Source organism: Apteryx mantelli, chromosome 3 (assembly GCF_036417845.1).
Source record: "Apteryx mantelli isolate bAptMan1 chromosome 3, bAptMan1.hap1, whole genome shotgun sequence".
NCBI classification, from domain to species: Eukaryota; Metazoa; Chordata; class Aves; order Apterygiformes; family Apterygidae; genus Apteryx; species Apteryx mantelli.
In genome coordinates, this window is record NC_089980.1 from 13,630,651 (window position 1) to 13,701,466 (window position 70,816).

The 70,816-nt window shown below is 42.8% G+C and overlaps 3 protein-coding genes across 5 annotated transcripts; all 3 read left to right on the forward strand.

Moving 5' to 3' along the window:
- The first annotated feature begins 4,875 nt into the window (after positions 1–4,875).
- Positions 4,876–17,089, forward strand: LRRN4 (leucine rich repeat neuronal 4). Its single transcript, XM_013949936.2, has 5 exons — positions 4,876–4,948; positions 7,801–8,527; positions 10,358–10,562; positions 11,140–11,277; positions 12,467–17,089. Exons 2-5 carry the CDS (start codon positions 7,840–7,842, stop codon positions 13,824–13,826), a joined length of 2,391 nt encoding a protein of 796 aa, XP_013805390.2. The 5' UTR covers positions 4,876–4,948; positions 7,801–7,839; the 3' UTR covers positions 13,827–17,089.
- Positions 17,090–27,023: 9,934 nt separating this feature from the next.
- CCT4 (chaperonin containing TCP1 subunit 4) lies at positions 27,024–36,351 on the forward strand. Of its 2 annotated transcripts, XM_067292711.1 has the most exons (14): positions 27,026–27,346; positions 28,128–28,180; positions 28,475–28,564; positions 29,504–29,612; positions 31,376–31,518; positions 32,374–32,495; positions 32,584–32,716; positions 33,109–33,248; positions 33,543–33,639; positions 33,964–34,074; positions 34,324–34,454; positions 34,576–34,810; positions 35,731–35,844; positions 36,176–36,351. In XM_067292711.1, exons 1-14 carry the CDS (start codon positions 27,229–27,231, stop codon positions 36,188–36,190), a joined length of 1,611 nt encoding a protein of 536 aa, XP_067148812.1. In that variant the 5' UTR covers positions 27,026–27,228; the 3' UTR covers positions 36,191–36,351. The 2 variants fall into 2 exon arrangements, with proteins under 2 accessions (XP_067148813.1, XP_067148812.1); XM_067292712.1 differs by lacking the exon at positions 35,731–35,844 and having other exon boundaries at positions 27,024–27,346.
- Positions 36,352–38,348: 1,997 nt separating this feature from the next.
- On the forward strand, positions 38,349–50,545 carry FAM161A (FAM161 centrosomal protein A). Of its 2 annotated transcripts, XM_067292713.1 has the most exons (7): positions 38,349–38,362; positions 39,620–39,894; positions 40,372–41,556; positions 41,966–42,133; positions 45,652–45,751; positions 47,610–47,764; positions 48,386–50,545. In XM_067292713.1, the coding sequence occupies exons 2-7, from the start codon at positions 39,734–39,736 to the stop codon at positions 48,858–48,860; spliced, it is 2,244 nt and encodes a 747-aa protein (XP_067148814.1). In that variant the 5' UTR covers positions 38,349–38,362; positions 39,620–39,733; the 3' UTR covers positions 48,861–50,545. The 2 variants fall into 2 exon arrangements, with proteins under 2 accessions (XP_067148814.1, XP_013805436.1); XM_013949982.2 differs by lacking the exon at positions 38,349–38,362 and having other exon boundaries at positions 39,541–39,894.
- The last annotated feature ends 20,271 nt before the right edge of the window (positions 50,546–70,816 follow it).

A 70,816-nucleotide genomic window follows, 5' to 3' on the forward strand; every position in this document is an offset into this window, starting at 1 on the left:
CGCTCAATAATACTGTGCCTATGGAGCACGATCTGTGGCAGCCAGCTCTGTCTGCTGGAGGGAGCCACACACACCCACTGAGTTGAGCAGGCTTTGGTTCTGCCCAATAATGTGTAGGGATCAGGAAAGCACAGGAGGGAACTAAGCTGGGAGGATTCATTAAACCGATTCCGTATATCTAAGCAAATAAAAAGGGCAGGTGTTGACATGTTGCCAAGAGACGTTGTAGATATCACCGCATACTTCCTAGATGTCAGTTGGACTGGATAGGCCTGATCCTTCTGCCTTGTCCTCTGCTTTTACTCCAGTAGCCTGTCAGTAGACTGCAATGGAATTACTCCCAATTTGTGCCAGATTAAATAAACTGTAGCTTTGTCTTTTATAAATGAACTGCAAAAGGAAGAGCAGATATAACCTGCTTACCAGACCGCTATACTTCCCTCTCCTTGGCACTTTTTACACAGGAACTGAGGGAGCATCCAGTTTTCTGCAGTGAAGGACTTACCCTCTTTTCACTTGCTTGTTACAGGCCAAGGATTTTCCTCAGGGCGCGAGTACCACCTGTAACAAATAGTCCAAAGACACTTACAATGTTTAAAACCTGCCTGAGGATGTTGTGGGAGAGCTGAAGGCCCATCCTGGTGCCAGCTCTTCTTCCACAGACAGCTCCTCTTCCAGACTCAGCCTCCACTTCTGCTAATGAACTTCAGTCAGGATTGCAGCCATGCCTGTGTTAGAGCCCCTCATTTGGGAACTACAGGCTACCTTACATTGTTCACCTGGAAGCACAGTCTCCTGCTTGCTGCTTGCAGTGCAGGGCTGGTCACACAACCGTTGCATGGAAGAGCTGTAGTTGCCACTTGGTGTCCAAATGATCTGAATACATGAATGCAGAGATGTGGGAACTTTGAATGTATGTCTCGTTAGCACACTGTGCGGCTCATTTTACTGCTAAGCAAACACACCTACTGGCAGTCAAGGTTATCTGGGCTGGGATTTCAGAGAAACCACAAAAACATTCAGTCTTCTTTCCTGGCCCTCCCTCCATCTCATTCTAATGTGTCACTGCATTTCAAGTAAAGGTTTCCTGCTGCTATGGAAGGAGGAGCTCTGCCAACTCATCCAGAAACCTCTTGGAATGTAAGTGCCAACATTTGCCGTCTTATCTTTGATGGAATGACCCCTTGCCACTCTTCTTGGTGCACTGTCCTGTCTCCATGTTTCTTTAGATCATCAGCTATTTTCCTCCTTGTTCCACTCACCTTGCAAGGCTTTCAGGGAGAGGTAGGGAGTGCTTAGGAAGGGCATCTCTTTTTATCCACCCACCTTTGATGCTGCATGAGGTCACACTTTCATCAAAAGCAAAATGATTCAGCAGTAAAAGTAGCTGAGAGGTGTTACTTTCGAGACGTCAGACCTTCTGGGCTAGGGTTAGTGCAACGAAGGAGAAGTCATCCTGCACAGCCAGTCCCAGCAATTCAAGGGCACTGGGAGCATGCTGGTTTGTTTGATGTTTTCCACAGCTTTATCAGCCATGGGGGCAGTGACCTTAGCTCTGTTTCTTGTACAAGCAGTCCATGGAGAAGTTGGAGGGGGAAGGTGCAAGCCACGGTGCTGCTGCACCCCCACAATTCCAGGCTGCTACAGCAACTGCTGGATACAGTCGGCAGCTCCTGGGAGCAGGCCTGTCCTGACCTGCTGTGCCTGGCATCTGCACCTGGCCCAGCTCTAGCATCCAGTCATCTTTCATCCCACCCCACGCCACTGAGCATATCCTGGCCAGGCTCCAGTCCTTCCCCTTTACGTGCAGGGGATACCACACCCTCCTTTATTCCTGTAATAACCTGATTAAACTTGGCTTTTGCTTGTTCATACCACCTGATTTATGAATAAGGGTAAAGACTATAGGCTCAGTGGTCTTTAGTAACCGAGTTATTATTTGCACAGTGCCAGATGTGCGATAGACACTTTAAAGAGCGAGTGAAGGCAGGGCATCTGCCCTGAAATGAAACAGTGTCTTCTAGGGAAGAGAGGCATTTTTGAAATGCAGAGACAAAATCCTAGACAGGAATGCAGTTTAGATGAAAACAAAAATATTTAGGAAACTAATACCTTGGCACCCTATTTTGTATGTTGTGCTTAATTAAACCCAAAGCAGGTCAGGGTAAAATGTTTCGAGTGTCAGAGGGCTGCTGTCTGTTCCTACTCCCAACAAATTCCACGGGGGATTTCACTGCTCGTTCACAATGCGTTGCTACAGCAGACAACACACACACCCCCCATGGTCTTCTGAAACCTCAGGCTAAATAACCCTGCTCTTGCATTCTCTCCCCTTGCCTCCCTGTTTGCGGTAGGAAAATGTCTTGCTTGTGCTTGCTCTGTGGCTTGACCTGTAAATATTTTTTTCTTTCGTTTGCTTTAAAGCCATTCTCCAGATTTTTCAGGGTATTTTCTTTCTTAACCATCACTAGACATGGATCACAGCCAATGAGAAACATTCATCTTTTAAACTTTACAGCCTGGTACCATCCTCGCCTCCTGCTCTCCCCATGTTTCTGCTTATCTCGGTGTCTAGGAAGGAATGCAGGGCTCATCCCTAGCATTCCAGCTCCTGCAGTGAGAGGGGTTTTGTGCAGCGCTGAATCAGCCCCGGGAAGGGGGCGTCTGGTTTAGCTCTTTGTACTACACACATCACCCAGGCAGAAAAAGACTGACAAAAACACCTGCCTTTACTAAATCTTCCCGCAGGTTGCCACTGAAACCCTTAGAGAAGTAGAAAAAGGAGAGTAATAATCTGAACAAACACGGCAACACGAGAACAAGCCAGGCTGACAGGCAGAGGGGAACGTTCTGCCTGCTCCTACCGCATCCTTACGTGATTTCCAAAAAAAACGGTGGGAGGGAGCCGCTGCCTGCTCTGGGAAACCTTCACCAGTATCACGGTGAATCTGCTGTTGAAGAGGTACCACCATGGTAATATTTCACATGATTAGAGTTTGCAGCTAGGCAAAGAGCCACCCCACAGTCTAGGAAAATTCAATGCCTCAAAATGCAGAAGAAAAGTGGAAAATACATATAACAGAATCTCATTTCCCAGGAGCGCTCTACTTCTTGTAAGACGTTCTCTATTTCCTTGAGAATCAAGCCTCTCTGGGAAAAGACCCCATCTCACTTCCACCTTCCTTAAAACGAATGGGCCAAATGCTAACTGCCGGACTGTTTGCTACTACTAAGAGTAGCAAACATAACACGGGTACTTAATAGCCCAAGGCAAAGTGAGCCCACCTCCCTGAAAGGGATTTGCAGCTAAGAGGATTGCAAAGGCGAAGGGAAGGCAGGGTTTCCACCAGTGTGGCTTGGGCTAAACTTTCCTTCCATCCACGCTTGCAGCAAATTCTTCACAATTTTTTAACCTGCTCAGATTTGCCCAAGGAACTTAGCAGTCAGAGTGCAGTTCTCCAAAAGCTTCCTGTTAGGCAACGTGCGCCCAGGCGGCACGCTTCCCCAAGCACGGCCCCGTGAGCCCTTCCACCAGGGTTAATCCGTAGGATTAGGTCCTCGTTTAGGAAACTGTTTGTCTTGCCTGAGAACCATTCCGCAAGGGAACAACACGTACATCTCGGGCAACCTCGGAGGGAACCGCGATGGCTCCAGAGAGTCCTACTAAGAGACCGTATCTTGTTCTGGGGGTGTTCTGGTGTTTTTCAAGGCTCCTTCCCCACACAGATAATGAATGACACGGTCGATAGATAAGGTCAGTGTGCATGTAGTCTCAAGGTTTTGGGGAAAGCAAGACCTTTATCTGCACTTTATCACCACAGTATACAGGTCTGTTTTGCCTTCCTGTCACAGATCTGTTTTGTCCTCCTGACAAATAAAAAAAGCACTGACCCATGTTCTCCCCAGAAACTTTAAGAATTCATTGTCTTGGAGCAGTAATGGAACATCTGTGCTATTGTTTCTCCTTTGGAAGAGTCTCTGTCAATCCGTACCTTTCCACTTCTGGGCTTCACTCTCAGCTTTTGACCTGCCTAGTTATTACTCGAATTGCGGTAACGCCTGGAGACCCAGCTCCCAGCACGTCCCTTGGTGGGAGGTGTTTTACCTTGCCAGTCTTACTTAGCCGACAAAAGATGAGAGAAGGAGCGGGAAGGGAATTGTCCCAAGCCGCTCAGCAGGGCAGATGCAGAACCGAGAACAGATCCCCCACACAGGCGCTCCTGGGGGGAGCGGGAGAGGCCGCCGAAGCCCGTCAGACACACTGTGACGCACGCTCAGCCGAGGAAATTCCTCTCTGCAGGAGGGGCAGGTGAGAGCTTTGCTTTCGACATTTCCCAAGGGCCTCCTTGGAGGGACTGTTTGGCTAAAAGCCATTTGTCCTGGGTGAACATTTCCAGGACTTACTCCCAAGTGCAAGACTATTAGAGAGAAGCATAAACCCTTGAAGCCAACCTTTTATTGGCGTCTAGAGAGTTATCAAAGGCCATGTCAGCAGACAGAGCCTGAGCTCTGCATCCTTGTGACCTGCCAGAGAAGAAACACAGTAACTCCTCTCCCCTTCCTCCCCCCTCGTCGGTGGGAGACGTGAGAGTTGGGACGGGAGACACTGATCCTTCCCTTTACCTCCGCTCCTTAGATGAGGAGAGAAGGAGCAGCCATGCCTGGGGAGCAGGCGCTGGGAAGCAGGAGCCTCCCAGCCTCCCCCCACCAGGGCTGAGGGAAGCTGACGGGAGCCCCCCCCTCTGCAGGCAGGGGGAAGCTGCGGCGGGGGAGCAGGCCTGGAGCAAACCTCGCCTCCGCTTGTGGGCAGAGCCGGGAGCAGGGAAAGCTGGGAACAGAACAGAGACATTTCACGCTCCTCGGCTGAGTCACCGAAGCGTATAAAACCAAGGCCAGGCAATCGGAGGCGCGCAGAGGGGAGGCACGAGGCAGCAGGACTCCCGGACAGGTACGTGCAAGCGGATGCGGTTTAAAGCAAGGGATGAAGACTGAATCTAAGATCAGCTTCCAGCAGTCCCACTGCTCCCCTCCTCTCGCTGCCATGTGCGGTGGAGGGGGCCTCCAGCAGCTCTGCCAGCTGGGAGGCCCTGAGGCTGCTCAGCTCTTGCACGGCTCCATTCGATGAGAAGGACGCAGGTGACCAAAATATACTATGCTGCTGGTCCCTGCCTCAAACCTGGGATGGGAGCAGCAGGTGATAATCTAGGCGATACCTGGCGCCATTCAGGGAAAAACAAGTAGTTAGGAACAGCATGAACAGCTGAATAAGGTGAGGAACAAGCCTGAGACATTTTATGCAGCATGGAGCTTCAATTACCCCCCCACTCTGATATACATTTTTGGATGAGGAATGATCATTGTGATGCCTCGAGAGCAGGAAAGGTAGCTCAGGAAGGAAAGCACTAGTTTAGGGCTCAGGACACCTGTGATAATTCCTTCCTCTGACACAGATTATCTGCACAGCCTTGGACAAATCATTTTGTACCTTTTTTTTTTAATAGGTCTTCAGGCTCCTGCTGGGTTTTACAAAAATCCCAGAGGAATGCACATAGGTTTCTCTGGTGCTTAGGCGTCTCATGGATTTTTCAGAAATACTTATTTGTATCTTTAGTCACTCAAGTATTTTTAAAAGCCAGCTATATGTTTCTTCATGCTTTTTGAGCAATGTAATTTACATATAATATAATAATATAATATAAATATAATAATGTAATATAAAAGCTTTGTCTCTCGGGGTGTTTCAAGGACAGGTCTGTTAAAGATGGAGCCACTCCATCCGGTATGGAGCACGGGATCATACAGGTAACTGAATGTAGTGTGTAGATTGGTACAGTTCACGTCCCTTCTAAGAAGCAGAACGCAGGAAGGAGGCAGTGGACAGGGCCATGCTGTACACCTGAACTTCAGTCTGACAGCACAGCAGGAAAAGAGGCGCTCGTTCGACTTTGGAAGTGCTGTGGAAAGGAGCGGTTACAGCATAGCCCCCCAGAGAAGCCTGCCTGCGACTAGCCCTTGGAAGGAAAACATTACCACTCTTGTCTCTGTTCAGATCACTGGGGACACTAATTTAATTAAAGAGCCAGATCTTGCAAGGAGCTGAGCAACTCCTCCAGGGTGCAAAGGTCCTCCACTTCTCCTGACAGCTGTGAGAAAAGAACTGAGGGCACTCGCCACTATGTAGGGTCAGACCTCACATGCATAGATCAGAAGGGAAGAGACAGAGGAAAGCTGGGTAGATAAGGGAGGGCTGGAACTACCCTGGAAATCGCTTTAAGCAAAGAGGAGAAGGAGCTGTAGCAAAACATCCAGTTGCAGTATGTGCTCACCATGACCCCCTCCTACAGAGGGCACAAAATTCTCCAGGCCCTCGGCAAAGGAACTCTACCTTCTAGAAAAGGTAGGGGATAAATGTCCTCCTTGGTCTGCATGGGGAATGGCAAAGGCCAGCCCTAGGGGAAGTGGCACAGAGGGAAAATACCAACTAAGCCTCATTACCCATCTCACAGAGGATCCTGGACAAGCACTTTGGGGGCTACGATGGTTGCAAGGACAAAGCTGGGGTGGGAAGAGGAAGGAGCACAGAGGGATTTGTAACACTGAATAACCTACTTCTTGGTCCCAGGCCTTTGGCCCCGATCCAGGAGCACACTCTCAATTTCTGACCACTTTGACTGAAATGTGGTTCAGAAGTTGTATTTTAAATACCTTGGTTCCCCCTGGAATTTGAGTGCCTATCACATTTGGGGCACTCTCCTGCAGCAAGGTCCCAACCCTGCCACCACTTGGCAGACAGCTCCAGGGGCCCTGCAGTGAGTCAGGAGCAGAAGAGGAGGGGGAGCCTCAAGGGGCCTTAGGGGCTGAGAGATGCAGGGAGGTGACTTTGCCCGCGCATCCCGTACAGCTACTTGCCATCGTGGCTGTCTGTCAGAACTGGGCAGAGCCCAGACATGCCCCAGGCTCTTGTTGCACAGCTGACTTACTTACCCTGAGGGAAGGAAAGCCCTTCCTCATACAGGAAAAGCACTTTTACCTGCCTGCCCCATTGCAACTCAGCCAAATTTGGGCTCCTACATCCTTTCGTTTCATGTCTGACAATCTTCCCCTGCCTCTAAATCCATGTTTGCATTGTACAGACAGCCTCACGGAAAAAACTCCTTGCTCTGATCGCACCTGACCTTAGCCCTCTTGCCTGCCCCATTAGACAACTCATCTCACTGACATGGACAAACTGGATACTGTGCAGCAGAACAGCCTTGTACAGAGCAAAGACACAATCACGTATAAACATAAAATCCTATAATACTGCAGTGAGAGCAGTGGTTTCCAAATAATATTATCCCTCTTCTGCAGTTTGTCTGGTACCAGCTGGTAGCTGTGTCCTGGAGTGGCACTGATACTGCCCAACAGCCCTGTGCGGTGCAGAGGTGGCACGAGCAGCGAGACGAAGAGCCCACCTCCTGCGCTGCTGCTGTTCTTCGAGATACTGTTCGAGATGCCACGCTGGCACTGAGGGTACTGGGGTACACACCAGACATGCGACATAACTTGGTTGCTTTCTGCATCAAAACTCATACGTACACTTAAAATAAGATCAAATGATACTTCTGTCCCAAAGGGCTCATGTTTACTTAGGCTTAATTACAGAAGAGACATTAATTATCACTTCCACTGTCGGGATGCAACAGGAAAGCATTTATAAATGTTTTACTTTTAAATAGCTTGTAGCTGCCTGGAGGGATTTTAATTTAGCTCTTAATGCTGATGTTTTGTTTTCCCCTCCCTGAAACAAAAACCAAACAGATCTTGCAAGTTAACTGAGAGCCACTTAGCAGCAGCAGGATGTTTCTGCTCTTGCTCGTCCTCTCTCTGCTGGTGGGGAACACAGCGTCAGGCCCAGTGAGCAGAGCCGAGACTGCAGCATCCAGGGATGTCACCACCGTTTTCCAGCTGGCTCAGGAAGACTCTTGGGAGAATGTTAACCTCACCAGCATGTCCTGCGAGGATCGGAAGAACAGCACCTGGATCACCCTGCAGCTGACCAACAGCAGCCTGACAGCTTTCCCTGTCTGCCTACCGGAGGTCCTGGAGACCCTGGATCTCAGCAACAATCTCTTAGAAGAAGTGAACAGCACAGAGATAGCAAACCTCCCGCAGCTGCGCACCCTCTTGCTAAGGCAAAACTGTCTCCAAGCAGTTAGATGGGGATCTGAAGCCCTCAGCAGTCTCCAATACCTGGACTTAAGCTTTAATAAGCTGTCATCTGTGCCGTCATGCCACACCTCTTCCCTGCCTAACTTGAGATGGTTGTCCCTGGCTGGAAATCCACTGACTGAAATTCAGCCACTGGCTTTTTCCTGTTACCCTCGGCTACAGTTCCTGAACCTCTCTGCAACTCTTCTTGGGCAGGATGACAGCAAAGGAATTAGGGAGTCTGCCTTTGCCATCAGCACATCTCCCCATGAGGCCAGGAACAGGCCTGAAAACACCATCAACATGCTTGATCTGAGTGGGACCTTTCTTGAGAAAAGTAAGTCTCCAGATTTCCCACCATAAACACAGGCCCTGGTCAGGCTGGGGGCAGCAGAAGCTTTGCCGGGACGATGGCTCTCATCCTGGCTGAGCCCTGGGATGCCTGCTGCTGTCCCAGCTAGTGCCCCCTGCCCCCCCCATCCCAGGGGGGACATCTTGCACCGAAAGCTGCAAACAGACACTAGCTGGAATAGTGGCATCCTCTGCTGCTGCTGCTCAGGGAGTGCAACACGCTCCCCAGCAAGTCATGTAACCGCTGGGGAGAAACCCTCACACAAACCAGCCTCCACAAGGAAGGGCAGCGAGCCGGCAGCACCAACATTCGTCCCATCGTAGCCCCCCACCTCCATCCTCACCCCTCTGTCTGCTACTGATAGCCGTCCAGCTGTCAGCCTTGAGATTAGCTCTGGGAAACGCAGGAGGGAATTACCATCTCTGTTCAGAAACATTGCTGAAATCCGTCTTCGCCCATCCCCAGTTACGCTCTGCTTTATGCCCTTGTATTGAAGTAGTGCAGGGAGGTTTTTTTTCCTCAACCACAACAGGCCAAGTACTTCCATCCAGTGAGACAGTCCCTGCCCTGAGCAATTCACAGCACAAATCTTTCTTCCGTTTGTCCCTGCTGTCAGCCTCAGCTTGTAACTGAGGTGCTAAGGCGCAGAGATGCTAAAAGCCTTGCCCCGCTGCTCTCGGCCTTAGACAGAGCCAAGACTTGCTGCTCGTTCTCCTGCCTCCCGGACCACCGTCTCAGCCATGGGAAAACCCTTCCTGAACACCTTATCCGAAAAGCCACCTCATCTGTTTCTCTGTCACATTTCGTACCAGTTTGATTCATAAAAACAATTCTTGTCTCTGAAGGGTCCTATGAGGCTTCATTGATGGTTATTCCTTGGCACTGGCACAAGAACTGCCACATTGGGTCAGAGCAGAGATCCCCTTGGTGCAGTGTCCTTTTTGCAAGAGGACCTAACAGTGGCACTTCATGGAGAGGGTGCAAGAGAAATGAAGCACAGGTGGATTTTTCCTGTGTGTATGTTCCTTGATTCCAGTAACCAGCAGCTTAGAGACTTCCCAAGCTAGAGGTTTCACCTCAACCCACATTTAGCAGAGATACTGGTAATTTTCCCCCATGAATTTGTCTAAACCCTCTTGTGGCAGTGAGTTGCACAATTTAGTTACAGCATGAAAAGGCACTATTGTATAGGACCTGTTCCTTCAAGGTTTCATGCCCCTCACCCCTTTTTTCCTGTCTTAGGAGAAATAGGAAATTATCTGTCTTTCTCACACCATTCAGAACTTTGTAGACCTCTCTAATCTCTCCTCATCCATCTCTTCTCTGAGTGGAGAAATCCTCATTCGTTTAATCTCACGTTATAGGAAAACTGTTCCATATCTATGATTAGCTTTATTGACCTTCTCTTTATCTTTCCTTCTTTTCTTCTGCCTTCTCTAAGATGGCATGACCAGGCCTGCAGGTAATATTACAAGAATGGGATTGCACAGGTATTTATACTCTGGTGTATTGATATTGTGCATTTTGTTCTATCTCTTTATCACAGAGAATAGCTGCAGGAGACCACAGAGATATTTTACATCTCTACAAATTTAAAACTCTATCTGACAGTACCCTAGCCACAGTTCCCATTAAGTCACTAACAAATTCGGCATGCTTTGCAAGGAGAGGGCTCTATTTTTGTGTGTGCTACTTGGCAGTATCTCAGTAATATTTGTCAGTGGACAAATACAGTTCAGTCTCCTTATTTCTAGGCAGAAATCCACAGCAATGCTCTATTTATGGAACAGTTATTAACCCTTTTTTCTGCTTCAGTTCAACCAGAGTGGACCAGAGACTTGCTCAACCTCAGATCACTTCACCTGACAAAGATGTCACAATTAAGAAGCCTCGATACTGACTTTTTCAAGTCCATGCCTCACCTCAGAGAGCTGAACTGCCAAGACTCCCACTCGCTGGGTTTCGTGAGGACAGAGATGTTTGACAATGCTCCTCATCTGAGCCATCTCTCATTCCAGAAGTGAGTTGTTTTCTTTTTTTGCTCACCCCCATGGAAAGTTGTCATTGCCTCACAGCAAAATGCTGCCTGGGAGCAGGCAAGCAAGATCTTCCTATTTGAGTCATTTGACTTTAGTAGCTGATGAGAGAGGCAATTAACATAAAGAGAATGACTGGCATAGAGAAAGTCAAGCCATTAGAAGCAGGGTGAGAAAGAAGCTAGAGAAAAGTTGAAAAAGGACACTGTATGAAATAAAAGTGGGGCTGAATGCATGCTGGCCGAGAGGAGCCCATCTTTCACAGAACAACCTTGCCAAATGCTAGGTGCTTTCCCTTTCCAGCTGCCATCCCTAAAGGCGTTCTCCTCTTATGATGCCCTTGTTATGCTTTAGCATACAGCAACCACACTGTGCATATTAGAGAGATATGCAGGTATTAGCCTGGACTTTAAAGTGCAGCACAGTGGTGTTAGTAACCTGCTATTTCCAAGGGAACTGGGAAGATTGCATTGTGTCTTGCACACATGGGGATACTAAGCACACTCCAGCCTTTGGAAGTTAGCCCAGCACTGGCTAATTATTGTATTTGTCATCTTGTAGCTGTAACCTGAGTTCCTTTAGTCCTTGGAATATCAATTCATCCGACAGCATCATCATCGACTTGCATGGAAATCCCCTATCATGCGATTGTGGGCTCTCCTGGCTGCTCTCCAAGCCTGAGAAAGTTGTGCTGCAAAAGTAAGTGAGTTCAAGGAGATGTAAGTAATGCTCTTCAGCCACAACTTACTGCTGCAAGTTATCTGGGGACAAAACATTCACTGCTAGATTATTCAGATTCTTTATTTGGTCTTCGCTTCCACAAGAGGTAGAAATGCAAAATAAAGTCCCCTTTAGGGACAAAACATGGCTAAATTATACTTGAAATGGACAAATGTGATGGGGACATGTAGAACACTACAAAGTGTTATTAGCTGTGGATTCTACCTGAAGTGAGAATAGCTTATTTTCTCCCCCTTTCAGTTCATATTTCTCTATTAGGTGAAGATAAAACATCAGCTGGCTAGGTGGCCTTGGTGGCCAGCATGGGAGCAGGAACTGGAAGACTATGAGCACTTTAGCATTTCAAATTATTTCTTCCTTGCTCTCTCATTCCCAAAGCCTAGATCAGCACAGGCAGTCAACAAACTCCTTGCAAACAGTACCATTTCTCACCAGTTTTTTCTATGCTTTCCAATATTTCTGCAGACTAATTACAAGCATGTAGTTTAAAGAAATGCTTTGCTTGTATATGAGCTCTCCTCCTTTTGAAAGGCCACCAAGAAGATATGTCATATATAGTGGAAAGAGCAGGGAAGTAGATTGTTAAAATTAGATTGTCTCTCATTAGGGTGGGCTTAACATTTAAATTCTCTTGAAAACATGTAAAGCCTGAGTGAAAACATGTAAAGACTGAGTGAAGAACAAACTTGAGCTCAGTCATTTAAAAACATGCCCAGTGCCAGCACAGCTCCAGCTGTTGAAGCAGCAGGGCTTAAGGATCCGGGGGACCCTGTTACACTTCTCTCTATGCAGTCCCCTCCTAGTGTAGCATTAGAATCTGATCCTTTAAGACAAGTTGCCTTAATGCCCAGTACTCTTACTAAAGCTCACACTCCTTGTACCAAAGGATGCTTCCTCTCAGGCAAAAGATATTCCTGCACCTTACAAAAAACACAGAGCCAGTCAGCTATGATCACAGTGCTGTGGAAGGTCATCAGTCAAGCACAGGACTATCATCAATACTACCTAGCTTTGGTCCAGGTTTCATGTTTCCTTTAACGTAAAGGCTACTTTTGGACAGGAAGTTCCCAATGCCACTCCAAGCAGCCTTATAGGAGTCAGAAATGCTCCTGTAGGACTTGTCTGTTCTAACTTGTTCCCTCTACAGGGCATCGGACACCTTCTGCAACACATCCCAAGAAGACTGGGACAGACCTTCAGCATCTTTTTCATTGCTAGAGCTCTATGATAAATGCCAATCTGAAAGAAACATCACGCTGCCAGATTCAAACACACCCCCTCCTGAAGACGGTGCTTTCAGCGTTACCAGTTATGATGACACTACTGCAGCATCAACAACAGACTCTGCTCCCACTACTACAGCGGCATCAACAACAGACTCTGCTTCACTACCCGAAGACACTTTCAGCAGCTTCCTAATTCAGAGGAATATAACAGGCACAACTGCAGCAAACCCAACTGAGCAGATCCTCACAAAGGTCAACAGTTCCTCCCACGAGGAGGAGGCAGTTTCCGAATCCATGAGCAATCCCCCTTCCTTCACGTTGGTAACCACCTCCCCGGGTTTTCTCAAAGAGCTCTATAGTCAGTCCTCAGGTTATAGCTCCATGAGTGAAGGTGAAACAGATCAGGAGTTCACAACAACCAACACTGTGTTTCCCCAGGAAGGACTCTTCAACCAGCCTACTAGCGATTATTCTGCTACAGCAACAGTAAATCCAGACGCCACCAACCATTATATTCACTCCTTTGCTACTAACACTGGGGAAGGTACAGCACAGACAAACCTACCACAGCTGAACTCAACAAAGACCAACGCTCAGTTGGATCCTGCCTTCACCAGAGCATTGATACACTATGTAGATGATTATGACTACGATGATCAGACAACAGAAACCCCAGTGCAACCTGTGTACACCTCCTGTGACTACAATCCTTGCAGACACCTTCAGAAACCATGCAGTGAGCTTCAGAGTGCATCCCAGTGTTTATGTCCTGGCATTTCGAGAGAAGATGAGGTTCCAGATCCACCAAGACTCAGAGATGTGTCTGAAGTTACGGACAGCTCTGCACAGATACACTGGTGTGCCCCAAATTCAGTTGTTCATACCTACCAGCTGATGCTTCATGCCCAAGGCAATGAGGAGAGGCAGTTTGTCCTGGACAATATTTATTCCACAGCAAGGCAGTACACACTGTATAATCTATTACCATACACCACTTACCACATTTGCGTGACTGCTTTAAACAAAGCAGGATCAAGCCAGACGGCAAGTCAGGAAATTTCAGGTAATCCATGTACCAAATTTAAAACAAAGCCCAGCTACAAGTCTGTCTTTGCTGCTCTGACTGCAGCAAGTGGACTCTTTCTAATTTCCACTATTGTATTGTCTATATGTCTGTGTAAGGCATGCAAAAAGCCTCCTAGTGAGCAATATGGTACACACCTTGTCTCTTATAAGAACCCAGCATTTGATTATCCCTTAAAACTGCAAACAACTAATTAGCTCTAGGTGATTGCTCTATACTTCAAAGCTCACTGTCTTTACCACTTTGGTGTGTTTCCCTGAGACTCTCAGTGTTCTTCAGCAAAACTAGGAAACATCAGACTTTATAGCCCTCATGTTTCTAAGGGAAAGAAATACACAAAAAAGAAAAAAAATGAAGGTAGCTGAACAGAAAGAAGCCTTTGGGCTCTTGTTCATGGACTAAGCAGCAGCAAACCTGGACACTAACCTTGCAGAGTTATCTTTTATAATCATCTACAAATATACTACTGTACATTTCATACAGTGAGATGTTGTCTTGCCAGCTGTCTGCCTCCAGTACCTCTTATGGATACAGTTTGTGCATAACCATAATCCAGGGCTCATCTATCCAAGCAAGATAGACTCTGATTTTATTCACAAGAGTGAAGTTGCTGTTTGATTTCTTCTAACGTCTACATAAAGGTATCATCCAAAAAGACAGTATTACTAGAAGGAGCAAAAGAAAGATCTCCTTGGGCTCAGTTGCAAGGTGCTGTGCACACCTAACGGCAGTAAATAACACTGGTGATCACAACTGTTCAGCCCAACTTCAGATCAGGAAAAAGAAACATCAAAATTAAATGCAAAGAAGGAGAGCAGGACACTGCAGGATCCTTAAGGCAAGGATAATTGTTTTGTTGTGACTTCGTATGATGTCTTCCATAACCGAGGCTCCTAAGCGCTACTGCAATACCATTTACAGGCAGTGAGCAGGCAGTAAGGAGGTTGAAATACAGCAGTAACCCACAGAAGGGGGCAGTACATTACGATTTGCTTCACAATTGATTTTAAATGGAGATGACTCTCAATTCCATCTATAGATTTAGCAGGCTGATGATTTACCTCATGCAGAGGCAAAGACCAAAATAATGACACAGTTTAATGTGCATGTTGCTGTGGCTTGAAAAACTGAAATCCCATCCACTAGCAGCAGAGATTTTTATGCATTTATGCAGAGGTTTTTCAAACATACTTTTGGGTGCTAATTTCTGCAACAAAAATTATAATAGATGCTGAGAATCCAAGTTTTTCAGCAGCTTTGAGAGATCTTGCCGTTAAAGCTCAGAGAGCTGTTTTTGTAAGAGGAGGTGTTTGTCCCGATCAAATATTTCCCTTTAATTATCGCTGTTCAGAGTCCCATATGTTTATGTTCCAGTAACTGCATGTTTCTGCTGCTGTATAGATACAACATGTAAATTCCCCCCAGATCTCCGAGAATGAAGGGTGCTATACAGTGTAAAAGAGTTTCTGTTCTGTCAGTTATTTTTAATGTTCCCCCTATTAATGGAAATAAAAGTTAGAGTAAGATCTACAGACTGGTTCTTTATTAAAGATCTTGACCTTTGTGTTGACTTTACCATCTACAGTGTTTAACCAGAGAAACGAACTCAAACACTTTGTTGTTTTGGAGCCTTTAGGTATATAGTAAAGCATAATTTTTATTAACGGGAAATCTGTGTTATTTGATGTCATGACGGTTTTCATTTTCAGTGCGCCTGAAATGGGGTGTGCCATGCTCACGGCTAAGGGCTTGCAGCCCTTTCATGCAAGTCTGTCCTTTCCCCTGCACCAGTGCTGGCAATGACATCATCTTTAGACCGATGTTCAGGCAAATTCCTGTTGTGCCCATCCTGAGCTGCTGAGCTTGGCTGCACCCCAGGAATCAAACCTACAATAGAAGTGACTCGCAAATGGAGAAACCGGGATGGCGTCATCTTTCACTTTAAAAATCTCTTTTGTTTTCACTTGCTGGTAGTTTAGAACTTTTTTTGTTTGGACTTAATTTTTCATATTTATTTCAGGTCTGGTTTTTTCCTGCATTTTTCTGGAAGGTCTAAATAGGCGCAAGTGATATTTTAACTTTGTCTGCAGTGAGCAAGAACCTTCAGTCTTTGACTTGTATTATTCCAAACTGGGGCAGGGATCATATATTCCCCTGTGTTTGTTCAACATAGCTCCAAGAGACCTTGACTGGGGTCTCTGGTATTGCTGTAAACAGAAACAAAGTGGACCAAAATAAGAGATTTGTGAATAGCAACATGTGTATTCTTGAAGATTAACTCCAGAGATGATCCTGCAATTAGAAATAAAGAAGATTGTTCCAGTTTAACTATGAGTTAGTCCAAAGCAACAGGACATCATTTAAAATGAGATTTTGAGAGAATGTTTCTATCTACTCTTCACTAAACTGCAACTCATAATCACTGCAATGTTTACCTAGAAAGCCACAAAGCTCAGTGAAAGGAGGTCTTTGAGGAACAGGATTTGCCATCGCTGAGTATCAGTGACAAGAGGACACTAACTTGCCCAAGGCAACAGCCTTGGCAGTATGGGGGATACGGCAGAGGAAGCCGCCGAGCGGCACGATCACCTCAGAGGACTCCCAGGAGCACTGAAGAGTGGCTGCAGGCGAGCGGGCTGGCACAGACACCATCTCCATGCCCGGCAGACGCCTTGCACGAAGATGTGGGAGCACTTGCAAGCTGCTTCTCGTCGTAATTGAGCACAACAGTCATTTTGCGTCATAGCTTCTGCGTGGAGCTGCACAAACAGACCAAGCCGGAACTCAGTGGAAATGGCACATCCCTTTTCAAGCCCTTCAGAGAGCAAATCACATCCAGAGAGTTCAGCAAGCCCTATACACCGTCCTCCATCCAAGCATACCAGCAGTGTAAGCAGATCCTGTGGATCTCCCAGAAGGCTGATGACCTCTTGCAGCAGCCCAGGCATTTTGCAGGCTACTTTTCTTTTTCAGTTTCTCCCATTTGTGTTTTCATAGCCCTGGGATGGGAAGAGCCAGCCGGTGGTTCCCAGCGCACAGCCCTGGGGGGGAGACCTGCTGTGCCAGGAAGCCGGGGCTGCCCGCAGCTGCTCCCGAGCTGATCTGTGCACTCTTTGTTTCCCCCACCACCTCCAGTGGGGGATCGCAGCAGGTACACCCCCAGGGCCCTCGCCCCCACCCAAAGCGAGCGCCAAACAACCAGGCTGCTCCAGCCCCACATCCCTACCCCCAACAACTCTGACCTGGGGGCCTCCCAAGCCACACTTGCACACGGGCTGCCACGTAGCAAGACCTGCTCCGGAGCGTCCCCTAAAGTCACTGTTCAACAACCACCAACGAGCAAACAGAGATAAGCCACTTGTTGTGGCTTGTAACAGTCAGCGGTGAGTAAAAACGTGAATAAACTCCATTGTCTGTGTGTTCCAGACAGGGAATAAAGCGTGGGAAAGATGCCATATCATTTAGATTGTAAGTGTGTATATTCATTTTAACCCCACCTTGCATTAACCTTTTACTTACACCACTGGCAGCAATAGCTAACAGTCCCGTAACAGGGATGTAATCTTTGTGCACACCACCCTTTTCAGCGCTATGTTAGTGGAGCTTTCTCCCAGCTGCTGAGTAACACCCACTTTTCTCTGGACTGCTGCAGAGATGGTACCTAAAGCTTTGCACAAAGCTTTGCACATTTGGAAGGGCTCCAATAACAAACAAAACGCTTAAATAACTCCACCACCCCCCTTCCCAGGAAATACATTGCAAAGGACAAGACTGAGTTTACGGGAGCTGTTGCTGTAGAGGCAGCACACTCGACAGCAGCTCTTAAGTAGTCTGTCTATATAAAAAGGCACCAAGGTATTAGCTGAGCAACAGTGTAACCAGTAAGGGAAGAGGGAGAAAAGTGCTTGAGGCAGAGGCATCGCACACGTGCAAAACAAACTATTGTGCTTCCACTATTCCCTGGCAAGAGAAAAGACTGGAGGACCAAGTCCCGTTGTTACTGTCCAACTTCAGGAACTATATTGCTAAATATGCTTTGGAGGTATTACGTGGGTCACAGCCGAGATCAGACCCAAAAAGCAGCATCTGGCAGAGACAGGTAGAGCATACTCTGCCCTCAGCCAGAGAGGGAAGTCTGCATAGTCCTATCCCCCATAAATCCACAGCAGTCCCACACTGGTTGTGACTTCGTATGATGTCCCCGTATAAACAGCACCCTCTGTCAAGCCAGGTACTGGATACTACCTCCCAGACAATTTATTTCTCTCCCGCCTCAGTCTCTTGAACCTTTCCCCATCGTGAGATGCACATTTACCACAACCAATTCCCCAAGCCAATTCCCACTCCAGTCTCTCCTGCCTGTTCACAGGCCCTCGCTGCCTTCAAGCCAATGCACCATGTCAGAGCCTCACATTTTCTAAAACTGCCTGTCCTAGGAACCAAGCGGATATGTAAGTCCCACTCCCGTGTCCCCCACTTGCTCCATCTGAAAGTGACCTTCAGCAGCCCGGTTTCATCGGGGCTGACTAGCCCTCCCAAAGCACAGACCCCCAGGCAGGGTCAGTGCCCCTCTCTTGCCCCGTCACACTCCCCCCTTTTGCAGGGGGCATGGAAAAGACTTAGCAGCAGGACTCAAAGCAGAATGCTTATTTATCGACACCTATGGTAAGCACTCACCTGCTTCAGGCTGGGAACTTCTTTTTTTCATTAGCACTTTTCGTTATCACTGCTAACATAGACTCTAGTTCTGAGTCTATATTAGTAATGACCAACTTTCCTCTCTACTTCATTGTCTTTTTTCCTCTATAGGAATCAGTGCTTCTCTTATTTCTCTTTTTCCTCTTATTTTTGCTAAGCTACAACCACTCTTCTTTGGATTTACTGTATACATACCTAAATTCTTAAATAATTTTAAAGTTAAAAAAAGCTATTTTTTTTTCTGCTGTACTTCACAAATTTCGATTTGGATAAAAAAAGCTTCCCCTTGCATTCGCACCCTGAACTCATGTTTCTTTTAAATAACTGCTGCAGCCCAAGACTAGGTAGACTGATAAAAGCACAATTATCATTTGGCTAAATCACAATATTTACAAAGTAAGTATTCAGGTATAAAACATTTCTTTGAAAAGCACTGCTTATTGCTAGTGCTTAATGCTAATATTTACTTTTAGAAAAACTGAATCACCACATTATTCTCTCTACATTTTCTATTGTAGCTGAACCTAACAATTTAAAAAGTAAACACTAAAAAGCAAGCAATATTATAATCACCAGGGTAAAATTATCTTGAAGCGCATTTTCTAGTTTCTACATAATCCAGGTATAATTGCAGAAAAATAAATCCAAATTAGTCAGTGTCATTTCCCAACCCGAAAGACAGCGTTGTCTTTCCTGTTGCTTTATAAACACAACCAATAACCAGGTTGGAGGTTTCCTCCATTTTCATTACTATGGATCCATACAAGCACTTGGCCCTGCTCTCACAGGGCTGGTTGGGACAGGGGCAGCGAGGAGAGCACCTGGGGAGCAAATCGGAAACGTTTCCTGAAGTAAGTAAAGCCTTCTGAGAAAGTTCCCTCCCTCCCAGCTCTCCTCCACCTGCTTGTTCCTCCCCCTCTTCCTATTTACACCCAACGCCAAATCCATTCCTGTAGCTCCAATTGCAAGACATAAACCTGTGACAGGGTGACTGTGTTACATCTCTTAAATGCCTTTAAAATCTAACAAAAGCCGACCTATTACCAAAAAATGATAGCTAGTAATGCACCGACTGTTTAACAGTTCAACCTCTTGTCCTGTTTATCTCCATGACAGGACGATAACTTGGGAAAACTGCAGAGAACATTTAAACGTGCTTCCTGACAGCTTGTGTAAGCTTCTTCTGGCTTTTCTTCCTAAGGCCCCATTGCTATCCGCATTCCTAAGAACCTTCTCCATTCCCTTGTCAACTTTTTTATTCTTTCTGTAGTGACCAAGTTCAAGCAAAGGAGGACTGAGATAGCCAACAGTGCACATGGATGCATCCCCCGAATGCCATGGCAGAGAGGCATGCTGTTCCCTCTCCCAGCTCCACATTTCAAAATCAGTCATCGAGTCTCGTGGAGACTCCCAGGAAGCAGAAACACTCCAGACCTCTGGGATAAGAGGCTGATTGCTGAAAAGGCCTGACTGCTGAAAAAACGAGGTTCTCTAAGGGCCAGAAGGCATGCAGGCAAAGGCCTTGCTGGCTGCGGGGGGACAGAGAGGGACTTCCCTGTCTTCAGTGCCACAAGCACCATGTGGAAAAGCAGTCGCCCAGAGCCCCGGCCGGGGCGGCACAAGCAGGTGGGTGGGAGAGCCCAGCACAGCAGAGGAGCAGCACAAGGCACTTCACGCAACTCGCCCCTGCTACAGAAGGGACCCTGCTTTTGGGAGGCACCCCGGCTAGCCGGGCTGCGAAGGGCAAGAGGCATTTAATGGGCCTGCTGGGGGAGAGGCAGCCCGCATCATACCACAGACTTTATCAGCTTCTTCGTGGAAGGAAGCAAAATTAAACCACTGCACTCACTTGGCAAGCACCGCACTGGCATGGACCCGCAGCTCCGCAGTGATCTCCAGAAAAATGCATTCACCTGGTGTTAGACATGAGGATGCCTCTGAGGGTTCAAGCTCTTGCTTGTCAAGAAGCATCTGACTAGCACTTTACCTGTGAACTACTGAGGTATTTATCACAGGTGTGAACACGCTTGGTGTTTGCGGAAACAAATTTCATATGGTGCTTTTTCTTTTCATCAGCCAGCCAAAGTATGCAGAGATTGTTCTGAAGCAGGGCTGTATATTGCAAGAGTAATTCCAGCTTTTTTAAAAAGTAATCATCAAGTAGGACAACAAATAATAATATTACTTTGAAATATACTCAGGAAAAGATCCCTTACAGCAAGGCTGGTATTCTGCTGTCACCTAGAGGAAGAGGGTGGAATCATCCCTCCTAGGTACTACCGCATGTGGAAACACCTTATTCTTTCATCGAAGAACTTCAGCCTGCACCTTACAGACCAAGACTTACTAACTTACACTGCCCATGAGCCCCTGTGTGTGCATCTGTGTGTCCTTACCCATTAATATTGGAAAGTCAGCCAATTTCAACTAAATATGAAAGAGCGACACAAGTCTCAAAGAGATGCTCTGACACCTTTCATTGACAACAGTGGCAGGATACAGGAGAGCCCATCGCTGCTGTCACTGGACCCCTTAAAGAAACTGTGGAACTCTTCACAGCATTTGTAGCATTTATCCCAATGTTCCAGCAGGAATCAACCTCCAGAAATTGCATTTGGCCTGCTCAACCCTTTCTACACACAGACGAACCCTCTCCAGAGATGTTATGAATGTCCAACAAAGGGAAAAGCTTCAGTCAGAGCTGCAACTTCAGTCTTCAGATACACAGGAAAATAGACTTCCTTTGGGCCACTGTTCACCTAGTTACTGGCTTTGTCCTGAAGAGCCCATTTGTTTTTATTCAGAAAGCAGAAGTGCTGAGAATTAATAGTAGCAACAATCCATGTCCCATAGACTGTTCATTCAGCAGTTTCTGTCCGTGTCTCTTATTACACTTAGTTCTCATTGACTGACTGACCAGTTTTTGTTTTCTCAGACAGAAATACCTTCCTTGGTCTTAAGAAATAGACATTTCTTTCACATTTTCCTCTACCAGTGTCAGGTTGGCAGAGCACTTCATGGTTATAAGGCTACAAAAAAGCATTAAAGTGTAATACGATTTTTTAGATACTATATATTAGAATTCTGAGATTTTGGAAACAGACATTATTTTTATAGACTTATTTTTATACTTTGTACTTGGATGACGAAGCTACCTTTAAAATAGTCTTTAAAAAATGGTCTGAATCCACGGGAATCCCTTAGAGCAAATTTTCACACGATTAGCAATATTTATCCTAGTATTCCTAGCTGAATATCATCACCATGAATTGCATTTGGTCAGCTCCTGTATGTTTGTCTGTTTCTGTTAAATATGGTATTTTTCTTCTCTTCCGAACCACAGTGCAATATCCTATTTTGTACTGCTATAAAATCATCATACTTCAGTGGTAAATAATATTACCTACTTGCACATATATGGAGAAGATAATACTTGCATGTCACTTTGTGTATTTTCCAACACACTACCACAGTATATGTCCTCATTTTTGCAGTCTCCTTTAATGGGTGAATACCCTTTTCATCTGCTTACCATGGCTCTCAGAGATTTTTTTTTTTTAAGGAAAATAAGGGAGAAAAAAGGCCTCAGAAAAGACTAACAGAAAATGGAGGGATTGTCAGAAAAGGGACAAAAAGTGTACGCAATATGCAGGACCTTGGATACACTTGGAACAGGAGAGAAATAAAGAAAAACAAAAGAAAACCAAGAAAAGAATCACAGAAAAATCCCTAAAAATCTGTATCATTTGTTCAACGTCTTCTGCACTAGGTGGCAGCACAGATGCAGCTATAGCTGCCATAAAGCCAGACCAAAGGGCTGGCAGCTCCACCTGGAGCGGTTTAACCACGGTACCAAGGAAAGCACCGAGACACCAACAGCTACAACCCCAGGGAGAAACTCAGGTCAGAAGAAAAATCACATTTCCATTTCTACAATAAGCACTAGGTACCGACTTTATTATTCTTTGGATAAATATAATCTACTTGCTGTGCAAAATATTTTGTGCTGGGGAGTATTTACAGAAGACATTGTCATTAAATTTATTAAATGTTTAGAAACTACTCACTTTTGTCAGAAAACGATTAAATAATGGTACTTAAACTTACAGCCATTAGGTTAAATGATGTCCCCCTCTCTTTGGTAATAATTCATTATACTGTCATTACTACTCCCCTGAGAATTCTAGACAAGTTATCTTCAGGAAAAAAGAAAAAAGACTCTATGGGAGATTAAAGTTCATACCCAACCTGATATAAAGCAGCATAGTTAAGTAGCAAAGATATATGTCGCAGGTATTTTTCACCTTGTAAAAAGAACAGAAATTAAAATATTTCTAGAACCCACATTTTGTCCTAATCACACCTATACAATTCACTGATGTTATTTGTGCTGTGAAGGTTATCAATCATACTGCAGTAGAATTAGCAAAGTTTACCTGACATTAGGATTCAATTTTATGGGACACTGCACAAACAGGTAGTAAAAGGTTTTATTAGCTAACTACACCAGACTTGAAATAGTTGGGCAAGAAAATCAAGAGACAGACAAGTGAAGTGAACTGCCCAGAATCACAAGCAGTAGAGTAGCTGGTCAAAAAAAAATGCTAATATTGTCCATTGCCTCTGCCTGAGCAAAATACAGCTTTGAAAACCACAGAAACTTTGCACTGATGGACATTAGCAGGTATGTAAGAGGTAGAATTACCCTTAACTAAATTAAAACTAGCAGACAAAACAATAATAAAATACAATGCAAAACACACTCTGTGTCATAGCCCACCATGACACCTTAAACCCTGCAATGACCTAAGACCAAATCAAACGCTAGGGAAGGAATTTCCAGTAGACAGAATTAGGCACATAAAGGAGACAGTGGATGACAACAACCTTTAAACTAGCCAGACAGCTCCTTTTAAATCCAGCACAAACCTAATCTCACAGGCTAACACTTACAAAAGCCTTCATCCTAACTCTGCCCTGAAACCCAGCGTCAGCCCTAAAAGATCAACCCTGCCAGACCAAAATTATTAGTAAGGTAGCCACTAACCATAGCAGCCCTAAACTTAGCTCAGTAACTTGTCATATACCTATTAAAAATCCAGGCTCTCCACCCAGTAATGGAACAAACCCTGTTCCCAAATTATTCTTAACACCAGAGAGGCTGTTTTTGCCAAACACAGAGCTATGTATAACAAGGAGGCTCTTACAACATCAGTTCTAACCATTATTTCCTTCAAAATCCAGAAAAACCCCAACCTTGCTGCTAACCCTAGCGCAAATCTCATACTGGAATAGCAACCTCTGCCAGGCCCAGCACTGAGCAGCATATACTCACTGATGGTAATAGCACAAACTCTATCTTCAAAACTAGGTATTTTTTCTGCCAGCAAACCAGGTTCATTGGAACACACTGTGGCATAACCAAACCCAAATCCCAATCTAGCACTGGAGAAGCAATATCTGCCACTCCCAAAATGAATACAGTACCCTTAAATATAGCTATGCTGCCCTTTATACGCAGGAGAAACTAAGAACCTCCTACAGTACCACAACAAACTCTAAAAGATCCCAAATGTGAGGCCACAGCGCTACAAGGAGGTGGCCAGCTACAGAAACTCTAAGTATACTATAACAGGTCTTTAAAAAACTGGACTCTTCACCGAGTAACAAACAGCACAGATTCTAGCTTTAACATTACATTAGTGTTAAACATCCAGGATTTAATATTGTTGCCATCAATGCTTAATGTATTCTAAGAATAGGGTTAGAGAGCCCAATGGTCTTGGTCATTTAGGATGTGCTTTTGATCATTTTTTAAATAAAAATCCAGGTTTAAACTGTTACTAGAAAAGGTCCCCAAGCCATGGCTCTTAGCCTGGATGTATGCATCAGCTCATAAACTTACAACTCATCTGCCTGTTGAAAATGGAACAGAAAAAAGCAAAAACTATTCACTTCCAAAATCTTGTCTTTACATATTGTCTCTGACAGACAAAGAACATTCATTCTCATTACACTGGCGCATAAATCCCCTCAGTATGACCAGGGAAACCAGGAGGTTGCTGCCTTTATAAACAGTTCAGCATATCTGCTGGAGACGGAGCATACTTGCTGTTATCTTTATGTTGGCAGGAATTGCCAAGAACACAGCACAAAAAATAAACCGACACGTGCAACATGGAGTAAGTGAGAAAAAAAATCAAAAGCAACTGTTAAAAATGGTTAAGAGGGATGATAAAGTAATGCGACTGTGGAGCCTTTTTTCATATTTTTTGATGATGACAGAACTGTCAAAATGTTTGCATTTATAAACATAAAAAACTGTTGTTAGCACTAGAAAATTGCTCACCATGATAACAGGTTTCACGTGCAGCGAGCTCCTGATATAGATGTAGATACTTGGAAAAGGAAAGCAAGTTTGACGAGCGAAGCTCATGTCCCTTGCCTGTTTTTACAACGCACTGTCCACATTACGAGCACTTCACTGGTGCGGGGATACATTTCTCTACATACGAGCACTTTATTGGCGCTGCCACACTATAAATCCTAACTCCTCGCAGCCAGTCTGGTAGAGATATGCCATAAAAATTCCACATTTTAAGACGTTACTTGAGCATTCTCATTTCAGCCAAAGCTCTTTTGAGCTGCTATAACACTAATAATAATACACTGGGTCATTCAGTGACTGCAGGTTGTTTTCCTATAAACATTTCCAGATGTATCTTTCATTTCCTCCTCAGAAATCATTAGTAAACATACACACATTTGTTTCTTATTTTGAACACAGTCTAAAATTAATTCACTTTGCGGATTCAAGTATGTGCTTTGCATTCAAACCTTATTAAGTTTATATTCTGCTCAAGATGGAGAAAATAATTCCAAATATATATTCAGAATTCCTGAGAAAGACAAGAGCACAAATGCTTCTTATACCTAGATAGTAGTTGAGGCAAGACCAACTTAACAGTTAAGTATAAGCTATCTTCTAACTCTAATGATTTTTACTGATATAAAGCATACCTTTTTAGGGTGATGATACAAGCTGAGATAGAGTCCCTCAGACACATAGGATGATCAGGGTGTGACGGAAAAACATACATTGTTTTTGTTCTTTCCTGTAATTCAAGTCTAATTTCACTTGTGATAAAGCTGCTGCTTAAAATCCTTTTTGCTGCTCTTTAAGGAGGATGGTGGTCAGTCTCTTGGGGTAACAAGTTCTGCAAAAGGGAAAACAAAGGTGCTCAAAATCTAATCAAAACAGCTAGCAGAGCATAGCAGGTCTTCTTCTCAGCAGGAAAGAAACTGCAAGATGCCATCCCAAGTCCAATAAAAGCCAAAGGCTGGACCCATGAAATAGTGGGACAGATCACAAAAGAAAGTAAGCTACAGCTACACTAACATCGGTGGCTATTGGCTTATCATATAGCACTGAAATCAGTGGCTTTGGAAAGGCTGCCTGTCAGAGAAAAATTTTTTTAAACAAAAATATATTAGCAAATGTTTCTAATATAGCTGCACTTGCGAATTTCACAAAACCTGTACAGTGCCAAGCAAGACCAATCTGATGAGTTAGCAGTCATAGTGCTAGGAAAATAATTTCTACTTGTAACCCCAGATTTTCTAAGGGAATGGGCTCCCTCCGAAAACAGAAGTGCTGCTGGGACCCCTTCCAACAATAAAAGCATCAGTGATATTCTCCAAGTTTCATACAACCTGCTGTGGTCAAACAGCTGTAAATGGACAATACTGGGAAATATTGGGACGTGGTATGCTTCTTGCAATCGTTTTTATTAGGCAAATTAACATTCAAAATGAACAGCACAAAAGCAGTACCCAGGAGGTCTTGTCTGATGGAATTGAACTGCTCCTTCCACCTAGGCCAAATTTCTGGTTCTTCTAAATGAAGGAACCCAGGAAACTGCTGGAGTCTCTATAAATGCACTTCCTTCAAGAAAAATGTTTAAACAATGCTGCATTTATCATTCACCATTCTGGAAAATGGTAGCCTGACCAATCAAAGCAGTAAAACCGGGGCAACGTTGCTCGCTTGATTCACTGAGCTCTACTAAAATACGAGAGAAACAGAACTCACTCTCTGAGAGGTAGAGTCTGACATTTTTTAATCGCTTTTGTTCTTCACAAGGATGCCCAGTGCATTGAATACTTCTCGAGGGGGCCCTGCCCAGTTTCTCCCTCAGTAGCTTCTTCCAGGTCCCTGGCGTGAGCCTCTGGCCAAGCGGTGACATAACCCGCCCTTCACAGCCTGAGCTCACGCCGCGTTGCCCGCAGAACCCCTTTCGCTAGGTTCTTAGTGCATAAAACCCACATGGCTCTTTATTTCTCAATTCACGCGCCAAACCAGGGCCGCCAGCACCCGTTACGCCGCCTCACGCTGCCCCCGAGGCTGCCCGCCAACGGCGGCCGTTCGGGCGGGGCGGCGGGCGGAGCTGCGCCATTGGCGCAGCGGCACCACGTGGCCCGCGCTCGCGCTCCCGCGCTCCCCCTCCGCCCCCCGCCGAGGCAGCGCGTGCGCGGCGCAGCTCCGCTGGGCGGGAAACTGCCCGCGCGGCGCCTTCTAGAAAAGCCGCCTCAGCCGCTGGTGCTGCCCCCTTAGGTGTCCGAGCCGCTCGCCGGCAGGCGTGGGCTTCCCTCCTGCGCGGCGCAGGCGCGGAGGCGGCAGCCCCTGCGTGACGTCACGCCGCGCGCCGGCCGCAAGGACCCGGGCGCGGCGGTCGCAGCGCGTTCTGGAAGGTTCCCGGCGGGGCTGCTGGTAGTGCGGGGCCCATCCGCGTCCATCGCCGCCGGGGCTGCCGGCACCGCGGGCTCTGCTCGTGTCCAGCGGCGGCCGTTGCCGCGGGGCCCCTCCGTGTCCGTGTCCGTGTGCAGCGGCGGCAGGCGAGGATGCCGGAGAACGCGGGGCCCAAAGCCCACGGCGGCGCCGGGAACCGGGCCAAGGGCACCTACCAGGACCGGGACAAGCCCTCCCAGATCCGCTTCAGCAACATCTCCGCCGGCAAAGGTGCGGCGCGGCGGGTGGCGGCGCGGCGCCGGGAGGGCTCCGCGCCCTTTGGGCCGCGGCGAGCCTGGGCCCGACCCGCCGCCGCCTCCCCCTTCCTCCCCCATCGCCGGCAGGGCCTGCTTGGCTCTCTTCGCCCCGGCCTTGCGGGGGGAAGGCGGAGCGGGCTTGCTGCCTCCCCATTCATGAGGAGGACCCGATCCCGGGGGAGACGCGTCCTTTTTCGTCCGCCCTTTCGGGTGGGGGGGAGGAGAGAGGGGCAGCGTGGGGAGGGCAGCACCCTTCTGTTGTTTTCAGTGTTGAAGCTTGACAGTTGCATGCGGATTGCCGTGGTCCCTTCCCAAAATTCAGGTGCTCATAGCCGTTTCCCTTGTCTCCCTGTATGTTGCATGCTCCGTTTTGCATTAGTACAGGTATGCTTATGGTGGTTTTTAATGGTAACAGGCTCGTGGTGGTAGGACAAGTGCTTGTTGGGGGAAGCTAAATTTGGCATTTGATGCAAACCCTGGTCAGGTTACTTGGCACATAGCATTTCAACTCAATTTTAAAATGGTTCTAATCAAGTGGTCAGATGTTAATTGATTTAAAATTCCAGTTATGGAAATCGATCCTGAAGTTACAACATTCTGTATAATTTTGTTGTTATTGAGGATGACTTAATGCTGGCAGAATCATTTTCGAGCTGTGTAATACTGGGGAACTTTCTCTATGGAAGAAGCGTTTAGAATGATGGAGGGCTTGTAGTTTTTTAGATCAATTTGCAAATGTATTTCTTTTCTTCTAGCTGTCGCTGATGCAATTAGAACAAGCCTTGGACCAAAGGGAATGGATAAAATGGTAAGCCTTATGCTGAAACTTTAAAGATCTTAAACTTACTGGAGATACTGTAATGTGAATGTGTTTTGCATAAGACAACTCTTTTGCTTTGAACTTCATTCCTAAGCACGAAAAATAGAATACTTTTGGTTTTTGTGACCAAATCTCACTTCCATAAAGGACCTAAAATGTAAAGTAAATGCACATCCGAGTTTCCAAAATAATGTTGACAGGAAAATGCTTTACACTTAGCATCAAATCAGCTTTGAGATTTGCAATTACTAATCAGGACTGTGTTTTCTTCCTCCTTCCTAGATTCAGGATGCTAAAGGAGATGTGACAATCACTAATGATGGTGCTACTATTCTGAAACAAATGCAGGTTCTGCATCCTGCAGCCAAGATGGTAAATATTTTTCTATAGCTTGGACAGTGCTGCATGTTAGAGCGTTGTTTCCAGGACAGAAAGCATTAGAAACATTTCATGTGATTTTGAGCAAGAGATTTTGCTTAGCATACTTCAAGACTGCGTACTTTGATTATAAGGTCTGCTCAGAGTTCCAAGACCGGATTTGTTATCCTGTGTTCTGTATACATAATCTCTTCTGGATGTGTTTTAAGACATAAAAGAATCTAGCCCTATCAGCCTTCTCTCAGCCAAGAAAGAAAAGTTAGTGATGTCCCAAACCAGCAGAATGCAAAAGATTTGAAGAGAATGAATTACATCATGGTTGGGTGATTCTAGGAAAGAACCTGTATCCCTGCTTCTAAAGCAATCCTTTGCTTTGTGTTTTCTTCTGTGTTCCAGCCCCCACCACCCCAGCCATGCTCAATAATAAGGATAATTAATATGGATATTAATTGGACCTGAACTTGGGGGGTGAGGAGGAAGAGTCTTTCACAACTGTTTAGCCTTGTAGCCAGTTTGCGTCTAACCGTGTGTACTTGAGTGAACACGTGCAGGAAACACCAGCCTGGCCTTCTGAGAGCTTAAATGTAGGCCTCCTAGTCTTGAATTGTGGTTGGAGATGGAAATGAGATGCCTGTGATCCTCCTAAGGGAAAAGCTGGACCTGTTCAGTAGGTGTGATCAGTTCTAAGCTTGGGAGAGAAGCTGCTTGACTTCTGTAGGTGATTTGATTTACATCAGTTGTACTTCAGCCAAACATTTATGCAAGTGTGATAAGTGAGTTGCAAAAGGTACAAATTTCAAATCAGGAAAGGCAGGATTGGTCCTGATAGTAAGGTTGATTTCAGTAGCACTGCGTTCTTGAATGATTTTCTCAGTAATTGCCAGTGTTTGTATTAAGTAGCATTATAAACTTAGGTTATAATTTCTTGTTTAGTTGGTAGAGCTGTCAAAAGCACAAGATATTGAAGCTGGTGATGGCACTACTTCTGTTGTTGTCATTGCTGGAGCTCTTTTGGATGCCTGTTCCAGACTTCTTCAAAAAGGTATATATATTTTTTTCTTGAATAAAAACATGACTAGAGGTAGTTACATCCTATATTTGGTTGCACATGTTTAATGAAGTTTAAAGTAACTGTTACCAATTTAAACATGGAAAGTAACTCAGGTCTTCATATCCAGATTTCACCAACGTCCCAGTTCAATAAAAAAATCTCACTGTTTAGCTTTGTATTCTGAGTTGTGAAAGCTTTGTTTTTGATACAGGAAATAGTGTCTAGGAGATGTGGTGAATATTGCCTTGTAAAAACTCACCTGCATCATACTTATTTCTGTCATGGGCACAGATGTATCACAAGAAAGTATAAATGAAACTTGGAGCTGGTGACTCTACAGTTACTCTACTTTCAGCAAATTTATCACTTACAGAATAGGGTCCTTCAGAAAGTCCAGCCAGGAAAAAACATGAACTTTGGAAGCAAAAGTTACTGTAGTCTGTGCTCCGTTAGCTCAGAGATCACCAGAAACGACCTGTGATACATATGGAAATTAGAAGGGATGGTTATAATTGTTGCTCTATGTATTGGCGCTTTTTTTTTAAGAAGGGAAGAACTTACCTCTATCATGAAAACCCCTACTAGCTTTTGTGAAGTAGAAATTATCCTTTCAGAATTTTAGATGTTAGGCTTTCTGGTCAAGAAATGATGCAGAAAGAAGCGCACAGGTCCTGCACATCTAAATGCCATATGTATGTAAAGCCATTAAATAGTAACCCAACTTACACTTTTAAAGCGATATGTCGACTTATCTGACATAACTTTGGGTGAAGGTGCGGATGATGAAAAAAGTAGATGATTGTTCTTCACCTTTTAGGGAGATGTAGTTGTGTTAAAACTTTGCCCGGCTTTCTTTTTTGGGGAGCCCAGTACTGACTGAGTCTGTAAAGAATTACTGATACCTCCTCTCCTCAGTTTTCTCTTACAATCTGCTTCCATCCAGTTCAGGAGCTTCTTCAGCTGTCTGACCTGTCTGGCTTGGTATCATTAGGCTTCTGTGTACACTGGAAATAGAGTAAGGATGACTGGACCTACAGAGTCCTTTTGTGTCTCAGACCTGGACTTTGTAGCTATTTACTTACCGTAGTCTCATTTTGATGTACACCATTTTGCTTGTTGTCCCCTTTCTGGCTCTTACCAAATATTTGCCTGTATTGACTTCCTCTCCCAGTACTGGTGGTACTTGTGCATTCTCTTTACGTGTTCCTGACAGCCAGAAACAGTCTTACCCAGCAATGCTACCAGAAGCAGCTACCATGGTTAGGACCAGCAGCCTGGTATCCCTGAAAGGTGGTTAGAAGATGCCTGTTTAATGGTTTCCAGTAAGCTGCCTGTTTTGAAAAGATAAAGGGTATCAAGCACTGTAGAGAAATTTGGGAACTTCCATAAGCAGCAGTGGGAAACCGCTCTTCAGAAATCTGAAATGAAATCACTGTCAGGCTCCTCACAGGTATGACCTGAATAGCTGCAGCTTTAAGAATGTCAAGGAAAATTCTGAGAACGCATCTATCTGGAATGTCCATGAGAACAAAGAATTAGCAACACTGTAGGGTTTTTTTCCTCAGTTTTAACAGCAGAAAGGAATAAGGGGAAGTCACCTGCTCGCGAAGAATGCATTTTGCTGAAATGGCTTTGATTTATTCTGACGTCAGAGTCTCTCTAAATTAATCTTAAAATGGAAAGAAAGAAGGCGGGGGGAAAAAGGCTTTGGTTTGAAAGCATGACCTTCTAACTACGTATTGTACAATTCACAGGAATTCACCCCACCATTATTTCAGAGTCATTCCAGAAAGCTTTGGAAAAAGGTATTGAAGTATTGACCAACATGGCACAACCAGTTGAATTGAGTGACAGAGAAACCTTGCTAAATAGTGCAACTACTTCACTGAATTCAAAGGTGGGGCTGATACTTAAACTTCCTGCCTTCAGACTAGCTGAGCCTTTCAGTTTTTCCTAGCTAATGCTACTATTCACTTACTTAGAGTTGTCACAAATCTAGTTGTTTTTGAGACCATGCTACTTTCTGTTAGATTAGACTGACTTATTTTAAAAGCTATGGTTGATTGAGATTAATTTGAAGCATACAAACTGAATTTCAGTCAAAATTTTTAGTGATCTTACATGTTAACTGTAAGCATAAAATAAATAGGTAAGCTTAAACTGAGAACAGTAACAGAAAAATCCAGCAGTTTCCTGAGAGCATGTGATAACTCCTCATGTAGGCAATTCTTATTCATGTGCCAGAAACTTCTAAAACAGCATCAAAATCTGGAGTTGAGTTGCCTGCAAGAACTCTTTTCCTGAAACAGATGGATTTCAGAGTTCCTTGTTTTCCCTAGAGGTCCAATAGTTACAAAACGGGAATAATGACATCTCTTCCCTGCTATATTCCTTTGCATTGTAGAGTCACTTGTAAAGTGTGTTAGTCCCTTTCCAACAGAATAATCTGGGAAGCTCTCTAAAGGCTTATTTTAAGAGTTTAAGAAGGAGAAATTCACATTTCTTCAAGTAATTCCTGAAGCACGGGTTTTTCACAACAAAATAGCTGTTTTTTTGAAATTGCATAGCACTTAAACTGCAGTAAGACATCCAGCTGGCTGACAGGGAGGGAAAACGAACTTTGTTTTAAAATTCAAAGGTCAAATGAAGATGTGTAAAATACAATGACAATACCATTTTGAAATTACTAGCCAGCTTTTATCACTGGTAAATGTCTCACACTATTGATTCTTTTCCTTATTATATCCCTTAGGTTGTGTGTCAGTATTCTAGTTTACTTTCTCCAATGAGTGTGGATGCAGTGATGAAGGTGATTGACCCATCTACAGCTAGTAGTGTGGACCTCAGAGATATTAAAATTGTTAAGAAGTTGGGGTAAGAAACAGTTCGTAACTAGAAGATTTTTGACTTATGTATTTTGGGAAGCAAATTTCACAGATTCATGAATTGTTCTTGTTTCCAGAGGAACAATTGACGACTGTGAACTGGTTGAAGGATTAGTCCTGACTCAGAAGGTGGCAAATACTGGTGTAACTAGAGTGGAAAAAGCCAAAATTGGCCTAATTCAGTTCTGCTTGTCTGCTCCAAAGACAGATGTAAGTTAAAATATTACTACAGTGAAATCTTTTGCTGTAGTACTTGAGAGATGTAAATGGAATGAAAATGCATCTTCTTACAATGTTGTGATGTCAGCTCTATTCCACAGCTGTGATGAAGGTCTGCTAGCTTAATGTGCTGGGAAATGGTTAGATACTCGTAATCCTTAAACATAAACAACTCATAGTCGGTATTAGAAAGGAAATAGTTCAGAAGTCTGGTATTTCTCGTCATTTAAACCTCTAATAAGTCTTCTTTTCACTCTAATCTGTTCGTGTCTGTTTGCCTTGAATCCCAGGCTCCTAAAGCTTTAGAATGTAGAACATCTTGACTCTTGCTTTTAAAGTCAGCACTTCTTCATAATACTTGGGTTTTTTCCTCTTTTTAATAGATGGACAACCAAATTGTTGTTTCTGATTATGCTCAAATGGACAGAGTACTGCGTGAAGAGAGAGCCTATATTCTAAACTTAGTTAAGCAAATTAAGAAGGCTGGATGCAATGTGCTGCTGATTCAGAAGTCTATTCTGCGGTATGTTAACTACTGATTCCTAACCTATTGTGTTTGTTGGAGAACAAATGGGATTGATTTGAATACCTGGAAAACTGAAGCCAAGTATTAACACTGACACCGGGGCCCAGTGTGTCAGACTGGCTTTAAAAGAGTCGCCATACTTTAGTATGTACTGACATTCTACATATTCTGGATTTAATAATATCCCTACTTCATAGGGCTTGAGCGCTGCTGGTAAGAGCCAAGCAACTGGCTAGTATAACCCAAATTTACAAGAATACTGTGCACTGACTACTTCCTTCTTGTTTTTAGGGATGCTCTTAGTGACCTAGCTCTACATTTTCTGAGCAAAATGAAGATCATGGTGGTTAAAGACATTGAAAGAGAAGACATTGAATTTATATGCAAGGTAAAGTGAGTTATGTAAGTGGCTATTTGAGTAATAGCCATGTTTAAATTAAGTACCCAGCCAATGCCAATTTATTATGACCCTTTCACGGGTTTCAAGCCAACAAACTGCAATGTTCTGAATGTAATGTAAGAGCAAACAAGGCATTTCCCTGAAAGACATTCTTGGTCTGTTGAGCAGTCAAATTTGTAGAAGGATTAGAAGTGGATGTAAAAGCTGCAGTCCACCTGCGTTTTACTGTAATACGCAGAAGTACGTTACGCAGTATGCTTGCTGAATCTGCGGTTCAGATTCTGACTTTTCTTACTTTTTTTTCCCCTCCAGACAATTGGAACTAAGCCTGTTGCTCACATAGACCAGTTTACTGCTGATATGCTGGGGTCTGCTGAGCTGGCAGAAGAGGTTAACTTGAACAGTTCTGGGAAGCTAATAAAGGTGAGTGAGTGACGTGTTAATACCTTTTTAACATTTGCCAGTTCTTTAATATTAACTACTAACTTAAGCACAATAATTTCAGTAATAGCAAACATTAAAGCACCTACTTCTAATCCCTAGCTAGCCACTGACTTTGCAAGCTTAGTGGGTTTGCTTAGCAGACCTCAGTACTATTACAAAAGTTGAAGATACTAACTGAAGTCTTTGTCCAGAATGTTGTTTTAGTCCATTTTTTTGTCTTTGTTTTAGATTACAGGCTGTACAAACCCTGGAAAAACTGTAACGATTGTGGTACGTGGATCCAACAAACTTGTTCTAGAAGAAGCTGAGCGTTCAATTCATGATGCGCTGTGTGTCATAAGATGCTTAGTTAAGAAAAGGTAACTTCTTAGTTTTGTCAGATAGTGACTGAGTGTTCTAATAACACAGCAAGTTAACTACTTATGCACTTAAAATGAGGTTTGAATTTTATTTATTTATTTTTAAAATCTCTGTTCTCAGAGCTTTAATTGCAGGTGGTGGAGCACCAGAGATAGAGTTAGCACTGCGCTTGAATGAGTATGCTCGCACTTTGAGCGGTATGGACTCGTACTGTGTCCGTGCATATGGAGATGCACTGGAGGTCATACCATCTACACTGGCTGAAAATGCAGGCCTCAATCCTATCTCAACAGTAACAGAGCTGAGAAACAGACATGCTCAAGGAGAGAAAACAGCTGGCATTAATGTCAGAAAGGTAATAAGAAACCATACATGCACAGGATTGTTTTGTTTTAAATTGGGTACCTTAAAGGGAAAATGCTAAACATTATGGCTGAAATAAGGAAAGGCCTAACTTGCGTCTCATGGCTGTATTCTCCCTAAAATTATAGTGTTAGGACAGCTTGTAGCTTGCTCTTTGAGGCTTTACAGCTTATCTTGGGTATTGATAATAGCATATACTTAAATGCCATGCACATAGAACAAGACACTTGTCACTTGTCACTACAGAACCATTATTGGAACAGAAGTATCCTGCAGTCAACTTCTAGAAACAATTCTGGGTGTCACAAAAAAGTCTTTCAGAAACTTAGTTCTGGTGTATGAGGGGGGATACTTCACTCACAAAGAACAGTCTTGTGAAATATTTTCATTGTAAAACACGGAGTTTGTCCACAGAGGTAAGAACAAGTAGTCTCAGTGCTGGAATTGCAGCCTAAAAATACCTGAGCTTAAATAGCTTCCCTGGCACAGGCTGAATAGAGTAAGAAGGAATACTTTTGAAATTTAGAATTAATAATCTTTACAGCTGTCAGAACTAGATAACAGCTCCTTAAATAATTTATTCTTAAATGAGTTTAGAATGCATTCCTTAACAAATTTAGATAAGGCAGGTTTCTTTGTTCATTTTGCGTTAATCTTTAATGCCTTGTTAGCACAGTGGGCTAGCTTCTTGCTTGGATATCTTCACCATGTTTAAGGTAGCATAGCTATATTTGTCATTCTCTTGGCTAAGTTTGAGTGGACATGTGCAATAATATTCCTGTTGAGAACTGAATAGAGTACAAGCTAGTTGATGATTGAAGTTGAATGTCCTTTCCAAAGTTCTGTTAAAAGATAACTTGTTAAAACTGACGGTAGTCTCATGCTCACTAAGTTAGTTACTTGTTCTTGTAGGGTGGGATCTCCAACATCTTGGAGGAGTTGGTAGTCCAGCCGCTGCTAGTGTCTGTGAGTGCGCTGACTCTTGCAACAGAAACTGTGCGCAGTATTCTTAAGATTGATGATGTGGTGAGTAATGTTTGCATCACATTCTGCTTTTTACACAAGCACCAGAATAATTACCGTCATCAAACTTGCTGTATTTCAAAATGTTTCATTCTGTAGTCTCAATTTAAATGCTACTTGACCCTTCGACTTTCTAGTAACTGCTGATGGTAATTGTAGAATAGTAATTAAAAGTAAGTCAGATTTCTGTTAGTATTATAAATACTGTACCTTACTGTAGTAAGAAGTTAATAATGTGACTAGAAAATACAGGATCTTTAAACAGAGGAGTAGAAGTAATTGTTTTGTACTCTGTGGACTTCTTATGCCTGATGTTGTAAATTCTTCTTTGCAGGTGAACACTCGGTAAGACAAATAAAGGAAACGGGACTGTGCCCTAGAGTACCTTCCCTGTAGTTTGGAATATGGTTTCCTCACCAAAAACGCCTATGTGAATCGTCTTAAAGTCTGCAAACACTTATGTACTTTTATCATATTAATTTAATAAAATCTCTGGTTTCAAAAAGCAAATGTTGTTTATCAATATAAGTATGGTAGTCCTTACCTGAATCTCTCCTTTAAAAGTGCTGGGAATAAGAATACCTTTTTCAGTGTTACATTAGCTTTTTTCTGTGCTACGTGATCTGATTTAGCTCTGAAAAGTTTAACAGTAAATAATTAGCTTTTATAATATATTCTGAAAATGCCCTTGAATTAGCTCTCCACTACCCCAGTAACTTAGAGTGCTTCTCTAACTGTTACCTGTAATGGAATGGTGTTTTCACCTTAAATTTGACTAGAGCTAGACTGAAGAAATCCCAGCAACAACAAAACAGTCTCCTTAGCACTTTACTGCATGACTGAAGGAGGTAAAATCCTGACCAGGTCCTGTCTGCATATTGGCTGGCTGTTTCTGGACTTATATCTGGTTCTTAGGGAAGGACTGAAAGTGATTTTGCACAACTCATTGGGGCAATAGTAGCATTGCACACTTAAACATGGCACATACATGCTTTCCAGAGTCCATGTAGCTCTATAAAGTTCTAGAGGAGGTAGTAAGTGTAGAAACAATAGTAAATCTCAAAGCTAAATCTAGTTTAAAAAAGCAGGGATAATAATTGGTATTATTACAAGTGGGCTTGTCTGTATTAATAGGGTTTTATTTAAAACCAGTTTTCCAGCTGAAATAGCTGGAAGATTTAACCCTCACTGTTCTTTTGGTCACTTCCATCATCCTGCTCAACTCAGAGGACCATCTGGGAAAACCGTGGGAATGAGGTCTTGCACACACATACACTGGATGTCAGTGAGGTTGACAACCAGAAGTGAGGGTGATGTTACTCTGTAAGAAAAGGGCTAATAGCTGTGATGATAGTAAATGATAAGATTCTATAAGATCACTGCAACAAGTAGTTGGTTTCCCCAAAATGGGCTGGGAGTCAAATTATAAATTACCCTGTTTTATCCTAATACAAAGTATACTATTTTATGAAGCAGTTCATTGAATATATCCTAAATTCTATTAATACCTGAAGGAAACTCATATACGCTTGTTTGCAAAGGCAGCTTAGTCTTGCTGCATCTTGGACAGTGCATTAGCTAGCACTGCGTGCGCAGGATGACGAGGGTCACTTCATTGGGGTGAGCTGCTAATAAGGTGGTGAACTGGACTGCAGTGGTTTTACCTTTTTGGCTAATGGGAGAATCCTGGCTGCATCAGGATTCATTCAGTTCAGAGTGAAAATATTTCAACTTGTTTCTAGTTCTTAGGCTGAAAGCCTGAATTAATGCTTTAATCCTCTCTACTGCTATATTGAGATGATCAGATTCTTCTTTATGTTTAAACAAGAGATTATTTCTCTTCCTGTAATTATTTCTTGCATTTTTATTTACCATCAAAATTGGATGTGTAGCTTTTGAGGAAGTTTCTGCTACTGAATGTATTGACCAAGTATAGTTGAAATCACTTTTATGGCTATGTATATCATTCAGAATAATTCAAATACTTAAAAAAAAAAAAAGGACAAATTAACTGGCTTTAAAGCTCTGTATGCATAATTTATTGGCTCATTAAAAATCTAAATTAGGCCTTATCCCACAGGATTAGTCTCGGCGATGAGCTCAGTCTTTTAAACTCATCTATCCAGTTCAGGTATTAATTCTTGATTGAAGAAGTTTTCCTTCCCCATCCTCACAACTTTCCAGTGCTTGACAAGGCTTAGCACGTACGGTGTAATCTTTGCATTAAAAAGCACTTGTAGTTTTACTGAAATAGGTAGCTCCAGCGATCCTTAATGCCTCGGCAGAGGGGGCAGAGGGCAGGGGAGCCGCCGCCGCCGCCGCCGCCGCCAGGGCCACAGCGCTGCCCCCCCCCGCAGGAGCCGCCGGCTCCTCCCCGCCCCGCTGCCCGCCCCTGCTGCCCGGCGGCGCCATGGCGGCGGGGCCCGGTGCGGCGCGCCCGCCCGCCGCCTGCCTCCGCGCGACCCGCCACCCGCGCGCCCGCCCGCCGCCGCCGCCCGCCGCCGCCGCCGCCAGCCAGCAGGTAGCGCGGGGCCGGGCGCGGGCAGCGGGGGGCAGCGGGAGGCCGCGGGCGGGCGGGCGGGCGGGCGGCGGGGACGCCCGCGCTGGGCGCCGCAGCGGGCAGGGAGGGGCCCGGCCGGGCGGGCCGCGGTGCGCGGCCACCTTGAACGTGCCCTCTGCGCGCAGGGGCCAGCCAGCCTCGGAAGCTACTGGGCTTTTAAAAAAAACCCTTAGCAGTGACGTGGCGGGCTCGTACCCACGCGGGGCGGGAGCTCCCGGACTGAGAAGAGCGCGGCAGATGGTGGCGCGGCAGGAATCTCTTAAGGAGCTTGGAGGGGCTGGAGGCAGCCGGAGGGCTTCGGCCGCGAGCTGCGCTGAGACCCTCAGGATCGCCGCTGCCCCGCGCGGCCAGCAGGAGGCACCGTGCGCCCCGCGCTGGGCGCGCCCCTGCGGCTCCTTACAGCGCTCGGTCGGGCCTTCCTTCATCTTATGCGCGACCACGACCTTGGGGAGAAAAGGTGGAGACCTCTGCACTGAGAACATGAGGGAGCAGAAACAAGGCTTTTTTGGTCGGAACATAAAAGCCTGTTAAAGTACCTGGGCGTGGAAGAGTATTTATTACCCTCGGCTTTTAGATGAAGAAATTAATCTTGTAACTTTTTAAAACATAGTGCCTAAAAATAACTTAAAGGAAGCCTCTTCCATGTAGACTAACCTTTTTCTTCTTCTTCTTCTTCTTCTTCTTTTTTTTTTAATAATACTTCTCTAACTTTTTCAAGCTTTAAAAATGTTTAAAGCATGTGCTTACCTGCCCCAAAGTGCAAGCTGGCGAAACAGTGTTTAAAGTGAAAGTTAGGCAGAATACTTCCCCTTTCCACAATCCACTGTGAAATGGTAGTAGAAACATTTCTGCAAAAGATACCGCATGACTTACAAAAATGAGAGGCAGAGAAGTTTGCTTAAAAAATGTGGGTTTTTTTTTAAGCTGCATGTAGTAATCGAGGAAAAATTACAGTTCTAAAAAAGTTCTACTTCTAACAACTCCTTTTTATCTTATTTCCTGATATAATATCCTGATTACAGGGATAAACTGTTAAGAAATTAACATGCTTTAGATAGATAGAACCCTTAGGATATAAATTATTATGCAATAAGATTATTCCATATAACTTTGCATTCAAATCTATACATATGTATCTCTGTTTGATGTTATGTATCATTCATTGGACTTAATCAGATTAAGTGATATTATGAACCTCTTTCCCCTTTCTTCTAACAGTCAGAAAACTTTACAAAAAATCTCTTCTAGGATGGTTTTGATTTGGATTCGAATGCTGACAAAGAGCAGACCTTCATAAATGGGGATTGCGACGAGTGGCTAGACTTTTCCAAAATGTGCAATTCAAATCAAGAATATTACTTGAAGCTAGAAGAACTGAAGAACGCCCACTTGGAGACCATGGCGAAATTAGAAAGTATGTATCGGAATAAGCTACGCTTAAAAGGAGTACAATCCTTGGACAAAAGAGATGCTGCTTCTAATATGTGTTATAGGTGAGTTTATTAATAATCTTCAGTTTGGTAGCGCCTTTTATCTGAAGGTTCTAAAGTGCTTTGTAGACATCGTAAGTATGGCAATTTTTTTCTGAAGATGGAAAGTTACTCTCACCATTTCCTATAAGTAGATAATCATAAAAAGTTAGTTTTAATACTTAAAAACGCTTACTCACCTTGCTGCTGAACTGAGGGATTTACAGGTGTGTGTGTGTGTGTGAAGCTGAGACCAGGCAACATGTTTAGTAAAGCATGGTGCCTTTCCTTCAGAAACGCTGATTTGTTCATCATCTAAATTTCTTTAAAACTATGGTCTGGTGTGAATGCCCCATGTTCTTCTCTTTTCCTTTGCCTTGCCTCTCTCCTCTTTCCCATTAGCTCTGTCCATTTTATTTTCATGATGACACTGAAAGTGGAAATCACTGGCTTTGCATCAGTATCTGTTGGACTTGACTCAAAACAATTTTTTTTTTACAGGTCAACTTGGAAGAAGAGCTCATATCAACCTCTAAATTTGCACAAATCTTTTTCCGAGTCTGACTTAAACGATCCCGTGGGTTCAAGTATATCTGATGGGTCTGACAGAGAATTAGCGTTTGAAGAAAATGGTAGTGAAACTGGATCATTGGCATTTGCTAAGCAACAGATTGAAAAAATGTGGGATGGGTTCTCCGTGGAAGACTATATCCCCCGCACCAAACATAGCTTACCAAGCTCACCGGTGTTCAGAACGACGAGGAAGAAGCAGAAGGCATGGTCCCCAAAAGTTACTGTGCCCAAGCCTTTCCAGATGACTATTAGAGAAGCTAGAAAGAAAGAACAGAATGTCAAATCAAAGTCACAGCTTGAAATGGAAAATAACTTACTGAAGAAGCGACTAGAGGAAGAAGCAGAGTGTCAAAAAAAGTTCCGAGCCAACCCAGTGCCAGCATCCGTCTTCCTTCCACTCTACCATGAAATCGTGGAACAAAACAAAGAACGCAGGAAATCTGTGAAAGAGAGAAGCAAACTTATGCTTTTGGCTTCTCAGAAGCCATTTAAATTCATCGAAAGAGAGAAGCAAAGGAATGAAGTTAAGAAAATGCAATTAAAAGACCTTTCTGAACCTGAAAAGAAAACAAAACTGTTCAAAGCAAAACCAGTTCCTAGGTGTGTTTACAGTCCAGCTGTTAATGACAAGTTAAAGGAGGAAGAGCTTTACAGAGAAATAAGAATCAAAATGAGAGCGGAGGAGCTGCTACGTAATTCATCTCTACCCAGCAGCAGACTGGCTATTACAGACGTCAATAAAAGGAAGAAACACAAGTGCATTGAGCCAAAGGAAACAGAGCATAAACCCAAGATCAAATCAAACGTTCCCGATTTTGAAATACTATACCGAAACTTTCAGAAACGGCTCCTGCAACAAAAACAAGCGAAACACATCACAGTCTGCGAACCTTTCGATCTTCGCACTCCCTCTATTCCCTCGAACAAAGGGAAGATTCTGAAGGACATTCAAGAGGATGAAGAAAAGTTGAAAGAAACACGCTGGCCGTATGCCTCTCCCAGGCGTAGACCTCAAGTGAGACATTCAAGCGCAAATTCGCGTCTCTCAGGATTTGGAGAATCTAAATCACCAAAAATCACGGAGTCCACAAAAAGACGGCTACAAGCCATAAGGTGACCACTTAAGTGATGCACTGCATTTTGTAGACTTTTTTTGTACTTCTACATATGTAGTTAATTCTTCTATGCAGTAAATATAGGAGCAATATAAGGACTTTATTATTATTATTATATAGAACTTTAATATATTAATAATTTAAATAAAGGACTGACTTAATTAGTATTTATGATTTCTAAAGAAACAGTATAGCATTTTTCTCAAAATGTCCATAGGAAATGGGCACCTGACTGCTGTTTCCCAGTATATGCCGGAATCATTTAAAATAGCTCGTGTCTTCTGCCCTTTTATTCCAACCCTGTTTTCACCCTGCTTTTCTCTTTTGAATTTTCTTTACCAAAACTTCCTTCAAAGTCTTGCTTTTGATTTAAAATGAGTTCAGCCTCAGTTTATTTTTCCACCCAGGAATTCACTTGAGGAAAAGAGAAAACTGGAAGAAGAACAAAAAAGGAACAGAACAAAGCAGAAACAAAGAGCGAAAAAACTGCAGAAAATTATAACAACCCGGGCTGAGGCCAATGACCCACATCAGAGCCTAGCTCAGATGTCTAAATCCAAATTAAAAACATTCAGGTATTTTGTTGCATTCCCCCAAATCCTGAACCTCTCCTTGTAAGTTTTAGGTTAAACATGCAATGTAAAATATAGCGCAGTCTAAGTTTCCATAATTACACAGTTGATAAATTACACACTGTATAAGCAGCTAATAAAAAAAAAAAGGGGGCCAAATTTAGTATTTCCACTGGGAAACTGTTGTACATTGTAATGATTTTAATCTGTGTGTTTCACCTTACATAATTATAAGGCAGCTAACAAGAGACTCCTTTGTTTGCTAACTTGACATATCGACTAAAAAGGAAAATCAGTTTAAAAAAAATCGAAAGGAGAAATGATAGCCTAGTTACATAGCATCCTTGCACTACCGGACTGCTAGGCGGTGGTACAGCTTTGGTCCTGTCCATCTAGTTCTCATGTAGCGAACACTTCACTTCTTTGTCCTGGTGGTTTCCCGCTTAAGAGGAGCGAGTGGAGCAGTAACATTATTACAACTTTAGCACATATATTAACAGCTAACCAGGATGCTGCTGGTGCTCAAGAGGGATGGGATCCAAAGTTACCTTTAGTAGAGATAGATACAAACATAAGTTTTTAACTGATTGAGCAGAGTAGTACGTAGGAAAAAACATCAGGGCTTTTGTTAAAACGTGCCGTAGGCTGACAGTCAATAGATAGATCAAGGTCTGAGGAAGCTGGAGCCAAGTCCAGAGCTGCTGCTTGACCTTGCGTATATGTCTAATTTAGCATTTCTGCTTCCTATTTTTATTCATCCTGGAAAAAACAGTCCTGTCTGAATGAACCTTTAGCGAGTTTTTTAAACAGTTTGGGTACAGTTGCACTGCAGTAGTGTCTGCTGTCATCTGAAGCATGGCTTCATGGAGGAGGCGAGGGAGGCACTAACAGTTCTGCCTCTGCTGTTTCGGGCACGGGCGGCTCTTGGGCAGAGCGGTAGGAACGATAGTGCACGCACAGGGCAAAACAATACCAGGGCTGCCTTAGCGGTATGAGGGGACCAATTAGGAGATACGCCCGATTATAAGATCCATAGCTTGTACGGGCAACTGTTAAGTTAACGTACTCAATTTTAAGGAAGGTGTTTAGAATATTGGCCAGGGTAGAGGTGGTATGGAGATCTTTCTAAAAAGGGTCTGGAGGCGAGGGCTGTCTTTATGGCTGCGAATTTAAAGGTAACAAACAATGAGGTTTCTCATTCTTTTTTGTTTTATATGGATCTCTTCTTTCTTTAGAGTTAAAATAGGAATAGTTAAATATAGTTAAAATAGGAATAAATCCACCATGTTCCTAATAGACTTTTTTACACTCTGGCTGTAATAAGCAAATTTGCTGAAATATTGCAGCACCTTCTGCCAGACAACACTACATACTGTTTCACCACCAAACCTCGTAACGGTTATTCACCACCAGTGTTGCTTCCCTGTGACCAGAAACAGAAAAAGCAGCACAAACAGCAGCACACAGTCTCATGCACTAAAAGCATGAAGCGTAGTGGCCAAGCAATGTAAGCAAGGGTGCTAGAACGAGCATTGCAGTAAGCGTTTTCCTTGGCCACGGGGGCAGTCCCTGACTAGCCAGGATACCTTGAGGACACCAGGATACCTGCTGCCTCCCCCAGAGGCAGGTGAAGCCAAAGCACAAAGAGGAAGCAGCAGTAGTCTTAGAAGCAGCAGGGCTGAAGCAGGGTCCTAGGGAGCAGGCAAGCAATGGCAGAGGTGCATGAGAAGAGCAGCAGTCATTTCTAAGCGTTTTGCCTGAGCCAGAGCTCCAGCACAACTGGTTTTGCAACGTGGCCAGCAGGTACTGTTAATGGCAAGAGCTTTACGATGCAAGTGGAGGTGCTTCTGGCTGGACAGGGTCTCCTCGGGCAGATGATCTACTGACTAGGACAGAAGCAGAAATGAATTTGAGTTACAGTAGCAAGGTGGAGATTTGAGAGAGATGATGGGTGTGTTTGCAAGTTTGGTTTGAGTTCATTCAGTAGCAAACTTCACCTTACGGTATTTAGCTTAAGCATATTTTATGAGTATTGTAAAACACTCATGCTTAATTCTTGTCTACGCACGTAATTATGCTCCTACAAAGCACGACTGCTTCCCTGGTGCTGATGCATTAAGGCTGGTATAAGTGCTTGACGTGGTAATGCTTATTTCAGCATAGGCTGGGTAATAAGGTATATTAATATAAGTGCTCTTCTAATAGATAATTGAGTTTGTAGAAAGCCTTCTGAGAGAGTGAGCAAATAACAACAGTGAAGTTCACTCCTTCAAAATGGTGAAAAACTGCCTCAAAGCACTGCAATTTCTGCAAATATTGCAGAAATTCAGAAAATGGTAGGTGAAAGAGGAGGGAAGAGGCGGTGTATAATGTCCCCTACTTTACCCCCCCACACTTGTACTTGCCCCTAAATATCTTCAACTTAGTAACGCCAGAGGTGGCCCCGTGCAGAGGCCACTTGGAGCCAGGGAGATTGATTAACTGTGCTGCAGACCCGTGTAAACACGGCAGTGTTACTTCCAGGGCCTGCCCAGCAGGACAGTCACTTCCAAAAAACACTCAAGCTCATTAGCGGCGAGCCCGGTGCTGCTTCACGCAGCAGCACTTGACACGGCCTCTCCTTCATTTCCCAGCACTCCAGCTTCCAGAAGCTTTATTAGCTCAGGTGCAACCGGAGCTGGCTCCATGTGTTTCCATGGGGCCTGATCAGATGAGCTATCCTGCAACTGAGGCAATGAACTGCATCTGCAAGAAGCAGCTCAAAATTTTACAGTGCTGTGGTAAAGACAAAATCCTTAATGGATCTGAGCCGAGCCTGTCTGGTCAGGGTCCTTGTCACACACCCAGGAGGATCACGACCCATGCTACCGGGATTATCTAGGGCTTGCTGCGAGCTAAGGTATGATTTCAGTTGATGAATCAACAGTTTAGTCATCCCACTATATTGACTGGATCCTGGAAGAGCCAACTAGGAAAAAAATAGCATACTGTCATCCAGAACGTGGCCACCCCGCTTGCAGGTTAGACTGTTCAAGTAGCAAAGGATTCTTCTCATTAAGTGCAACCTTAAAGTACTGGGTTTTGCTTTATGATATTAAATTAATGCAATTACACCAATTATGGTGTATTCTAATTATAGCAGTCCTTGCAAACTTCAGTTTTGCTTAGGACAACTGGAATTTCTGTCAAAGTATGAATTCAGCGTTTAAGGAAAAACTCAGTCTCAATTAAGAATCCAGACTCAGAAAGACCCTTATTTAACCTCATCAGCAGGGACCTCTCTCTGCAGATGCAAAGTGCCTAGTTCAGAGACAGTTTTGTTCAGTACTTGCAGGCGAGCAATTGCTGTGAAAATGGGACAATTTATCTCAGACTCTGTAACCAACATAATTTATCCTTTATGTATTTTTAAGTAGGACAATATTTAGTTTGTCACAAGCAATTAAACTTTCAGCTGTTGTAGGAAATTACTTCTTGTATTATAAAGTAATAATCAGTATAATGTACTATATTTCTCTTAGGAATTATGAGAAGCAGAGAATGCAAGAGTATTTGCAAGAATTGCAAGAAATGGAAGAACGAGTAAACCAAAGGCCATTGCTTTTGGAAAGAGCCACTCAGGTTGTCTTGTATTACGTCTTAATTTTATCTTCAAATGATGCCTAAGGCATTTGTAGTACTAGTCAAACGTTTTTAGAAGATATTTGAAAAATATTTTTGAGAGCAGTAATTGTCCATTTTAATCTCCATTGCCCTGTCTCCATAGAAATATTAGTAGTATTTGTGGCCAAGCATTCATGGCTTGCTTGCACAGAGGACTGAGATGGCTCTTGTAAACATGACCTTTTTTTCTCCCAGAAAACAACTATTCTAGTTACAGTGCAGGGTTTTTTGTTCTTCTTCTTTTTTTTTTTTTTTTTAATACTGAGTGTACTTTAATAGTCAATGCTGTAATACAAATTTTGCTTTGTTGTTAAATCAGAGTTGCAAGGAATTATAACTTGTCATCTTCCCCATTGGACCTGAGTCTGTTACTTTTTCTAATAGCTCTCTCTTGTTGTAAGCAACTTATAACACAAACTTGAATGTCATTTGTCACATCTTTTTGCTAAATAATTTTATCAAAATCTCACGGTAAGAGCTGGCAAAGAGTACCAATTTAGATGGGGGGTTTTTTGTTTGCCTGAAAGCTACAAATACAAAGGTATTGAAATCAGAACCACTTCTATTGGCAGATTTTTTTTCAATTACTTAAACTATAGTATTTTCCTAATTCGTATCTCACCCTACAAATAAAATGTACCTAAACAGCATGAAGACTTGTTTTTTCTGACATGTAGCATGCACAAGTCTCTGAGGCCCAAATGGAACTGAACACTAATTAATGGTTTGCCCTAGCAAATGACTAATACTGTCAAGTGCAATGTTCAGAAAAAGTCATGATGGTCATTTAGTCTTTTAACAGGCCAACACTGCAAACACTGGCACAAAAAAAGAGGTTTTTTGCTTTTGTCTTGAAGGGAAAACCCCATCATGTCTGATTCAGGTATAATGTGAGTAGCTCTAAATACAACCAAAATTTACAGCAAAAATGTGAGAGGTGCAAGTTGGGAGAGAAGTTACAGGTGAGCCCAAGCATTCTTTGTGCCTGCTATGAAGTTAAATGCTTTTATATATTTTTATATATATATATATATATATATATATATACACACACACACTATATATATTCGCATGAGCACTCTCTCTTTATGTGTGTGTGTGTACATATATATATATATATATATATACATGCATACACACATACCCTGTTTTTCCCCCTCTGTTTCAGTACAGCCATGCTGATAGTGCGGGCACTGACTGGATGCCAAAACTAGAGAGAAGTAGCAAGTCGTAGATGTGGTTCTCAGTCTGTTCTGTCGGTTTGGGTCTCCTGGCCTGCATCCACCCATGGAGCAGGATGTGTAGGCTGGAGGACAAGTCCACCTCGCTCAGATCTTACTTGCAGGAACAGAATTTGCGCCCTCAATTTCAGAGGCAGAGATACAGATTGTGTAACTTCTCAAAGAGCCGTGTAAAGGGGTGGCTCAATGCTGCTTTTAGGGCAGTCGCTCTCAGTGCGGGCAGACAGAGATAGGGAGGAAGAGGGGTTAAGGGAGAAGCCCCCGGAAGACTGCACCTGGTTTCTCATGCCTCTGCATCTTGCCCCCGCTCCCTCAAGAGCTCAGTCAATAATACAGCTCTTCTTTAGCCAGTAGGGGCAGGAAGCAACCTGGGCATAAGCTAGCGCAGAGAAGAAGGAAAATTCAGTGTAAAATTTTTGAGTATTGTTTTGCTATTCTTACCTGCGAGGAATAATCACGTAACCTGTTGGATGCAAATAATTAAACAGAGCATTAGTATAATAAACAAAAGTATCAAAAGTCAGGCATTTAATGTATTTAGGTAATACTTAACTGTTCTTTTTTTTCCCCTACAGAAAAATGCGAGAATAGCTGCAGAGCAGCGTTATTCTAACACGCTGCGAGGACTCGGGATATGCACAGAGTTCGTTTCAAGAAAAGGGCAAACAGCTAGCTTGCTCGAACACTCCAGTGCTGAAGGTTTTAAAACCTCCACTGATGCTAAAAAAAGGTAGAGATTACCAAAGACTTTTTTTTTTTTGCCATTGCATACCTAATAATTAGAAAGTTATTTTTAATTTTTTTTGAGGAAATTATTTGTATTATTTCTCAGATAACTGTCTAACTATAGGTAGTTAGCATTACTAATGTTAGCATTACTTTATTTTTTATTTTTCCTGAATTAAATATTACTTGATAAAACAGAGGGGAGCACTGGATATATAATGTAATGAACTTCAAAGAAAAATGAAGAAGTAAAACAGTTTTGATTTGTTCTTTTTACCAAAAATTCTGCCAGCTCACTAATAAGTCTTGTTTCATTCTGTATTACCTTTACTGAATTTTTAAAATATGCCTTTTTTGAAAATATCTTTCAATTTTTTGACATTATGATATAGAAGGAAATAAAAGTGGGGGAAAAATGGAAATATCTGAGCAATGCTGTTAGAAATACTTCCTAGCATAAAAAGATACCCTAGTGTCCCCCCTTCCCTTTTCCTCCCCCAGTTTTACTGCAGCCTAGTCTACCAGGATTTGTCCTAGATTACATGAAAGTAGGATTCCTTTAAAGCCTACTGGAAAAAAAATCTTACCTGAAAAAAGAAATCCCACGTACAAATTATCTTTTCAGACTCAGCAGTCAAAGAAAGAAAAAGGAAAGGAAATCCTTTGAGGAAGCAGCAGACAGCAGTCCCCGATCTGAGCAGTCCTGCAAGCAGGAGGAGGAGAAGAGAACAGTGGTCAGAGCCTCCACCCAGGATGACCACTCCAGTGAGGAGGAGGAGGAGGCGGCAAGAGCCAGCCTTCATGCTCATGAGCTTCGCCACGCAGGGGAGGCCAGTGCCAGCTCCCACTCTGACCAGCGCTATGAAGAGGAGGAGGAGGAGGGAGCAAAGGCAGGCCTGCTGCTTGACTCTTGCTACGAGGAGGAGGACGAGGATGAGGACGAGCATGGGGAAAGATCCAGCTCTCAGTCTGACCATCCCGGTGAGCAGGGAGAACAGGGTCAGTCCGATCCTGAGGCTCAGGGTGCCTTCAGATACGATGATGAGGAATATGAAAATGATGATTCAGAAGAGAAAACCAGTGATGATGAAGGTGACTGAAAGGAAGGCAAACACATTTCAAAAACACATTTCATTGCTGGCAGTGAAACAGATAACAAAAGGAAAACATGGGTTTCTGCTACTGATACAAAGCTGTGCAAATTTAAAGCTCTTAACTTACAGTCTTTCCAGGACAGAACTTGTGTCTATTTTCCAGTAAGAGAGATCAAGTTTTTCATTTCCATCAAGAAATTTCTTTGGTTACTTTTATATTCACCTTTTTTATTCTGGAGTTCCATGACATTAATACACCTCTGTTCATAAAATGAACAGCAACAACTGTTTAAAAATAATGTCTCACATACTGTGATAGCAAGTACTGAGGTTTTAACATGTCCACCTCTCTTTCCGTATGCTGGCCAAAACCAGATGAGATGGCGATGGAGATTTGCCTCCCCATCTCAAACATTTCGGTCCTTCTGCGATCTGTTCCTGTAATACCTTCTCCTATGGCAATGCAGTGATGGGAGGAGCTCTCATGCAAGACCTGGAGTGTTATTGGTAGAGTAGGCACAAGGAGGACAACTTCTTGTGTAGTCAGAAAAAATGACTAAATGAATCTGTTCGCTTCCTCCCTCCACTTCTAATCCATGGGGTTTGGCTTCTGCCTGTTTAAATTGGACAAACTGGCTCAGTGATGGGCCAGATGAGCGCCAGCAGCAGCAAAGAACAGGGATTGCTGCTTTTCCAGGAAGCAAGCTGCTAGGTCAACTAGACTATTTTATCTAGCTAAAATATTAACAGTATCTCAGTTGCTAAGGGCTCTCCCTATAGAACAGAAATAAAATGTCCAGAATACTCTGAGAGGAGTCCCTTAATTAAACTTCCACAGAGTTTTTAATGCTTAGAAATGAGTGATTCAGGAAAAGTCAGTAGGACTTATTCTTATCTTAAGAAAAAAGATACGTTATATGCTGCAGATTTTATGTTAGCATCTAACCAAGCTCCAAAATTGTTTTAACTCCATTTTGTTTTGAAGAGCTCTTCCCATGATCATGTAAAATAATTCTTTATAATGTAATGACAAATACTGACATTAATTTTCAAATTTCTTTATTGAGACATTAAACAGATACTGTAAAAAGAGGAAATTTTTACATCAGGATGAAAGTGCAATCAGCAACTGTAATTATTTGCATAAAAGCATGGTGAGGAAGAGTTTTACTTTTCTCCACGTACTTGCTACTCAGAACTGCAGCTACTACACAACAAAAAATGCAGATGGAGGCTTTTTTGACCCCATTCCTAACTTTCCTGCTAACCATGTTATACCCAATATTAGGAGAGAAAATAAAAGAAAGTATCTCCATAGTAACGGATCACTATTAAGGATTTCAAACAAGTTTTGGGGGCTTAGTAGAGAACAGAGTAAAATGTTACATTGCACAGGGACTCAAAACACATTCAATGAATAGTGGAAAATACTGTATTTGTTAAAACTACCAAGTTTGCAAAGGCATCTGAAATGACTAAGAATAAGGTTTTTTTTTTAATCTCCTTCCACATCGTATGCAAGAGCACCAACTGTTACTGTTCATGTTCCTCCAGACTTTGAAGAATTGTGTACCACTGCTTGGAAGTTTTTTATCATTCTTTTTATTTATATTTGAAGTGTGGATTGATTAATACCAGTTTTAAACTTTAATTTTGTATTTAAATAAAATATCCCTTGTATATGTATCATACACGAAAACATTAATCATTACTCCACAGTGAAAATCATCATTTACAATCTCTAGTTATACCAGACAACCCCCCCAATACAACCTCACGTTTAGTTTGCTTGTGATTGTACAGCTCTTCAGAAGTACAGAATACGGGCAAGGTGTTACTGCATTCATAGCCACGCACAACTGATACATGTCTCTTTCGTAAACCTTCTGTTTTGAAAGAAGGCAGAGCAGCTCTGGATTTTTTTTTTCTCTCGCAGAGATTATTTGAAGGGTTTTCAAATGTATTAAGATCATATAGCGCTCAAGCAGGGGCTCTAAAAGCATACAATATATAATTGTTGAACCTTTAAAGGTAGGGAGTAATAACCATTACTAAAAAAACCTAATCTTTGTACTAGAAGAATAGAAGGTAGCAAATAGAAGGATATCTTTTTCTTAAAAAGGAGTCTTGAGAGAGGAGTCAAGGACCTACGTAGATTTAGATTGACTTTTTCACTGATTTTTTACCATATTACCTTAATAAGAAATAGAATTAATGAGCACATAGATAGATGTGATATAACAAGGAAGAGTCAACACAGCTGTTGAAGCATGTGGACACCATGTTCTCATGAGATGAAGGGTAGACTGGCCTGAAAGCTAAGTAATTACTTGACCTCCTTTTTGGTCAGCAGGATGATTTAAAATACAGACAGAAGAGCAAGAAGCTTATAGGATGATAGCAATGAAATGAAGGTGACTATATGTAAAGAAGAAGAAAAAAAATCCAATAACCCCAACATGAAAATCCAAATACACTTGAAAAGCTTTGGTAAATTACCAAGATGCAGAGTAAAACCATAGGAGAGGAGACTAGAATATGTAGTACTTTTCTGTCAGCACTCAAACCTATTTGATGCGATTAACACAAAGAAACAAATCATTTGAATCACACAAGATTGTTTGGTTAGAAGCATTTTAAGGGAAGCAGCTCATTAGAACAGAAATGATGAGTGTAAATCCTGTGCTGGGTTTCTAAATGATCCTCATAGTATTGAATGTGAGCAACAGCCTTATTTAAAAATTCTGTACTAAATCTACTTCTGTGCATCTGCTCGCATCTGCCACAGGTTCCTGCTAAGTTAAGACTGTAAACTCAGCGTGTCTGCCATGCTGGAGTAGGCTGATGCTACAGGCAGCCTGAAGGGTCAGCGGTATCTCTTGACTGCAAGGCACTGGCTTGCAAGCGTACATAATTTGTAGGGGGTACACGTCCAGGACAGGGATGCAGATTTTGGAAGTTCAGGGCTCGCAGGCAGCGCGGTTGCTGTGGGAGGGCTCCAATACCTGATGAGTCCCAGGCTGCGAGTTGTCAAGAGGTCACAGGACCTGGCCTGCAATAAGCCAGCTGCATTTACTGATATCTGCAGTCATCGGAGAGGTTATGTCTTCAGCAGTAGCAAACTATGGGAAAAGGAGTACCATTGCCGAGTAAACCCCTAGCAGTGCAAGGTCCACAGCCAGAGGAAAAAAATATATATTTTGAATAAGAGCCAGATGCTGTGCCCCATGTGCCCATTCTGCTTACACCAAATATCATCCTAAAATGTTAAAATATTAACAGGTTGTAGAGAAAGACTAAATATATATATATTTACCGTGGATGTGTTAAAGTAAGAAATCAGAAGTTTTAGACATCATGCCTTTTTCTGGGTGCAACGCAACATAGTGGGTATCATTTTCAGATGGGGAAGCTGGTACCAAAAGAAAAAGTTCAGATATGAGTGCTGCCTGAACACCTGTTTCAAAAACAAAGCATCCAACTTTGAAAACCAGACTCCAAAAGCACAAGACCCAGCTGGACTCCAACCCCCCTGTGGGAGCAAGAAGAGATGCTACTCTGGACACAGTGTCATGCTTTGGCCAGATAACATCCCTTCTTTAGGGGGTGTTTCTCTATTTCAGTTGCTGTCTTCTAAATTTATCCTGCATTTCTCAAGTGTTCTTCGTACATACGGCACCGCTTCTTCTAGAAACCATCTTCTTGTGTACATGATTAGCATAACATCAAGCAGGAGGTTACATTCTCTTTTCCTTTGAGGAAAAAATTATTACATCGTTACCTTTCTGAATTAAATGTCTGAATTAAACACAATGTTACAGTTTCTCCTAACACAGGGAAAAAACAGAAGAATTTGACATTTTGGAAAAAAAAAAAGAGACTATTTTTAAGTGACTAAATTATTGTCTCATTTAGACTCCTTAGGCTTCCAGAATGGCAGGAAGCAAAAAAGTTTGCCCAACGGAGTTTGAATTGAAATGTCATGAACCTTCATTGAAATGTCAGTCTTCCATCTCCGGTTGTATAGTCTTTTGCTATTCACTTGGTCTGGGGTAGAAAAAAAGCCCTTGCAAATTCCAGCAGAACTCAAAATTGTTTCCTTCTTCAATACGAATTGTAGGTATTTGAGGAATGCCAGATCAGAACTAAGACTTACAATAGTATCAGAAAAATTCTGCACAAACGTGCAGAAATAAAGCCCCAAATCCAGCGTTAGCCTTTCGGAACATCTCTGCATACTTCAGAGGAAGCACATGGGGTTTACTCACAGAGGTAAATCCTTTCACGGACAGCTGAGCAAATACAACGGTTTGCTTGTGCCCACAGAAGGAGTCACCCCTCTCTACTCCCCCACCCTTCCTTTTCATCCGTTTTTCAGACTCTTCACCAAGTCAACTGAAGTCACTAAAACAACCCAGCCAAAAGCAGGGTGTGAGGTTAGGAGATGAGAGGGACAAGCAGGACTTCACCCTTTCAGTGGTGGCCAGTTACTCAGTATGTCCCACAGAACTGTATCCTAGGATTAGCCATATGAGAAAGTCACCCACACGCATAAGTGCCTGCAGACGTACAGGCAACACAGATGTTTACGGGATGTCTCTCTGAAGCAAGAAATACTGTTCTTTTCTGATAATTAAGACTGTAAACAAGACCACATTTAATTTTGTGCACACAAATGGTACTGCAGACACTGGTGGATTTATTGAAGTCAACAGGACTAAAACCAGGCATATTTGCATTTGCTGAGCTCAAAACCTGCTGCTAATAGGTAGGACTTACTAACAATAAGTAGATTACTAACAGCAGGCAGGTTTACAATAAGCAGGTAAGGGAAAGCAGGTCGCTGAGCAACGGTAAGCAGGTAACCGCAACCCAACACACGGAGGAGGAAATGCTGGTTGCCACCACAGTGAGACGTTACGCACTGCCCCGGTACCAAACGATTCAGATCATTACCTTGTTTTCAAACCCATCCCTCCACACCTACAGCTGTACCTGGTTCTCATGAAGGACTTCTGTGAACTTGCTACACTTTACATTGCCTGTCTCATGCCATTGTACGTTTTCTGGAACAGATAAAAGATACCCAATCTTTGCAATGGGAAGTGAAAGCAAACAAAAAAAAATCAATTCTTACAGCTGTTTATGTGTTTCTTTCATTCTGATTGAGCTCTGCTCTGCTGAGCTCAGCCCAGTAACACCTTTATCCCTGAAGGCACTGGAGTTGCCAAGAACACCATCATAGCTAGTTGAACAGTGAGGAAGGCCTAAAAGAGACACAGACATTCCCAGATTATTGTTTGGGCTCAGTTTAATCAGTTCATTCTTTTTACTGCAAAGGTATTTGCAGTGATTAAGTAGCAGAGAACAAGCAAACAATTAGCAACAAGTTGATGTGATTTTCTGGTTTAGCAAAACTAAAACTCACAAAAGTTTAAAGGAACTCCATACGCATCCTTCACTACCTCATGCTTTCCCAGTGCTTGGGGTTAAGCAACTGTAAAGCATAGTCTGACACTCTCTCCTAAAGTTCCAACAGAAAAATAGCATTTCTGTGGGAAAGGAAATGTTTTGTAATTAATCAAAAATTTTCACTATTTCAGAATTCCTTCCAGACAGCAAAACCATTTTTCTTGAATGCCAGAATTAAAGAATAAACCTACTGAGCCACTCCAGGAGAAAAAGAGCCTGTCTTCAAATTCTGAAACTTGTGGCTCCAAATTCTTAACATAACCTCTTAACAGGAACCGAATCATTCTCACTCTAGATGAGGATAAAAGATGAAATGTTAGTATATCTTTGCTCCTCATTCTCTTATCTGGAAGTCTAGACAAGGCCCATCTGCCTTTAGGGCATACTGAAATGTTTAGACTTAATATCTAGCGAGAGATTCAGGTTTCCTCTCAGTGAATTTAGCCTGTACCACAGTAAATATATGTTGCTTTGCCTTTCCACACACTAAAGTTTCCACATGCTAGAGTCAGCACATTTCAACACACTTTTTCATACCCCAATTTAAGCATTTTCTTCAAAGTCATTATAATAACAGCACCAATTGCAATTCTCTCATTTAGTCTAGTCTTCCAACAGAATCATAGTTTCTATGCCTTCCCCAGCTTCTTACTGGGAAAACTAATTAGTTTGCACATTTGAAAAATGAAATTGTAGTATAAAAAATATTCCAGTTTGGGAGATGCAGCATTAAAGATGTTTATAGGCAACAATAGGAATTGTTATAAGTGTAACATCGCGAACATTTCAATCCAAATGTTTATATGATCTCAGAGGCAAAACACTCCATAACTTTGCCCCACTATTCACACCTCTCCGTAGGTTCGGATCTAGCTGTGAAAGAGGTTATTTCTACCCCCTCACCAATTCTATTTAAATTTGCTGTCAAGTGTATCAATCACCAGAAAGAGGTCTAGTATGTGGAGGGTAGCACTTGACCATAGAGCTAACTACTAGAAAAGCTAAGAATAGCTTCTTGTGCCACTGCAAGAACTGGCAATTCTCGCTATCAGACGAGCATCTGATAGATGAGCCCTGACAAATCTTGAGACAGTGGTCTTACACAGTATTATTTCAGCTGTCTGTCCTGTCCTGCTGAAAGGTATCACTTCCATAGCAGAGACAAAAGAGCATTTCATATGCTCTAAAGTCACTGCGATATGAGTACAGGCCAGTCAACCAGCTCACTCTGTGAGAGACATTAAACCCTAGAAGGAAAGTTACATCTTAAACCACCACATGTGAATGCAAGGCAACTGACATGTTAAAGCAATTAATTATTAAGATTTGAAATAAAATCAGAAAATAAGTTTGCAGATTTACAAACTTTTAAGGCTAGAAAAAGCTATTACAACAGTTATGATGACTTTCTAGAACGCTGGACATTTCATTTCCTCATCAAAAACTTCACATTTCTCTTGATTGTTAACCAGATTCATAGTTTATTCATGGCAGTAACCTTCCTGTCCCTCACACTCTATTATGCTGATTTCCTTCAATCCTATCAGGCTGAGTCTGAATTTGCTTCTTCTCATGTGGCTGGCTGGGTAGCTGGTTGCCTGCTCCAGCTAGTTTTTAACCCTGGGAGTTAGGTCCCTACCCGTAGTACACAGGCCTCCTGTTCACACGGCTCCCTTTCCTCCCATTCCCACTGAAAGGCAGCTCAGTGCTGCACAGAAACAGCCTTCAGCTTCAAATCACCCACACAACTTTGCTCATGGGGCCAAGAGGTTTCTGAGAGGAGTATCTGGACTCTAACTGAGCATAACAGCTAGGGTTATTGCTTATGCCCATTCCTCACCTTCACCGAAATATAAGTGCATGTGTAAAACAATAAAACGCTTTAGCACACAGACAGCAAAGTTGTGCTGCTCCTTTCAGAAGCCAAGAATCACCAACCCCATGGTATCAATTACTCAGTCTGCAGAAGAGCAAACTATCTCAGCGTCTGTACACCTTCCTGAGCAGAGGCAAAGATGCCTCTACAATTTACATACCTGACCCAACATCCAGTGGGCTGTGCTGGGAAGCTGTTAACACCTCTGCATTCCCTTGAACAGCTGAGGCCAACCTGCATGCAGAAGACTCCTTCTCAAGAGCTTTCTGCAGTTCTTCCATCTTCTCCAGAAGTGAACTGTTCTCTGCTCTTATCTATCAAACCAGAGGTGCTAATACATTAATGCATTAAAGAAAACACCATCCACCAAGCTTGTTAGGTTTCTAAAGTTACTTACAAAGCACTGGAATATTGCACAATTATGCTGCTTTGCATTGACTGCATACATCATTATTTGCAAATAGGATTAGCTGGAAAATACCCATAGTCAATGACAACATTCAGCATTGGTGAGGCAGTAAATATACCAGGTAACATTCAGCTTAGTATAGAGTAACTAAAAGTTACCCAATTTTATTCAACAGCTTGTTCTCTTTCAGACACCCCACAGACTGTAAAATACAATGTCTACTGTCTGGCCCTCCTAAGCCTAATGCAGAGACAGCAAGACTCTGAAATGTAGGCCGGACTCCACACAAGCAACCTCAGTCTCACGTACCTGTGAAATTCGCTCAGTTTAACGTTAAAGAAAATCTACCCTGGAGAATGTGTTTATGAAATGAATACTTGCATAACTCCTCTTTTCAGGACAGGCTGTCACATCCCAAATGAATTTCCATCCCCTGCTATCCTTGGCAGCTATAGGGAGAGGAAACCTAAGTGGGGAGCATCCAGGTACATTGAGGGCCTTTAAGCACACTGCTTCCCAGAGCACTTTCCACACCAGTCTCACATGAGGCCTCTGTCTTCACAGAGAAAACTCCTGTAATGCCTGCAAAAACCTTTGAATTCTTCAGGCAAAAAACCCTCTGGAAGGGCCAAGCATTAGCATAAATAAGCAGTCTGTCTGCAGGCTGTTTTCTTAGTAATTAACTTGAAGATGAGATTCCTAATGGTTTCTCAAAAGGGAACTCAAAATGATCCAAAGGGACTGCACAGCAGATTTTTTTGTCTGAATTTATAAGTCAGCTTGCAGGAACCAAGTAGTTCCCATGATGTGATAAGAATATGATTTTTACTAATACTTCTCTCAACACCTCGGTAAAACATATTATCCAAACAATATCATACAGACATTGAATATGAATCTTCATAGGATTCACAGCAAAAACAATGAACTTCCTTTCCATTTTCTGCTGTGGGTTATATTCCCACCTAATTCAATACCGTGGGCTTCCCTTTCATACATTACCCGCTTAACACAGGCCTTCAGCTCTGCTATTTCCTTCAGGCAGGCATCCTGCAAAATAATCAAAAACAATCACAATTTTCTGATGAATTACTTGTTATCTGTGTGCATTTACATGTCTGGTGGACACCATTCACATGGCATAAATGAGAGCAAAGGTTTAAGGCAGCATGACATACTTAATAAAGTACTTCTGAAAATTTTTTCTTAAACAAACTTGTAGTTTCACAGACCAGTTTGAGAAGAATTAAGAGTCTGCTTCAGACAAAAGGGAGCAGTCCCTCTCCTCTCTCCCGGCGCTTCCAGTGAACTGGCTCAAAGGCAAAAGGGAGCAGTCCCAGGGGAGAGGCTCTCCTGGCTCAAAGCCTTGTAAAGTACAGACTGAGAAGCACCCTCTAAGCACCCAGTAAATCTATTCAACTTGCTAAAATAGTAGAAATAATCTCATCAAAACACTTCATACAACCCTAAAAGCCTTCTCCTACCGTTTTGGAGAGTGGGATGGGCTTACAGAGTGATCAGATAAGCATCAGAGCAGGCACAAGGGGTGGAAAGATCAGGTGGCTGGTAGTAAGGGTTGGGGGATGAGCAGCACAACAAGCTGTTAATTTGCCTCAGCCATAACATACCAAGCACATCCCAAGCGTTTCTTTTTTCTTTTTTGTTAACTGCATACAAATCACTTTTCAAAGATACCAAGAGATCCAATTCTCACAGACCTGCGACACAAACCTAGCACAGATTTTTACAGTCATTTTGAAAATCCCACCTTTGGTGTTCATTACAGACCTCACACACACATCAGCTTGGGGGTGTGGGCCAAGTCAGGATTTGTTGCCCCCATAACTACACACACGGAAACAACCTTGTGCTGCCTGTGGAAGGGACAGCGCTCACGTCTCGGCAATTGTGGCCGTAGGACTCTAGACTTCCCCACGTTGTCCTGCCAGGGCATTTCAAATCCACAGAGGAAGTGATTTTTTTTGAGGTGTGAGAAAGCACTTTGGCCTCCTCTCTAGCACTAGTTAAAAGTCTTCGAAATTTAGACAAGAGAAACAAAAAAGCAAAACAAAACTAAAAAAACCCACCAAGATGCGGGAGGGGAGAGAGACAGAGAATGAGAGAGAGATTTTCAAATTTTCCTTACTTCTCAAATCTGCTTAACTCTCAAATGTCTGGAAATTTTCACTCAGTTTAGCTTCCTGACCTGGTCCCTCACTTGCCATGTAGGTGCTTGTGCAAGTGCAAGGGAGAAATGAGAACAGTGGCGGAGAGGAAAAAACCCTCTTTCAGCAGCAGTATCGGCTCAGAGCGTGTGCAAAAGAGCCTCCCTGAAGACCGCAGGATTTTGTGCAGTCCTAGGAGTCTGTTAGGGTCCACTGACTGTACAGTAGAGCAGGAAAACTGGCTGAAACAGAAGCACTGCCAACCGCTCACCATCAATACAGTGAAAAACACGGCCAAAGACAGACTTTCTTTCATGTCTTTCTGCAGTTGAAATCGAGACCATTATTTCTGGTATCCCTTTTCAAAAAGCATTCTATCAGAATAGGTACGCAAGCTACGCTCCAAAGCACACAATTGCTTTCCATATGGGAACTACGAATGACACTTTTTTTTCTTTCTTTTTTTTTTTTTTAAAGAATGTGCAGTACCACAAGCTCTTTGGACTGTGTATCCTAGACATTTTGCTCCAGAACACCCACTTATTTCCCACTCATACAAAGAACAATCACAACAAGATGTATTCAATACTATAAACATTGGTAGAATGAAATAGAAAGATTAAGGAAAAAATAATTTAAAATAGGTCTCTTTTTTTTTTTCTTTCTTCTTTTCCAAAAGGAAATAGCATGATTTTTACCCCAGCATTTTTTTTTCACTGTTACAGCAATGGTTCATTTTAGGCCATATCTCACTGTACTTACAGCTGGGAAACCCCCATACAAACATATTAGAGCAGCTTGTGCTTTGTTTTCACTGCATGTCTGCAACAGCTTCACCGATATCAAGGGACTTCTTACAGGTTAACACAGCTGTCTAAGGGGACGTGCCTTCCTAGAGCACAATTCTGAAGACACCTATGGCAATGGAGAACTCTGTAGATGCTGGAAGTGACAGTCATTTGGTTGGAACATATAACAACTCTTTAAAGAAGTCTTCCATTTTGCAGTGGAGCAGGTTCAGTGAGCAACTGCTGAGCAGGCCCTGATGGTAGCTTGCTGAAGGAGGCGTACATGGCAGAAGAGCACTTGGCAGCTCATTTCTGAGCCCTCTTTTATTCCCAGCGAGAGCCCTGCCTTTGACTTCACAAAAATTCCAAGAATTCACTTCTCAGAATTTGACTTGCTAGAGGAAAAATGTATCCACTCCCCTTAATCAGGGAGTGATGTTGTGACTTGCAGACTCACAGCCCTGGAGAACATGGAAGTGTTAGGATGTCCTAACTGCTTCCTCCAGTGCTTTGCCAGGAAGCACACATCTTCACTACCAATAACAACAGTGTTTCTCTCAACTCTGTAGCAAATACAAAGCTCACACCATGATTGCTTGCTTCTTTCCTAACAGGAACTCTGAAAGTTCCCATTAGTTATTTTTCACTGTACAAAAATAGGAAGCCATCTCTCTTTCTCTCTCTCTCTGTTTGGGTCTGATCCAATACCGTTGACAAAACCCTTTCCCTTCAACTTCAAAACCTGCCCCAACTCCCTTTTTCACCTCTTCCAAAAGAGGAAGCAAGCAACAGCCACCTTTCATATATGGATCCAAAGTCAGAACGCTTCAGAGTAAGCATAAGAACTGAAAAGAAAACCGTGCTGCATCAACACAAGCACACTTCCTCTGCTAAGCACCTTCTCATTTTCCAAACTGAAGATTTTTTCTTTTTCCTCTTTCTTTGTCCTTTTGAGCTGGGACTTCAACTCTTCTATTTCAAGAAGCAGCTTGCTTTGTTTCACGTTGGTCCTCTGGGTTTGTGCCTCTTCCCCATTCCAAGTTCCTTCCAGGCAGGCTCTTGACTCCTCTGTTTCAAATAATGAGCTGTCCTGGGCAGGGAGAAAAGAAACCACATATTCTGTGTTCACTCTGAACAACAGCTTAGCTGTACTCTGCTCATTCTCAAGAGTCTGAGTGAATATTTGAGAAAGTAGGGTGGAAGGCCCGGTCCTAGTAAGAGAAGTGGGTGGGACAAGGACTTCATGCATACCTCCCTCACGATTCCTTTTAAAAACTGAAAATTGTCACAGATGGGCATTTTCCAGAAGGAAGACACATAAATCCTTGCCCGCTCTAGAAATTGGCTGCTATGTTAAAACTATGCATTATCTTGTCAAAAAGTAGACTCCCTTTTTAGCAAGTCCATTAGTACTAATGAAGGCCCATATTTGTTTCCCTATTCCTGGACCTGTCCGAGTCCATTGCTAATTACACTCCAAAGAAGGAAGCTGTTGGCACACACGGTGCATCAGTGCCATAAGGCTGAGTGCTTCCTCTCTTTTCCAGCTGTGCAGAGGGCAATAGAGACCTATCTTTCTCCAGATATGCAGGAAAGTTTCCTGCTCAGGGTCCCCTGCAGCTCTTGACTGCAGGCCACAGGAAACTATCTCATTTTCCTAACTCTTCTGCTCTCTCTTCATTAGGATTTCTTCCCAACTTTCCTATCGCCCAGGGCTGTAGGGGAGTGTTCTGGGTAAGAGGTATAAGCATTTCCTGTATCAACTTAAGATTGATGCTGGATCATCCTGTTGTAATAACTTAAGAGTTATCTTCAAATCTCTGAATCCCTTCAAAAATATAAAATTGTAAACTGATGTTTAAAAAGCCAAGACTGACTTTACACTTGCTCAGATCATTCCCTTAAGGAGCAACAGCAACTTAAAAAGTAGAGTTCATCTGCACTTGAATTCCTCCTGGCTGCTGGAGGCACATCAGTTCTGGCAAACACTTCCTGGACAAGAACAGCCTAAAGTTCATCCGAGCATGTGGGTCACCCCCAAACACATAAAACTCATCCGCTTTTGAACAAATTTAATCAGTGGTCAGAGACAAAAATAACATTGGTGAATATCCAAGACAGGCTGCTTTCTTTCTCAAAATATACTGGACCCATGGAAATAATAGAACATGGAGCAGTGTGTTATTCATGTGAACTGGTATCAGTGAACTTTTAGGATGGTAAAAACAACTGGCTGTTTCAAAGTGCCAATCTGCAATGGTTGTACACTAATAACACTGCGAACCAAACATTTTCTTCATCCTCTGTATCAAACATATATAGGAGTTATACATCAGTCACCTGACAGGAGGTGCAAGACAGTATATGCATTAGCGGAGGAAGGAATCAATTCAGTCAATAAAGGAATTGATACCTGTCTATAGTTAGAAAGTGCCTTTTATAGAATAAACAGTTCTTCTGGATCATCGAGAAATAAAAGAGTTTTGTTGAGTTTTTAAATACAGTTACATGCATAATTAATATATCTTAACCACCAGACATTAGAAGTGTTTTATGATTTCAAATGTTCTCCTTTTATCTTGTTCTTTCCTCAAGAGTGCATCTAACAGCTATTTGGAAAAGAAGAGAAATGTGGAAGTGTTCTGAATTCCCTGTATAATGAGCAGGGGACTGATGTGCCAAACTTACGGAAGTCAGCACAAGGACTTCTCACTTACAGAGCTACCTGAGCAGGAAAACAGGATTCTGTCTTCTCTTTCTGACCCACTGCATGTTGTCAGGAACGTAACATTCTGCCTTCTCCATCCATAACATGCAAAAATTCATCCACCTTCCTCATACTCAATGAAATTATTGGGCAGGAAGGGTCTTGCATATGCAAAAGTACTACTAGGAAGTTTTTTGAGGAAGAGACGGGGCTATTTTTATTGTCTCCCAGAAATCCAGCTTCTGTGAGGACAGTGATGCAAGAACACGCGCATCTTTCACAAGCAGTATTGTTCACGTCGTGCCTCACGGGCAGCATTAGCAGTCTCTTCACTGTCTCACTTGGCTGGGAGCCTGGCTACCCTTAGAGGTCAGAGCAGTTTTCAAGAGACGGGCCTGGAAAGCCCAAGCAGCACAGACCCTCCTGCCAGTGCTAGTTCCATCCACCAAATGATGGTCACCAAGCAAGCTGCAGGAGAACTAAATTGGCCTTCAAGTTTTCAAAACATACAAAAGAGGTGAAAACAATTAAAGGTTACTTCTACATCAGCATCTCAGTTTGGATCAGGAGCACATGTCTGATGCAAATCTCCCAGTTGTCCCCGAGTCTTGCATTGTGGTTCATGTTACTGAGCAGTCTTGAAACACACAAATTGGATTCATTTGATATCAAACTATCCAAAAGACTCATCCCAGCCACCTGCGTGGCTGGTCCCAAAGTAAACCCACTGGAACACACACAAAGCAAACATCAGGTCGTCACAGCAACTGCTCCCCTCTCCAGACCCCCTCCTAGGACGCCATGCTTGCTAACCCGTAGATGCAGGTAAAGCCTCCAAGCACATCAGAGCAAGGACGCTGTTGAGGGCATCCAGCAGATGGCAACCTGCTGATAGCAAAGCAGTAAACAGTGAGCAGGAGGTCCCACTTCTCAAAGAGGGCTCAAGGACAAGCATGTGGAAAGAGAGGAAGGCGGTGCTAAAAACAAATTGCTTGAGCTTCGCCTTATCTACTCAGTCATTCTTCTCTTTTTGAGAAATTCAAAAGAGACAGACACCAAGTGGACAAAAAGACCTTCTTCATCTTATGGGTAAAATATTTTTTTAAGAATGTAAAAGCCCATCATCATTCCATGAAGGAACACCTACTTTGTGCTTGATGTATTCCTTGAAAAATGTTACAAACATAATTAAACTATCGGATTACTCCAAACTGCTCAGTGTCCCCGCATTAACAATTTGTGATATTACTACCGAAAGATTTGGAGAGGAAGGCATGAGAAATTCTTTGGTTCAGAGTATTCTTTAACCAGAGACATTCAAATGATAATTTTTTCCTTTGTTAATTTTGGCTATAAATTCTGATCTTATTTTTGTTACTGCAATGTGGGGCAACCCTAAAGTCTACAGAGCCACCCTAAATTTTAACTGATAGAACAAAGTCTGCATTCTCACTCCTGAAGAAAGCTATGGAATCATCCACAGCCACAAAAGATTTGATCCGAAGTGAAGAACCTTATGTTTCTATATTTTGAATATTTGAGTCAGACATCCATGAAGGCAAAAACCCCTTCTAAAATAGGAACATAAACGTTACCTTTCATAGGACAAACAGTGTTTTCTACTGAAAAAATGAGTGAGCTCTTTTAACAACTGGGTAGCATTTGAAGTGGAGCAAAGGTTCTGAATTCGGCAGGAGTATGTCTTAAGAGGAGGTTTGGAGCGGTTGATTGGCAGTATCCTACCAATTCACCCAGGGGATGCTACTAGCCCTCCTTGAGCTCTCCAGGTGGGAAAGCAACTTTCTTCCACAAGGTAACGTGTGCTCTTGACATGTGTGAAGTTCCTGCTTCTCACCACACCTCAAACGCAGTAGGAACCAGGAGGCTGCCAGGTGCTGCCCCGGAGCAGTAGGCTCTTGGTGTTGTGCAGGGCAACCACTAGTTTTCAGTGGGGAAAAGCGGGGGAGTGACAGTATCAACTGAAGCCCCTGCTCGACTCTCACCAAGTCCAGAGCTTAGAGAAGGGGGCTGGGAAGCACAGCTTCTCACAGGGAAAGGTACCATTCGTATCTCCTGCTCCGCAGTTTCTGTAGCCATCTCCCGAAAAGAGAGCGGACCCACTGCCAGGTAAAAAGGAGGGCAGTTTGAAAACAGAATTAGAAGAAGTGTTTTATCCTGCAATTGTGTGTTTCACAAAAAGAATCCGTTTTTAAGAGTCCATGAGACACAGCTGTCCAGTGGCTAAACACAGCAGATTTTTGGTGTGCAAATTTGGGATCTCATTTCATATTGGTTTGCCTTCATGCGCTCAGAGTAATCCTGCCAGATTCGTAATTCTTTGGGCATGTCCTAATCAACAGCGCTGATTTTGCAGGAACAGGACTTTGGTATTATTGCATGAACAGGAGCAGTTTAAAGCTCTTTTGCTGCTTCTGTCATATGACAGAACAGGGCAGAACTGGCTTCCATCTGCTATGGATCCCTAGCAAAGCTATATATCCCTAGCAAAGTCAGTTAAAGTTGGTTCAAGGTTTATACTTTAAGAATTTGTGAACTAGCTAAGTCAGCAATGCAAAACAGTATTTAAAATGGTATTAAAAATATAAAGTAAATAAAACTAACTGTCAGTACCGGTTCATTTTCTATCCAAACAGGAAAAACTATCTATCAGGATGTATTCAATATTATATTTTTGACACCTAAGGTCAGTGACATCATTTGTGGAAGTCTACCCATCTTTTTTTCGCATTCAAAAACACCGATCTTTTCTGCAATAAAATTACTGTTCCAGGCTGCTACTGAAATCCTAGAATAAAAATTAATCTGACAGTTCAGACTGACAAAGTGGAGGGACAAGTTAATATCTGAAAATTAGGTAAGGACAGCTTTGAAAAAATTTATCAGCAGACTACATCAATAGCCAAGGTCCAGAGTAGATATAACATTTAGAGAGAAGGAAGAGAAGTGTCCAGTTTTAGGAAAGATAAGTTTTCTCGTGATTTTTTGTGATTACAGCAAGTCTGTGACAGGAAAAAATATCAAGTCTGAATCAGTACAGAGGTACACACTTGCTCATGAAAGCTGCTTAGCACAGGTAATATGCTAAACTAATCTGGATTCTGCAGTTCCCACAGAAGCCTTTCTCCTTTGCTTTATGTTGTAGTTGAAAGTTGACAGGAGGAATCAGAAACTGCTTTTCAGGTCATGTTCTGCTACTCAGTAGTGTATTTTTAAGTCCCATACAGAAATTCCCCCAATTCTTGAAATGTCAGAATCTGTTTTTGCTAGGAATAACCTGCTCCCACCCACCCCCCAACAACTTACCACTTGTTGTGGCTTCCCTTTGCTCTCTTCCAATTTATTCGACTCTGATCTGCTCACTGTAAATGTTAGTTCATTTTTATATATTCCCACCAAGTTGGCAGGATGGGAAACTCCTCTCTCAGTTGCTGCTGTTAATCTTTCTTTTCATTAAAACAGGAACGAGTCCTTAGCCTGCTGGGTCACTGAATTCAGTCCTTTGGTATCACCATTCTCCACACAACTTTCACAAATTGTTCAAACTCCCCATTAAAGCCAGATAGCTCTCAGAAAATTTCAAAAGAGCAGGGCTTCAGTTAGTGAAGTAGTAATGCATACGGCCATTAGAGAAAAGAGTTTCGGAACTGGAGCAGCAGATTTTAAAAAAAGGTTTCTGTGAATGTAATTCCATTAGCACATAAAAAAGGTGGACTTCATTTCTGAAGGACAAGAATTGTGGAAGTACGGAATCATCTTGAAATGCAGGGTCAAGATCTGCCTTCGGGAAGTGTGCATGTGTGTAACCAGAAGTCCTTTTTCTTAAATTGTTAGATTAGATTCCTACAGGCAGCCTTAGTCTATTGTTAAGATGGGTTTTACAGCAGGGCACAAACTCAGTGTTATTACTCCAAGTAATGGGTTTGGTCAGCAGGTCAAACAGAAACAACGAATCTTTTGTTATCACTAAAGTCTTCAAAAAGTGAAAATATTGACAAACAGCTGTGGTTAATTCTTTGCGAGTATCCATTAAAAAGCAAAAACAAAAATCTCAGCAAATATAATCCATACATATCAATATCATACGCTCCTGTCACTTAACCTTGTCTCAAAAATCATTAGAAAAGACGCTGTTGTCAGAGACAGCAACCAGATAGGAGAAGAGATGAATGACTCCGTAGGGAGCTGAACATTGCCATCCCTGTGTTTAGAATTCCCTTTGTCATGAAACACACTCGCATTTACGCTGACAAAGAACAACAGAAAAAAAATGCCGCAACGCTCTAAAGCTGAAAGGCAGAAGACTCACCTTAGAAAAACAGACGAATTCATTTTCTTGGCCTTGAGGTAGCTTGCTACGTTCTGTATATTTTTTCAGCTCAGCTTCCAGGTCCACAATCCTTTCTTGCAAGGCCTCCTTGTCTCTTTTTGACTGCAAAATTAATTTGTCGTACTCGTTCCGGATCCTTCTCTCCCTTTTGCAGTTTGGACAGTCCGGACCCTGGAGCGTTTCAGCTGTGAGTCCTTCTGAGGGAATCTTTGAAATGGGCAACTCTACCTTGGATTTGTTTTCCAGTTTATTCTCTCTAGCACTATCAAAAGGCACATTCAAACTGTTCGAGGGAGCTCTAAGCAATCGACTGTGATCAGTTGTTACTTTACTTTTATCCACTGCAGCAATGCCTTGGATGAGTCCTGATACTTTCTCCAGTGGCTTCTCCACCTGAGGCAGGTTGATTTTCTGCCCCCTTACCTCTCTGGAAACATTTAAGATTGACACATGGTCTTTGCAGCTTTTATCCGTAGCTCTTGTGGGGGGACTGAGACTGAAGTGAATAGGAGGAAAGGAAGTCTGCAGCTGTGGGACCCATTTTTAATCATATTACTTTCTCAGAAATGAATCATTCAAATCAATTGTGCTATATCTAAAGAAACAAAATTGCACAACTGCACAGTTAAATAATAGTTAAATGTGTTCTACTGCCTTTCTAGCTCCAGTTTTAGGCAACAAAAAACAAGTAAAATTTCTAAGCACTGAACTGTACAGATATTCACGTAGATAGTTGACCTGTTTCTCTAAAGAAGCATTCACAAAATAACAGGAAAATAAAAAGAACAGTTTTTTTCATTTTACAGATGTGGAAAGGTAGACATAGAAGCTGCAAGGCATTCATAAGTCTATCCACCTAATCCACAGCTCAAGCAGGAACCAAAGTCAGGGACAGTTTTCAAAGCATCTGGAAGGCTTGCAGCATACAATCACCTATATCCTTTTGGAGACACCACTCCAGCCTTCCTAACTTTCCACTAACATCTGTTTACGGACTACCTTGTTGACCAACAAATCAATGGCTATTTCATCACTGAAGTGAATGAAGATGATAGATTCGAGACATACAGAATTATCTCCTCTCATATTATCAATATAGTTTGGGGATTGACAGATACCAGTCAAATATTCATGCACTGCTTTATCTGTCAGACCTTTCCCCAGGCTAACTCTCTCATTTGCGTACCTCTCTTACGGACTTACAATAGCTGTTCAGTTCTGTCTTTAACTCTCAGGCCTTACTGAGGCCTGAGTTTTGAGCTTATTTCTTGATCACTATTATCTTCAAATGCCCTGTAGCTGGTGCAAGCACTTCCACTCATCTGTGGTCCCAATAAGGATGTCTAACTCGCATTTAAGTGCATTTCAGCCATGATCTTGGCACACTACTTCATCTCAGTGCAAGTGCCAAACATGGAAAAAGTTAATATATCTTCCCTATATCCCGGCCCTGCCACAATTTGGACCTCATATCCCATGTCCCCAAGAAGGACAGTGCTCCCTAGGATGTAGGTGGGGGTGCAGCTTAACTCATTTCAGCATGCCCGACATGATTCCTGCACCACTGCGCTGTGAGCATGCCTCCTAAAGTCTAAAAAATATATGCCATTATCTAATAGGGAAAGAGTCTGCAAGGCAGGGGTGAATTCCCCCTCCAGGTGCCAGAAAGGTTTAAAACACCTCCATTATGACTGGACATTACTTACAGCCCCAGAGGTGCAAATGACTCTATAATGCACAAAGCATTAGAGAATATGGCCAAAGATCTCCTGAAACTAGTCTGCACAGAAAATGGAGTCCAAAGTACAGGCCTCCGTCCTCCTTACTCCCTTCTCTGCCTGCTACTCCCTCTACCAACTGTCCTTGTTGCCAAAAAAATCGGCATCTTCCACATCAACAGATGACAGGTATAAGAGCAAAAGGAAAAACAACTCTTAATGTTTTTGAAGAGCAGATTATGAGGGAAACGCTAGGATTTCATAACAGATGAAGAAGGCCCATAGAAGCAAAACAAAGTAAAATAAACACAAACAGAATTAAGAAGCTGAATTTTTATAAATTCTTCCTTTTCATGACTAACAAACACCCTCAGATTTGCCTTAAAGAGCTTTTATAAATCACAGTTTTTACCAGTAAAAGTCAGAAATAGCCGCTTGCAATGAACAGAATTACATTTTTCAAATGCAGCGGGAGCAGAACACCAGTGCCTATCCATGCTTGTGATTACTTGGAAGAACAGAGAGTGTATTTATCAGCCATGATTCAATAATAATTAGCCAAATGGCAAAAACTTTAGCTTTACCTTTCTTGCGTTTGTATTTTCAAGTAAGCCCTTTTTTTTCCTGGGATTCTTCTGAGCAGAAAGTGCACAGTTTGTCTTCGATTAAAACAGAAATAGCAGAAGATCAATAAAGATTTTCATCAGAATAGTAATAATGAAATCCAATACATGTCTCATGGAACCATAATTTTTATTTTCCGCAGAGGTGATTTTCTATCAGTAAAGTCAGTAAAAGACCTTCTTCATAAATCACTTTCAGTTACAAGTTAAAATACAGGCTCATGAAAGCAACTGTCTAGAACTGGCCACATTATAAAGACTGATTGACACTAGAAAAGTATTACACATTAGACAGGAAGTTTTGTTCAGAAAACTTGGTATCTTCTGGTACAATGAATTTAAGCTAAATAAAAAGTGGACTGCTATTAATTCCATACATGCCGTTGCCAGGTTATCAAAGAGTCACTACAGTAACACCACAGTGTTGCAACAGCATTTTGCAACAGACTATAAGTCATTATTTAAGGGTTTTAACTGATATTCAACATCCAGCCTCCAACCCAGAGTGAAAAATACCTAAAGTTCCTTCCAGTTTCCACCCTCAATCTAGCCACACTTTTGGCAACATACAGGGGAAGGAGAGCATGTAATACCCAGGTCAATACTCTGCAACGACAAATACTTTTCTTTCTTCTCCAAACCCTTAAATGGCAGGCTATACCTACTTACTAGCTATGGGCCAATTAAGACATGAGGCTGGGACAGGAAAATCACCATCTCGGAGTAGCGCTTAGGTGAGAGACCAGACTCCGCACAGCTAGAGAGAGGAGGAGGATGCTAGGAGTCCTACCAGCACACTGTTTTGCCTTGCTGGTGGCTTTATCCATTTTTTAAAATCAACATCTAGCTAAAATTCTGTCGTAAGCACCAAACTCCTCTAGAGCGGAGGGTTTCTAAGTAATCATCCACTGTAGTGGATAATGCTCATGGTTGCTTCTATTCACGTATTTCAAGAATGGTTCTGACTTTTGCCACCTTTGCAGCTGCCCACACTTAATACTGGGGAAAATTTTAGTAGCTTTAACCATGTGGCATCATGCAAAAGCTCTAAGCAACATCAGAGGCTGTCCTTGCGCAGACTCAGGAAGAAACCGCATCATATGCTTGCACACTACCTACATGTGTAAGATGCATACCTGATTCACTTCTCACCTGTGGTGTTTACAGTTAGAAATAAAAGCAGTAGGGGTCAGAGAAGGTTGGTATGAGTACTCCTTTAAACCTATTAATTTAGACCTACTTATTTAAAAACTGAAAACTTTAGATTCCCTTGAGGCTGGGGGAACTCACCCAGAAAAGCCACCTACCCACACCAGATACGTGGGGTTTTCCACTACATGCTGCAAAACATTGCCAGGAATAGGAAAAATATCTACATTATACCTGAGGAGCACTATTTTGCATCGGGGAGGTCTTCATAGTTTGATTTTTTGATCCATCTTGTTTTACAGACACAGCTTCGTACTCAAAATAAGTGATGAAAAGCAGCTTCCAGAGGAGCTAAAAATAAAGACGTGCGTAAGTTTTGATATTGACAAAGACTGTTAAACATCACTTCAGGAATGTGAAGCAAGATCTTCAGACACTTGCACCCTTTTCATATCCCTTCCAAAGGTTTGTCTTCTAGGCTCACACATGTTAAAAAAGAAAAGGCAGCAGCAACACTTGCAACAGAAATGTTAGCACTAGCACACAAGGAAAACCACTTTGGAGCTTGGTATGCTAAAGAGTAGCTACCTTTTTATTTCTCTAGCACTTACTAGATACAAAGTGCTTGAACAGAGAGGAAAAAAAGCTCAGAAGTTTTGGTGCGCTCTTTACAGTCAGTGAGCTGGTCTGGGTACTCAGTAAGGACA

Excerpts from the sequence above, each read along its gene's own strand:
- LRRN4 (XM_013949936.2), top strand. The coding sequence starts at position 7,840 with ATGTTTCTGCTCTTGCTCGTCCTCTCTCTGCTGGTGGGGAACACAGCG. Across the intron at positions 10,563-11,139 it reads AGCCATCTCTCATTCCAGAA|CTGTAACCTGAGTTCCTTTA; the intron begins GTGAGTTGTTTT and ends GTCATCTTGTAG. Across the intron at positions 11,278-12,466 it reads GAGAAAGTTGTGCTGCAAAA|GGCATCGGACACCTTCTGCA; the intron begins GTAAGTGAGTTC and ends TTCCCTCTACAG.
- CCT4 (XM_067292711.1), top strand. The coding sequence starts at position 27,229 with ATGCCGGAGAACGCGGGGCCCAAAGCCCACGGCGGCGCCGGGAACCGG. Across the intron at positions 29,613-31,375 it reads TTCCAGACTTCTTCAAAAAG|GAATTCACCCCACCATTATT; the intron begins GTATATATATTT and ends TACAATTCACAG. Across the intron at positions 34,811-35,730 it reads CTGGCATTAATGTCAGAAAG|GGTGGGATCTCCAACATCTT; the intron begins GTAATAAGAAAC and ends TTGTTCTTGTAG.
- FAM161A (XM_067292713.1), top strand. The coding sequence starts at position 39,734 with ATGTGCAATTCAAATCAAGAATATTACTTGAAGCTAGAAGAACTGAAG. Across the intron at positions 45,752-47,609 it reads TTTTGGAAAGAGCCACTCAG|AAAAATGCGAGAATAGCTGC; the intron begins GTTGTCTTGTAT and ends TTTCCCCTACAG. Across the intron at positions 47,765-48,385 it reads TCCACTGATGCTAAAAAAAG|ACTCAGCAGTCAAAGAAAGA; the intron begins GTAGAGATTACC and ends TTATCTTTTCAG.